A 72089-nucleotide genomic window follows, 5' to 3' on the forward strand; every position below is an offset into this window, starting at 1 on the left:
TTTTTCAGTACAGGTTCAGCTCTGATTAATTTTTTCTAGGCCAAACAGCAGTGTTGAAATTAATAACAATGCTGCTTTACTTATAAACAAACTTTGAAACATGCCTCTGATTATAGGCAGTTCCAATGTGAGCATGTATTGGTAAATTTGTGTAGTGGGCTGATCCCAGCTCAAAGCCAGGAACCCACCAGAGCCACTCCATCATTCCTTTCTGAAAATGAACAAGGGAGAAAAAGTATATGAAGGTTCGTGGCTTGAGACACACTAAATATTGTCCCAGGGAAAACAGACTCGAATTTGGAATATTACTTGAATTTATTAATAACAAAATCACAGCAGCATAAGGAAAAGTAAAATATTAAAAACACCTTCCCATTACCCCTCCCTCCTTCTCCACTCTACCTCCTCCCCTGCAGCTCAGCAGAGAGGAGGAGGAGACAGTTTGAGAATTTTACCAATACGTGCTCACATAGGAACTGCCTGTAATCAGAGGCATGTTTCAAAGTTTGTGTATAAGTAAAGCAGCATTGTTATTAATTTCACCACTGTTGTTTGGCCTAGAAAAAAATTAATCAGAGCTGAACCTGTATTGAAAAATCTTACTTAAAATTTAGAAATCAACGCAATATCTTTCTCAAAGAACAGAAAAATGAAAATGGGCGGGGGAATCCCACCTCTGGTGCCTGCAGCACCTCCTGCACTGACCTTGGTGTCTGCAGAGCTGCTCCTCTCACATCTTCTCACCCCTCTCTTCTCTGACACAATTACAACTGCACAATAACTTTTTTTTCTTTTCCCTTTCTTCTCAAATCTGTTATCACAGAGGCGTTATCACCATTTCTAATTGGCCCACTTCCATATTGGGGCCACCTGGCATTGTCCCTGCTGGTCGTGGAGGAAGCTTCCAGCAGCTTCTCACAGAAGCCACCCCTGTAGTGTCTCCTCTTCCCTCCAACCCACTACCAAAACCTGGCCACAGGAACCCAATACAACTTATACTACAAAAAATGAAATGCTGGTAAAGTGATTGCAAGCAGGAGGAGAGGATTTCTCAGAAGATTATGACAGGCAGCATGCAGTCCTGATTAAAACTGTTTTCTTGCTTGTTATTTGCAAATGCCATAATTTCCCTTTATTTTAGAATCTCGTATATTAAAAAAAAAAAAAAAAAACAAAACAAAAAAAAAAAACTTCAGGCTTTTAACACAGAGACATTGAAGCATATGGTAATCCCAGTCCCAAACACTAAAATGTGCCTGTCTGTGCCAAGTCTTAATTACCAGCTCATTAACACTCAGGTGTCAATTGCTGATGGCAAAGGCAGTACTCAGTTGGCCTGGTTTCTGTCATGCACAATGTAATTAAATTGACCTCGGCAAAAGGAGCCCTGTAGTTGCCTGATACCACTTGGACACCCATTGCCTCACTAATCACAATCGTGTAATTTAGTGAATCACAGAGTGTAATGAGGGAAAGGCTCTGGAGAGTACCAAATTGTACTTGCATATGTAATAATGACTTTAAGGACAATTAGGGAAATAGTGGCTGCTCTGTTTTCTTCCAAGCTAATAATGAACTGCAGTAACTACTTGAGTTTCTATTGTTGATTTAGAACTTTAGCTGCTATTTTCTGTTTTAAAATAATGGTCAGAAGTAAATAAATGTTAAAAAAAACTTCTGCTGATTTTGGTGGAGGTAGAGGTAATTTTCTTCATAGTAGCTGGTATGGGGCTGTGGTTTTGGATTTCTGCTGTGAACAGTGTTGATAATTCAGTGATGTTTTTGTTATTGCTGAGCAATGCTTACAGTGATGGACATGTCACTACCCCTGGTAAGGGCTCCAGCTGTGGCACCAGCATCTGCATGTGACTTCACCTTGAGTATTGTGTTCAGTTTTAGCCACCACAACGTAAGAAAATGTAAAAAGCTTTGTCCTGCTTCTGGCCAGGACAGGGTTAATGATTTGCAGTGTCCAGGAGGGGCCATGGCTAGGAACCTGAGTTTATTTATTCTGTACTGCTATTTATTCTGTTTATTTATTCTGCACAGGGGGGTGGGGAGGAGGAGGGAAAAGGTCCCTTTCAGTCATGCCAGTGGTGAAAAAAGCAGCAAGGGAAGCCCTGGGTTCTGCGTGGTGAAAAATCACATGTGAGTGTCCACCCTCTGGTATCATTATTGGTTTTCTTATGTTTGGTTTTATTTCATTGCTGTTTCCAGCAATTGTTCTCATTTCAATCCATGATCTTTGCCTTTTGTGTCTCCACTTTTTCTCCCCATTCCTCCACAGGAGAAGGGAAGGGGGAGTGGGGAGCTGGCGAGCAGAGTGCGGTTTGGGGCGCCTCAGTGGGAACACTGCATTGGGGAATAGCATTGCTAAACCATGATCAGCTGTGATAAAATGTCCAAAAAATGAAAATGGTGAAGAGTCTTGAGGAGAAGCTCTAGGAGGAGCAGCTAAATTTACTGAAGAGACTGTAGAAGAGGGGGTCTCACAGCTGGCTACATCTTCCTGACAAGGGAAAGAGGAGGGGCAGGCACAGGTCTCTTCCCTCTGGTGACCAGTGGCAGGACTGCTGCAAGCCACCTCTGAGGCAGGGCAACCAGGTTCTTCATTGTTAAAGAATCCCTGGGATGGATTAAAACAAAATTATGTTAAATAACGGAGCAAAAAATTTCATTAGAACTGCTTTGAAACTGTAGCTGGGAAAATAAAGTAATTGATTGGAAAAGGTGTGTATAGCCATCCTGGGATGTATGGCCACCCTAAGAGAGGAAATTCTAAAGAGAGAAGTAGGGAAAGACAGGTAGAAGAGCTAGAGTGATATCCCCACACCAGCAATGAGTGTATGATTGTTGTCTGGGGTTGCAACATACAGTCCAGGTCCATTTGGGGTGGGGATTGATGTACACATCAAAAATTGGGTTTTTCACAACCCTGTTTTTTTCCAGTAAACACCCCAATACCTACCCCAGAAACAGGGCATGCATCTTCTTGGGAGACACTGGAAGTCTGGTGGCACCAAGGGGATGGGGGGTTGTGTCCATGTCTGTGTGTCCAGGTGCGCCTGGAAAAAGCTCCTGAGCTGTCACTGTCATATTTTCTGGAAAAATCCCTTTGCCAGGATTTCTTCTCCTGGGAAGCTGAGAAGCCTCAAAGAAAAAGAAAAACATTATTGTCTCATCTGCTTCTCCTGTGTTTTGCTGCTTTGGAGTGTGATTGGAGAGTGTTTATCTGTCGCAGACATTTTTTCACAGAAATCCTTTTCTTTGGGATTTGTGCATCTTCTGGGAGGCAAAGGCCCCAGAAGAAGGATGTAAACAATTGTTATCAGCTGCTGTGAAATGCAATAGGATGCATCTGTGATTGGTTCATGTTCCATGTGTACAGTTGGGGACCAATCACAGGAGCAAGCTGGGGACAGAGTCCCTGCACACAGAACTTTGTTATGGATTCATTCTATTCTATTCCTAGCTTAGCAAGCCTCTGCAACTTCTCTCTTTTTTATTCTTTTTAGTATAGTCATAATGTATTATATATCATATATCAATAAATCCAGCCTTCTGATCATCAACTAAGATTCTCGTCCTTCTCCCACCATGGAGACCTCCTCAGGTCACTGTAATATTTATCCAATATGCTGGATAATTATCTATACTTAATGACCAATCACCGTCCAGTTGTGTCAGGACTCTGGAGAGAGTCACGAGTTTTCATTATTCTCTTTTAGCCTTCTGTCTGTATCCTTTCTCAATTCTTTAATATAGTTTAGTATAGCATTCTTTTAATATAATATAATACAATACCATAAAATAATAAATTAGCCTTCTAAGAACATGGAGTCAGTTATTGTACGAATGCAAATACTCAGTTTAGCCAATAATTAAATAATAAAGCTTTCTCTGGGCAGCACAGAGCTTCTGAACTCTTGAGAGAGCTTTCTGCCTTAGGAAGATGAGGCTTTTTAAGACTGAGTTCATTGTATTGAAGGTTTTGTGCCTAAATGAAGCCATCAGCATTTGAAGTCTATGTAATCTTGACCTGCTTCTCAGCCAGGATCCAGACAGCACTACCACTCATTCCAGGGCTTCTTCAATTTTAACTTTGCCTGATACAATTTTCTCTTTCCCTGTATTATTTAGCAGCTTACTGCCATATCCTAATGGGGTCATCTAATGTTGATGTCTAAACTTAAATGGGATCAATCTAGGCTACGACATGCAACAATTCAAACTTGCAAAGTTCCAAAAGGGCAGGCACACCTAAACTTCAGTATTTTGTCTTCATTAGTTCTGAAGGCTAAGAGTCCCCAGATGGATCTCTGTTCTTACACAAGTAGTGGAACAGCAGAATTTATATTTTGGTGAAGAAAAGCTCAAATTTTCTGGCTTTCTCCATCCCTGCTTACCCTCTGTCACTGGGCCATATTTCCTACACATCTTTTTTATGAAGTGCAGCTGAACTTCAGTACCACATAGACTGGGTTCCCACTTCTCATTGTTGGTTATTTTCCCTTGTGGTCCTTTTTGTTTGGTTGTCTAAATCCTGCTACTGCCTTTAATTATTAAACTGTTACAACTGGGTATCCTATGTGCTATTTTTTAAAAAATATTGATAAAAAAAATCTGATTTTTCTTTATCCACACCCAGTATGGGTGAGAAAGAGTATTTTATCTTTGTACTGATTCATTGCATGCATTTCATTAATCATCAAATCACATAAAATGAAGCAGAATTTTTTATTATACATATGAGTAACCTTTTTGTATGTACTACAGAATGCCAAATGTATTTTTATGAGGAAATTGAAAGGTGTCAATTTGTAACACATGCTGAAATGTAAAAATTCAAGACTCTGCTGCAAGTGCTTTGCATATAATAAAATCTGCACCTTAGATCTTTCTTTTACATTGACATCAGTGGGTTATCTAAGCCCTGGGCTTGTGCATGATTGATTCAGTTGTCACAGTGCATGGTTAAAAAGCCACCACCAAAGAGTGCAAGCCATCTGATGAAGAGTTACTGAACAAAGGAAAGAGTTACAACGAACAAAGGAAAAGTGAAAACTTTAGTTCTCCAAGAGTGAAGTAAATAGATCGGCTGACAACTTTATGCAAAACACGTAGAAGGAACAAAATAATTTCTAGAGATGTTACAAAATCTAAAGAATAGATGAAAGCATTTTGTGTGATGGTGTGTTTATTAAAGATTGTGAATTCTGTAAAAGTGATCCATCTAACAAAGAGAAAGCAATGCTGTGCAGAGATTAGGAACAAAAGGGAAGGATGCTTCTTGAGGAGTGGCAGGCCATCAAGGAAAGCTACTTCCCAGTGAAGTGCTAACAGATGTAACACATGAGACTCCATCAGTTGAAAGTCACACAATCTACAAACAAGTGGAATTCAGCATTGTTTCATGCATAAGTTCCTACCTGCAAAATAGTGCTCAGCATGGATTGCATAAATATGCAGCTAAGGGAGACAGAAAAATTCACGGTACCCTCCCAGCAGACATCTGTAAATGTGTCTCCTGTTTGTTGAACAAAGAAAGCTTAATGTTGAAATAAAGATGATGGAAATGCTGCATTCATAATTGTGGGAGAAAGGAAGTCAGGCTCTTTCTTAATGTAGCAACTTGCTTTTGAGAAACATTGGTTATTCCCAGCACCCTTTGACCTGTGATTGCTCAGAACTTTTAAAAATCGTTGTTTGGAGACAATGCCCCGGTTCCAGCCAGGACAGGGTTAACTTCTGCAGCATCCAGGAGTGGGATATGGCCAGGACCCAGAGGATATTCTATGCCATCTGATATCATTTTTAGGGGGAGCAGAGGAAGAGCTCCCTTACAGTCTGGGGCAGAGGGCTGTGGTTGGGTGTTGTCAGGCTCAGTGGTGGGTGTTTGCGTGGGATTCTCACCCCCTCCCCTCACACTTTTGCTATTAATATTGTTGCTGTTTATTTCCTTTTTTCCTTGCTGCTTCCAGTAAGTTGTCCTTATCTCAAAACATGATCTTTTCCTTTTGTGCCTCCAGCTCTGCTGTCCATCCTGCTGCAGGGGGAGAGTGAGAGGGAGCAGGAGTGAGCAGCACAAGGTTCGGAGCGGTTTCAGTGGGAAAACTTAATTGGAGGATTCCACCCATAAACTGCCATGAAGCACTTTTTGATAAACTTTGCTTTCAACAGCTGATTTCTTTTTGTCTGTGAGTTGTGAAGGATCCACTCTTCAGCCTGGGTACAGACCAAAGGATAGTTTTGTCAGATTAAACCCTTTTCCTGACCTAGAGATGGGGCAACTGAGATGTGTTTTAAAAACTTATATTCCATTTTCAGTCTCATGAGAAGAGTGAGGCAATACAGATGTTATAATTCACACCATCACAATCAGACGCCAACTATTTCCTAATTACAATATACTCTAAATGTTTCTTGGCCTATCACCTTTAGCCTTACCATGCTGTAAATGCTTTACAGCCAATCATCAAAAATTAACCCGTGTGGTCTTAACTTCCATGGTTCTATTTGTCCAAAGTATCTAGTCTTATTTGCAAGGCCATCCTTTGAAACTTGTTCCTAGCTCCATTTCTCTCTCAACAATGTTTGTCCCATTCCATGACATTCCTAAGTCAGTCATTTCTCATCTCAAGGTTTGCATACAGGTGCACACTATGTGAGCCTTCTGTCAGGCTTTGAGAATTTTCCACAAATCCATTTCCCACACAGCTCCACAGCAGGAATGGGCTGCTCCCCAGCTCATTCAAAGAAAGGCACCCAAAGGCAGGCTCCATGCTGAAGTCCCAGCAAAGAGAGCTCTCTGTGCAAAGAAGATGACGGTGTTATCCCCCAAACAGGAGAGTTGGCTGCAATCTTCCGAAACTCCAAACTATCATTTAGTGTTGTAGCTATTGCATGGCATAAGCACACGTAAACAAACCTAATAAAAATGCCTAATAAAATGCCATTTAAAAGTGTCCTCCATTCAGTTTTTGAGAAGCAATACACTATAGTGATGCAGACAGAAGTACTGAGATATGAACACAGAATTTGCCCCATATTCCTCAAACAACATTATTGGTTACTCATCCACCACCTGTACTGTCCATACCACTCAATTTCTACTTTGTTTTGCCTTCCCTTAAGGAAGTAAGCCCTAATTTTGTCTGTGTATGTTTATCCCCTCCAACCCAGACTCCCACACTTTCTGATCATGACAGCTGCTGGTGATTTAACATACAAATGGCAGCCAGAGATGAGCAGGCCACAGGGTGTCATTTTTTATGCTATTTTATCTTTGATTCTGCCCATTCTCAGGGCAATAAAGAGAAAGATGGTACTGATATAATTCAGGGTGATAAGCAGATCCTTCTGACTTGAACAGGCTTCTTGTGATCTTCCATATTATTTAAGGGTTCAAAGCCTGCTACGGTTTTGATCTTTTAAGAAAGACATTTTCTCCCAATTTAGCTCCTGTGTGTTGAAAAAGTGCAGGGGGAATACAACAGGGTGTTAAAATACAAGATCAGTCCAGAGAGATATTCTCACCAGCACCAAGACAGAACAGTGTCTGCTGCTCTCCTCTTTCTTCTTTGAAAGCCCTAAGGGAGCACAAATCCTGGGAATGGGATGGGAGCAAAAAGAGATCTCTACTTGTAATAATACAATCTGGAATGATATAATCTATTATAGTCTGGATGGCTGATGACAAATTGACAAACTTCTATTATGATTAGCCTATCTCAAGAATGCAGAGTGATTCATTCAGATAGCTTTTTATATTGGCTCATTTCTTCTTCCCTAAATTGTGAGCTCTGTGCTACTCCTTTGAGAGGGACAATCCTTCACTTTTTAATTCAGCTTGCATTCATTGATTACTTATTATATATAAATATATATTATAATATATCTAATATAATATGATATAATATATTATAATATAATCTGTAATACTATAACATTTACATATAATATAATATAATATAATATAATATAATATAATATAATATAATATAATATAATATAATATAATATAATATAATATAATATAATATAATGTAATGTAATGTAATATAATATAATATAATATAATATAATATAATATACATTAGAATATATTATCTCATAAATATGCATATATATTTATAACTATAAAATATATATGAATATATGTATATTAGACATAATATAAAAGTATAACTTATAGGTTATATATTTTATATATATATATAGTTATAAAATATAAATATACCATTGTAGTTCTACATAGATATTTGGTATTTTGATTAGTGTATCAATTTGCCCTCTTTACAATGGACCTGTCAGGGCAAGACGTTGACCTGTAGTGGCCTAAGAATCTACTTTTATGCTCCTTGGTTTATTTGGATAAAACAAGAATCGAAGTAGGATTTTACCTGCACGCCAACAAGTGCACAAAATTCTTTAAATGAAATTCTTTTCATATGTCTCCCATTATCTTATTTTTTCAAAGTACTTGGTCAGGCCAATTTAAATGTCTCAGAAGGGGGGAAAAAATTGGGTAAAGAGGAAGACAGAACTCAGATACATGTCTGCAAGATTTTCCTTTATAAGAGCAAGCCAGGACCGAGTGAGTAACGTGAAGACCTCAAGTAATATTAGTGACAACATATGCACAGGAAACATTCGTGTCTGATTTATTTCAAACAGCTAGTATTTTGCAATCTAAATACTCCAGTATTTAATAATAATATCAAATAAATAAAATTATCAAAACAAAGCTGCATCTCAAAATGAAATATTCTTTTTCCACCACGTTTGGGATCTCCCTTTCACAATGGAGGCATGTCATGACTGCTTCATTACAGTCTCTAGCAACAGGTTAGGTCAGCCTGTATTGGTGGAAACAGCCCCAACCCTGGGCACTGAGGGGTGGGCAAATCCTCATTTTTTACCAGCAGCTCTGTGAGCCACAGTCTTACTTTGTGCCTTGCCTGTGCCTTTGCATTTTATGATGCTGGAGTGCAGGCACTTGCTCCAGGGAAACAACTCAACTGGTATGGTAATTTTGTTGTCATCAACAGTGTGACTCAGGACAGACCTTGCAGAAAATGTATTCAATTGTCCAGAATTTCTGAACTTTTCAACTTTTGCTGAGTAAATACCAGGTAAGTCCCTCCCAGCAATGCATGCTCTTAGTGTAGGACTCTTAGACTGTCCTTTGTCATAGACATCCTTCATGAAAAATCCTTTCTTTAGGATTTATTCCTCCTGAGAAGCTGGGAGGCCTCAGGAACAAAATGCAAACATTGATTATCTGCTGCTGTGGAATGCAACAGGTGCATCTGTGACTGGCCCATGTTGGATGTTTGTAATTAACGGCCAATCACAGCCCAGCTGGCTCGGACAGAGAGCCGAGCCACAAACCTTTGTTATCATTCTTTGCTATTCTATTCTTAGCCAGCCTGCTGATGAAATCCTTTCTTCTGTTCTTTTGGTATAGTTTTAATGCAATATATATAATAAAATATATATATTGCATTAAAACTATAAAATAAAATAATAAATCAAGCCTTCTGAAACAAGAAGTCAGCTCCTCATCTCTTCCCTCATCCTGAGACCCCTGTGAACATCACCACAGCCCTTGCCACTGCTATGTCCAAATATTTTCTGGTAACACACTCATCTGCATGACCAGCATTTCAGGAGTGGTTTGTTCTTGGTCTCTCCCTTTGGAAGAAGAGAAACCTCTCTGTTGTACACCTCCTGCCACTCTCTGTGGCAAACACCTACTGAGCAAAACTTCTTGCACAGCATCACACACTCACTGGAGAGCACGAAAATGAGTCTGTATTTAATCAGTGGTAAGCCATGGGAGGTGGCAAATGTGCAAGAGGTGTTTAAATGCTCTTGCAGACTGCAACAGTAGAAAAGGAGAGAATCCTCCAGCTTGCTGTGTAGAAATTCTTCCAGGCTGGGTGTGGATGCAGAAATTCCGTGAGGTAGAAAGAACTGAATACAGATTTCTCACATCCTGGTAAAATATTCCAGAACCATTCACACCATACCATGTCATATTCATACCATCTGCCCAGGAAATCTTAGGTATCTAGTCTTTAACACCTTAACAAACATCTTAACAAAAACAGGATCCTGTTTTTAGGTGTTTGCAGAAAAAAAGTATTGAGCAGAAAACTACCAGACAAAGAAATGCTGTCAGAGGCCCTTTTTATGCCATGTGATCACAGTATTTGCTCATAATCTTGGCTGCTGAGGACAAATGCTTCTTTAATATGATGGGCTCTAAACCCAATTTCCTTTTCCCAACCCTCCCTAATCATCAAATCCAAAAGGATTTGGGCTCTGAGTGGAAAGATGAAGAGCTCTTCATTTTTCTCTTTGAAGCTGTCCCATTTTGAAAAGAATAATTATATATTCTTTTGACAGAGAGACCAAGGGCACCAAATTGCAGATTGCTCTCTAGACTGCTAGTTAGCTCATTAACCTGGATGTGGGGAGAGCTCAGCATGGCAGCACCCATGTGATTTTACATTATTTTCTTGCATAATGATTGTTGTGGTGTTTTTTGTTTTTTTTAAAATCCTATTATTTTGATTTAGGAATTAGGTTTTGTTCCCACCTCTGCAGTATGAAGTTTGTCAGTTGTGCTTCGGGAAAATAAGGAGAGTGATGCAGGCATCTGTCCTAACACTGGGGTATATTTTTGTTATTAATAAAGGATATGAAACCACGTAGAACAGCAGCAAATAAATCTATCTTAAAAAAATCTATCAATAAAATAATATTTAAAATAAATATTTTTTTCAATTTCCATATATTTTCCAGTGCTGAAAGTTATATTTGGGATGAGAACATAAGACGTTTTGAGTTTGTTTATTTTTTCCCCCTGAAGCTTTAAATCTGTGAATATTAGCAACGTGTTGAGTAAAGCAGTAGATTTAAATCTGTGAATGAAGAATTAAACACCTAAAAAGTTTGCATGCAAACAGTGGATTCCAGTTTACTCCAGACAGAAAGGAAACAGGAAAGCAATTTCCCTAGTCGAGTGAATCAAAGTGCAGACTTCAAATATTTTCTGTTACTGCATTTTATGTCCTTCTTGAACAGTGGTAGGTCTGGAAATTATTTATATAAGAAAAGAAAAACAGCTAGTTACTTGATTTTGCCTCAATTTTTTCCCAGTTAAGGGGTACTTCTTAGATCAGACTCACTAAATAGAACAAAATTGTATTTCTTTAATAATAAAATTAAATTTATTTCCATGTGTTGTAACATGGGAAGTGACAACAGGAATCAAAGTAGCAAAATTAAACCTAGGGGCCTTAATCACAGTTTCTATATGATAAGGGCTGCTTGAACTCCATCTACAATTATAAAAGAAAATTTTAGTTAGACTGGTAAATCTATTACTTAACTGTTCCTAATGAGAGGGAGCCCTCAAAAATAGCTGACATAAATTGTCAAAAGCACAGTGAAGTATCATCCTTGAAAAAGTTGCATTTGAAGAAGAATACATATTAATACATCTGGAAATAAATCTGTAAATTATTAAATGTTCACAATAGGATGAGGAATGTTCCAGAATGTTCCTGTCCCCAAGGAAGTGCTGGATGCCAGGATCGCCCCCCTTCCCATCCCCTGGAAACAGGTGAAAGAAAAATATGATCCCCTCCCATATATACCTCAGCCATTTCATTTCAGCTTAGCTGTGGTCTGATGTAAATGCGTACCTGGAGTGCCAAGAAAGAGATTAATTTTTTGTTTTGTTTCGGGGGTTTTGTTGGCTTGTTTGTCTAATTTTCAACAGATCATTTCAGGCAGCTCAGTGAGGTTTAATGATGTTATTACAAGGTATATTGCATTTTCCCCCTAGATTATATTAATTACCTATCTTTAACTTCCAGCACAGTCTCTCTTTTCTTTCTTTGTTGACAGCCAGAATAGAAATCAAACAAAGCCTCTCTCAAAGACTGAATGGCTGTGAGCTCCAAGGGCATCATTTAGCCTCATCTTCAGGGGGTTGAGAATGAGAATGTTTGCTTGCATTCTTCCTTTCTTTTTTTTTTTTTTAATATAGCACAAGCCACAACAAATATATTGCTCTCGTGGTGAAATCCTTCTCCTTTTGTGATATTTATGTTCCTGAACAAAACACTATTTAAGTATCAATTAATGATGTCTGTGAGACTAGGAAGAGCAGAGAATATTCTCTCTCTTCCTCTCTTTTTTTTTCCCCACACAGGAAAAGTGCCACACCACTGCTTTTCCATCAGCATCCCAAAACATTTCACCCTTAAATTATTCTGATACCTGGTTAGAAAAGCTGTAGTGATGGACATGGAATTACAAGGCAATTTTGACATCAGGCTTCATCTAAGTCATTTTTCCAGATTATTCTCAACAAATGAGAATTCTCCACTGAGGTGAATGTGCAAACCATTCAGAGGGCTGCTTTTACACTCCAAGTATGTTAGCCCAGCAAAGAGGATAGAAAACAACTTTCAGCCAAGCCTGAAAGGAGATAATGTTCTTAGGATCTCTTACTTTCAGAGCAAAACCTTCTGAAACATCCAAGAGGTTAAGGTTGATTTTTTTTTGCTTGTTTTGCTGATATTTTCAACCAACAACTAGGGCAGTGTAAGAATACTCTGTTCCAATGAATTTTTAGTTGTCTGAACTTCTGAATAATAAAAACATGAATCTGTCTTTTCAAGACTGCATTTCTGTCTTTATCTTAATAGAAAACCTAAACATTTATATCACTTAACATTTTGTGTTATTTTGCTTTGAGATAAAATTATCAGAAATATCTGTTTCATACTAACACATAACCACGTCTGAAGTTTCAAATATCCAAACTGGATTGTGCAGCTTTTTTAAAAGGAAAGCCAGTGAAGTTTCCCTTTTTCTGATGTCAAATAATTTTATTGCAGGCTGCTCTTGCTTAAAAAATGCATAAAGAAAGAAACGAAAACTTCCTTTTGCTCTCCTTCATATCACTGCAACTTGGGCCACTGCCTTTAATGGAATTAGGCTCTGATGCATATAAAATACAGCCTAGTTTTGCAGTCTGAATGTTTGTATCCAATATTTCTATAAATTAAGGTTGGTTTGGTTACATTCCCTTTATCATGTATGGTAAGACTCTGTCATACAATACATTGCTCTCCAGGGTCAGTGAAATTTAAAGATGAGTTATCCAAAATATGCTTCTAAGTTGAGCATCAGAACTTTAATCTTTGAAGTGCAAGTGTTTGAAAGCATTCACTTTTCTTAAATTTTTTTTTCCATACTGTGTGATATAGATCAGTATTTCAGTATAAATTCACCTATTTGTCTGCGTCTCTCTTCCACAGGAACGGTAAACGTTATCTCAATCCTGCTTGCAATTTTCGATATCTTCTGCTTGCCTAAAGTGGTTACCATCCAGAGGACACTTTAATCAGTGCTGACACAGTGAACAAGAAAGCTTTAGCACAGCATCTTTCATCTTGACTCAGCAAGATTTCCAGCAGTTGCATTTATACAGTTTTTTGACAAGATGCTTCCTAAGTGAAGTGTTTGCCTTCTGGAGAGCTACACCCACAGAGATTTCATTTTTCTTGATGTCTGTCAATATCATGAACTTTATTAACAAATTCAAATTCAAAAACAATTTCAGTTCAAGAAATCTGTCCGAGTTAGTTCTTGCTTATTTCTTACATATGAGGATATCTACAAAAACACAGATGCTCAACAATGGATTGTAATGCCTGTGTATATTTGTTTATATATATATATATGTATCCATTTCTTTGAGACAAAATAAAATGAAGGAGCTCTTTATGAAGAATTTGCTCTATGATTGTAGGGATCAGTGCAAAGGATTTGACTCACAGTTTCAGAATTTATCATAGCACAATATTATAATAAAGTCCTGCTGGCTGTCTTTTACGTTACTGCAAACAGAACAGAATAAACAACTTTCTACCCTTTATAGACATCTGATGCCAATTTTTTGCAATCAAATTGCAATACTTAAATGTATATCAAAAATGCTTATTTTGGCCCCTACACTTTTGTATAGGTTTTAATTCACAAGTCCAAATGCCATAAAACTTGAGACTAGAAGAACATGGAACAGTGGCAGGTTACGATCGCCTTTCTCCAGGTAAGACACACAAATATTTAACAGCCTTGCAAAATTGCAATTGCAATTTATCAGCCTAGGAAGACTATCTATTTATCCACCCTTTACCCTGAGGAATGATATTACTTTAAAAAAAGAATGAAACCTTCTATGAGCAGGTAACATTTTGGAAGTAAAAATAAAAATGAGTTGTGTGCTTGATTGTGGGTTTTACACATGAAGAAGGGGCTGAATTTAATTATTGAATGCAAAACTCCATTCTACACTAAGGAACAAGTCTTGTTTTGTAGTACCCTAACATGTGTTTCTTCCCTTTTGTTTACATTTATTGATAGGATCTGTAAGAAAAAAAATCCCCTGGCAACTTCCCAGAATTTGAACTATAGTTACACACACACACACACATACACACACATGTAGCTCCCCCACAACTATATAGAGGCTATAATGCAGGAATCTTTACAAATTGTATTCATCTGTGTATCTAACTTTACCTAATTTTGCAACAACATTAACGAAAAAGAAATAACTACTTAAAATTACTACACCTTGTTCCAGAAATTTAAGAATATGTTCATGGAAATACCTTCTCTCAATAGGCATGTTAGCAAAAACTTGCTTTAAAAAATTGGAATTCTATTTCAAGTAGTGAAATGTTTTAGTATTTCTAAGTTTTGCAAGAAACTGAAGTTTGATTTTGAAGAATTTTGATAGGCAAGCTGCTTGGAAATCTATTGCTACATATCTAAATCAGGAGTTTAAAAAAGAAAAAAAAAAGATTCACAGACCTGATTCCATATTGTTATCTTTTATAAGACCCTGTCTTCTCTGCTTGAACTCTAATTTACTCCAAAGACAATTATTCTCACAGGCAGCTTGTTCTATTATGCTCATAAATGGTAAATTGAGACATTAAATATTGCTTCAAACAACTAATTGAAGGATAGAACATTCTTATCCCTACAGCTGTGCACAGATTAACCCCTCCAATGCTCAGCATGCCCCACCAGGAGCATTACAGATCACCAGGACTGAGAGCTTTCTCTGTGCTTTTTCTCTGAGGCAACTTTAAGTACACTTAGATCATCCCTTACAGGTGTGGTTTTTTTTTTTTTATTTTTTGCACTGTCCTTGAAAACCTACAATGAAGAAGATTCCCAAACTTTCCTCATCTCGGTTTTATGGGCACCAATCTTTCCCCTTAATACCCAACCTAAAAATTTCCTTTTATTATTATTTTTATTTTTAATTCACTGTTGGGTCCAATATACAATGAGAGTCTTTCAATATTTGCATCAGAGGAGGAGGCACACACACACTGAGAGAGCTCTGAAGGCATTCACAGACCTGCCCCTGCTCCCAGCAGTGCCATGGAATATTTGGGAGATGCTGAACAAGGCAATTTCAAAGGCAGGTGGCCAGCTGCCCACTAAAACAAAGAAACAGCGCATCTCAAAAGCTCAGCAGCACTTCAGTTCTTCCTTTTCCTTGACGCTTCTGCATCCTACCATGACTCCCTCTAGGACCTCTCTAGGATGAACTGAGTTCGTCCCAGTGAACTCACAAGGATTTCTGTGTATATATGGGCCAATGCCAATGGTATTTAACATTAAATACAAATAAAAAAGATCAATGAATCTGTACATATATCATACTTGATGGAAAGAGTTTGGTTTTGGAAATGAATGACAGGACATGATATGGTTAATAATTTTTTCAGAAAAAAACGGCGTGCAAAATGTGAAGGGAGTTTCATAAAATAGAAACATTTTGGCTGTCCATGAAACAGAAAGTAAAATAATTTCCTTTCCCTCACAAAGACCAAAAAACAACCATAAATTACTATATATGTCTGTATTAAAAACCTAATTAGAAACAGGTTTCAGAATGGCAAGGACTTTCTTGCTTTAAAAGCAGAAACAAGAATCTAGAAATCTCCTTTAAATGAAATATTTGTCACAAATTCCATTGCTTTTCTTCATAAAATAAATGAAGGCTGTAGGCAACTAAAAGGTCTGCTACCTAGAGCAGGAGGAACATTTCACTGTTGTATTTGCTCAAATCAATAGCTGTTGAAGTGGTTTGAGGGATTTTTGAATTAGGTTTTTTATAACATACATTTTTAAAAGGATCTCATGAAACAATCTGTCATACGATCGTTCTAGGTGTGCACATTAAAGTGTTTTATGAGCATATTATTTTGTTTGGAATATGAAATTAATAATGGTAGGGTCCACTAGCTGTACAAAGAACTCATAGAATTTGATCAGGAATGTTGGATTCCCTGTGTATATTTGGATCCACAGCAAGATGGCTTTCATACAGGTGATTTATATACTCCTATCTAATAGAAACTACCATTACAGAGAACAAAATAACCCTAGAACCCACAAACAAAAATAAGAAACCTAAATTCTATTGCGACATAGCAGCGACCTCTCACACATTCATCCCACGGCAGAATTCCAAAATAATGGCATGATCCAGATCCCACTGCAACCAATGAAACATTTGCTCTTGTTTTACTTAATATTGAACCATCAGATGGAATTGGTTTGAATTTGGCTAGGCATTGGCTGACAACAAGGTGTGCTCTCATTCGCTTTCATTATTTGATGTATTAAGGTACAGTAAGGGAAAAAAAATCACAGCACAAAAAAAAAAAAAGAAAAAATTTTACTAGATTTTTACATTTAGTAAATGGTACTTAAACTCCATGGACATGAAAGTAGTTTTAAACTTTACCTTCGAAATTTTACTTTTTTCAATATTTCATAGAAAAGAAACGCTCTAAGATACCGTTTCAGACCACAGAATTATTACAGAACATAAAGATTATATGCAAGGGCTTAATCCTTTTCCCGACAAAGATGGTGGCCAACACCATTTGAACTCCCATGGGACAGGGGTCAGCTGAGAATGTGCCATGTTCCTAATTGGAAATCTCCTTTGTGACAAAAGAGTCTTCTGGCATACACTTTGCCTTTGTAATTTGAATTCTATCAACAACTATTCCTAGCCACAAGAGAAATATTTTTAGGCAATATATTTGTATAGTTTCACAAAACTATGTTAAAGAGAGATGTGTGGGTGGGTTTTTTTTGTGTGTGTATGTATTTATGTATGTATGTATACATATTTATGAGCTTGGGATGATTTTCTTAAAATACTTAACTTCACTTACATTATATCTTACATTGCAAAATGTACAGACACCCAGTGTTCTTTTTTAACAACATATACAGGTGAATTTATAGAGCCTTATAAAAGATTTTGTGATTCCAAATTAAAAACCATAGAAACATAACCAAAGTAATGGAGAGTGGTTTATACCTCTGATAGTACATAGCGCTCATTGGGGTAATATTGACAGCTGCATCTTTGGCATTGAAAATTCCTCACGACTTTTTAGACAAAATGTTGTTGCTTACAGCTTTTTTGTTTTTTCAAACAAGAAAAACAGGATCGACCAAAATACGAATTTTGGGGAAGTACTATTAAAGGTTTATTTTATTTTTGTTTTTAGCAAGGATAGCTTAGGAACCCTGAATTATCTTCTCGCTTTAGTGGATGATGTAGACTGTATGAATCCATTTAAAAATCAACTAAGTTGTACCACGCTTTTCGGAAAATTATATATAATATAATATATATATATTTTATATTTATTTAGAAGCTTTGAAATAGTACAGTAAACACTTTGCAACACGGTGTATAAACTACAGAAATGTCTTTGATAATTTTGTGGGTCTTCAGATTAACAACATTTTTACAACCCACAGGTGAAAAGAACATGATCACAATCTCTCTTGTAAAGTTGGAATAGTTTGGGGAACACTTGATCACACAAAAATAATATAAAACAGTCAAGTTTAAAACAGTGATATTGCATTTATAATGCACATCTCTTTTATCTGTACGATTGGCTTTTTGTGGTGAATATAAACATCTAAAGGGCTCAGTGACATTTTGGAGAGAGAAAGATATATAGTGCTGTAAACAGGCACACACTGATCAGAGAGGCAAGATCAGTTGCCTCTGAAGTTTCTACAGTTCTACACATTTCAACTCATTTCTCAGGCCTGCTGAGAGCAATTAGGTCCTATGGTTGGCCAGGATGTCTCCAACAGCACACAAATCCTTCAGTTACACAGAACTGGATGGCCAAGATAATGAAGTTGAAAGCTGATGCTTTTTGTTGGTCGACTTTCTTTTGTGCAAATCATGCTGCTTCAGGTAAGTCCTGTAGAAGTGACTAGCATATCCTTTTCCGTGCTGCAGGAAAGAAAGAAAGACACTTCTGAGAGGAACAAAAATAAAAAAAAAATTCAGTCTCCAACAGTTCTTAGGTTTAGGGTTTCTTAGGGTGTAGAGAAACAATCAAAACTTGTCACAAACTGAGGCTGGAAATTCCCATTATAGCAAACAGTATAATGTTGATTCACTTTTCAGAGAAAGCCTCTTTTTGAGGCTTGATAGCCTGAATACCAAATTTCATAGGTTGTTTTATTATTCTGTCTAACTTGTCATGGCAAATATTCCAATGTGCCTGTACAGAATCAGTATAAGGCAAATATTCAGACTTACAGGTGAAGTATTACTCAAATGTCACAGGCTAATTTTTCCCTAGTTCAGCTTGTTTTTTGAAGCAAGATCTAGAATGCCCCCTAAAATTCAGAAGCTAGTTTTCCTTCTCTTTCAAAGTGAACCATTATCCTCATCACTAAATGACCCTTCAGTCTGGTTTGACAGATGAAAAAAAATGGTGCATTAGTGCTACAATTCAAATTTCAGCATTTACTGTCAGGCTGAAAATTAACTCATGTTACACAAATGAAGAAGGTCAATGCATTAGCAAAGCCATATCCTAATCCAGCAGCTGCAGTAGCTGTATTACCTCAAGACACTGGCTAATTTAACTGTAATTGGGAGCAAAAGTAACAAGTGATTTGTACCAGCATTCAGGGAGACCCCAGGTTAAATTCTGATCTCAGTCACACATTAAACCAAAGAACTAACTCACTTACTCAAGTATTATAATTAGCATCAGCGCCACTCTTATCTGGTAAAACTTAGAGTGATAAAATCAGGTGTTACCTTAGCTCCAAACACACTAAATCCCTACCTGAAATTCAGTCTGATGCTCTGTGTGAAGTTTTACAGCTGAAACAAAAAGGAATCTTAACTTTCAAATGGATCTTTAAATCATGTACAGGTTGATGCTTGCGTGGTGACACATAAACACATCCAGTCTCCGTTCCATTTAACATAAATATATACATATATAAATATAAAAATATATATTAGCCATGCTTATTTCCTAGACATATATTCACCAGTAAAGGTATGAAATCTGGGTACTGTATCACAAGGAAGTTAGATTGGAAGTTAGATTACTTACAGGAAAATGTTACTGTGAGTGTTGGATGTTTGTCTGATCTAGCCTGCCTATGCTACAGGGTGCACACAGGAAAACGTGAAAAACATTTCTGCATTTGTTCAACCTACAGAAATTTGCCAGATGTGTTGTTAAAAATAAAACATCTAATAGACGAGGTTGTCAATGTTTCAGTTCTGTAGCAAATTAGTAGCAGAATTAGAAAGAATTTTTAAAAGCTTCTGCCAGGTGTTTTTTAAACAATGCTTTTAAGAATAATAAGATCAGAACCTTCACGATGCAGTAAATGATCAGATTAATCCAGTATCCAAATATATTTTAATGTATATTTTTTTAATATTACAAGAAACAACCATTCCAATAATGGTAAAAACAAATAACAGGACTTATATTGGATCTTTAAAATTTTTTTCCCAAAGTTCAGTCATCATTTCAGTTCTCTTGAAAATATTTAGGCATAGTTGTCTAGATTGGTGTCTGCCACTGAGGAACTCATGCTGCACTACAGACACAGGAGGAGTTTGCTGGGAGAAAGATAAACAGAGATGCAGCTGGGGCAAATACTGCTTTTATGCAGCACCACTGCCCCTCTCCTGTCTGACACTGTACTGATGTGGCACCATCTTCCAGATAATGCAGAGACTGAGTTACTGGCTGTGTCTGGCCTTTTGCCATGGAAATTGAGGCATTTGGAAATTTTTAATCTCCATTTAACATGCTTATACTACAAAACAATCAAGCCCTTTTATAGCAATAACTAAATATTATGCATTTAAGTTGCAGAACTACTGCAACTCTCCCCACCTACAAAAATTGTTGCTTTAAATCTTAAAATATCCTCTGCCAACACATAAAAAGCATTGGATTTTAAGGGCAACTTTTGGCTTTTTTTTTTGGTTCTGCACAGAAATTTATGTGCAAGCAAATCTCTGCATGTCTGTACCAGTTTCCGTCTTTTTACAGATGGGGAATATAAATCAGAGAGGTTAAATGGAAAGGAGGGTGGACTCAACTTAAAAAAGAGAGCAATGAAAGTTCTGACATCTGTTTCCAGTTCTCTGTGTGCGCATGCATGTGTGTTCATAAATAAGCTTTTAAATAACAAACACTAAGCCTCTCTGTATCACAATTTCTCCATCTGTAAAATGGGAATAACATTGCTTACCTATCTCCTAGAGGTGCAGGAAGGTTTAAATCACTATTCTTTATAATCCACTTTGAGATCCAGAGATGGCAAGTGCTATAGAAATGGAAGTATCACAGTCAGTGTAAGAGCTGGAACAAGAACACCATAATTTCTGGTGCCTAATATCTCCTCTGAGATCACAGCTCTCTCTTTCATCCCTGTTTTATCACCTGATCCAAACTCTCAAACTAGTACACAGGGAACCCTCAAGTCTGTGTGAGTATGGGTAGTCAGAAAAAAAGGCTTTAGTCACAAGCAGTTCCATAATTCTGACCATATAATTCATACTAATTGTACACATATTCTAACATTATTTGAGGTGAGCAAGATGATTGAAGATTCACAAGCATTACAATTAAAATTCTTAGGGTAGAGGATTTGTGCTGTATCGATTCTTCCTGGAACAACAAAGATTCTGAGCATTACAGCAAGAATCCTTAATGCATACAATTTATAGGGAATAAGATATAATAAGATAAAATAAAATAAGAAATAAAAAATAAAATAAAATAAAATAAAATAAAAAAATAAAATAAAATAAAATAAAATAAAATAAAATAAAATAAAATAAAATAAAATAAAATAAAATAAAAAACCGGCAAAAATATATTAAATTTCATTTGTTGCTCAAGACACCCTAATAAGCCTCCCATCCATAGTGAGCTAATTTTGTGTAGACTGATAAGGGAAGACATGTCAAGACATCAGTGGTAGTTGAACAAAAAAAAGAAATTAAAAATATTAACACAATAAACAGGAAAGAGAAAGCAAAGTATGCAATAATTATTCCTAGCTCATGGATCAGAAATGAACAGAAAATACTGTAAAGCCCCTGTCTCTTTAATAAATCTTCCTTTCACCTTGTTGCAAATCATCCAAACTCGATGTTGGATTACTACTTTATAACTGTGAGTACAGGCAGGAGTATTTGCTCTTATGGAAAAGCCTAGAAGGGATTGCCTGTGCTTGGAACACCTTCAAACTCTCCTAATCAAATTTTGCTGCTGCTTAGCAGTGCTAGCTAATCTAAAGGGGACAGAGAAAGGGCTCAGTGCTTCCCTCCGCAGCTGGCAACCCAAGCAGCAAAATAAAATCCATACTATAAACCCATCCTATACCTTTTATAACCATTGTCACTTTCCCTCTGGACTGTGTTTAAGAACTCCATAAGCTCCCACAGCATTACTCCTGCTCTTAGAGAGCAACTGCTGAGTCCCCCTAGAAGTGCCAACAGCCTAAAGATCCAAAGGAACTGCTAGACAATAAAATTTCCAAAGAATATAAAATACCAGGCATGCTGTTTCTGTTACAGCTATACCCCTGATCCCCCTTCACTTAGCAGAAAGATGACACAAACCCCTTTCTTTTAAATCAAAAACACCCCTGCAACAGCAGAACAGGGGTAAAGCCACTATGTAAACTCTTTTCTTGTTTCAGAGCTGCATTTATTAAGTTCAGACAATATCCAAGCAATATCTGCCTTCACATAGGCTTTGGTGCAAGCATTCAACTCACTGTCTTCTCTTGGTCCCCTGTACAAGCTGTGTGCCTCACCATGCCACACAGATCAAGCCTTCCCCATAGAATATGGCAAATTATAAAGGAGCACAGGGTGCTGTAAATTCCTGCATTTCACTCAGAAACAGCCCAGCTATTCTGGCTTCTCTTGCAGGGAGCAATAATTTAAAAAAGGGGTTAATCACCTCATATGCATGACGCCAAGGTTGGTTTTAAATCTGCGTTGTTAATTTTAAGTGTCCTTTATATTTTGATGGTTCCCCTTCCAGTCTACATGTTAACTGTAGCATATGAAACATGGCTCTTCACTAAGTCCCATCAGCTTCACCAGAACCAGAAAATGATAATTCTGGTGGACCAACCAACCAACCAGACTGCAAGTTCATCACTCCTGCTCTAAATCCACCCAAGCAAACAGAGACCGAAACCTAAGCAGCGGTAGAATGCGTTCTGTCAGAAATAACCTGGCTGCTCCTGTAGGCTTGGAGCTCAGACATCAGCTCCAAATATCAAATATCAGGCATGTTTTTGTTTTTTTTTTTTTTTTTTTTTGGAAAGAGGTGAACAAGTGAATGGGAATGCAGAGCAAGCTGCCATAGCTCCCTCACCCTTCGTAGTGGTGCATCCAGGTAAAGGGTGAGACACACGGCTGGGGCTGGGGCTGGGGGATGGAGGATGGGGGTTACTCTGCTGCCACCCATGCTCTGTGGATAAAAAAGCATTCCAGTCACTGCAAGGGTCAGTTCAGTATATTTTGCAATCCATAAAGTCTTTTTTTTTTTTTTCTTTTAAAAGTGATCTATTACTTAAAGAAGTTTGCTAAAGCATTGCTAATAATATTTTATGAATATTCCGTTAATGGCATTATAAAAAGAGAGTGTCTCACCCAGGTCAATAAACTTTGGCACACAAATATAAAAATAACATTTTACTCAGATACCTTTTGCTCATGAATAAGTTTAGGGGGGACTCTTTTTCCTTTTTTTTCAAGGCTTTAGCGCAAAGATTTTGTTCATCAAATCTATATATTCTGTAGCCAAATATTGGATAAAACTCCTTGCATTCCAGATGCCCATGTTTAATTTTACACAATTAATGTGGGTTTAATTTTTTACACAATTAATGTGAGTTTAATTTTACACAATTAATGTGATACTTTTGAACTCTGAATTAACAAATAGTTCGGGGGTGGGAGGAGTAAAAAAAAAAAAAAAAAGAAGGAAGACGGAACATACTTACTTTTGCATTTGAAAATATAGACAAATAATTCAGTAAGATCAAATCTCCCCCAATGTCAGTGAGTCTGCTGGCTTTGGTGATCACTTTAGGATGTGTCTGAAGGGCCCTGAAGGCCACTAAAGGTGTTAGGTGACAATGAGACCACGTTGTGTTCTGCCTGCTGAATTTTGGCATGTGACAACACAGGCAAGGCAGGAGAAGCTCTGTCATTTTCCCCAGGGTAGAATATTCCCCCCCTCATAGCAATATGGCATTCAGCATGGCTGAAATGCTCCTTCTGGCATCTGCAAAATCCTAGATATAAATATTGTTCCTAAAATAAACCCACAGCATTGGGACTGATGGGTACAATTACCCAGATTTCATGTGAAACAAGAAAACCAATTGTGAGCACCGGGTCTTCAGGCTGTGAATAAATTAAAGTAAGCCAAAATGCAAAAGTTTTTATTGCTGCACTGAAAGTTTTCTGGAAACAGGCTTGATTTTAGCTAAATAAATAATCTCCACAGGCCATTAAAATAATTTCTTCATTTGAGAGTATATATTTACTTCTGGAACAAATATGATTATCCAAAACAAAACCCCTGTCTTTTGTTTAAAGGAAACTATATAACCACATATACTCTGCTTCTCTTTCTCCTTTCATGGAGTGCATAACATTTCCATGTCTATATTCATTTAAATCAGTTCAAGAAAGAAGGATTCTCAACCATGCCAAAATTTGACAGTGCTGGATACTGCACTGACCATAATGCATTAAACCTGACAAGCAGTGTTACCTACTGCAGGGAAAGGGGGAGAGAGGTTTGTCCTTTGCTCTAAAGTACAAAACTGCCACTTTGCAAATTTGAACATCATGCTCCAGACCAACAACAGATTTTCAGTATTTTTACCAAAACATTTTTCACCAAATTGCTGATTTACACATATTGCCACTTATTTTAGCTTCAAGATTGGAAAATAGATAGTTAAAAAGTATTAAGGTATTTTCAGTGTTTGGAACATGCAACTATTTTGTTATGGAAAGTGAGATCCCCGATAAGAATGCTGACACATCATGACAGCCACTGAAATAATGTTTCTCTGGTGCTAATGGTTGATCTGAGATTTATTTGCTACCTGGACTTTGCTAATCCTCTGGAAAAGGAAAAAGAAAAAAGAAAAAAGGGAGAAAAAAAAAAAAAAAAAGCTTTTCGGTTCTTAAGAACAACTACCCAATTCCCAGTTCATGTAAGCAGTGACCTTAATCAACATGTGCTCTACATCAAGCACATGACTAAGAGGGATTGACTTTTGAATCAAGCCCTGGATTTTGTCATCAATGTTCTGCTGCACACAGGATACTTTCATGTGCATTTGATTTTCTGTTCTAAATGCAGAGAATTTTTCTTTTCCACCCCCAGCAACAGCCAGAGGCACAGTAGATGTCAGATTTGATTTATCTCTGTCTCTGATTATTTACTACCCAAACAATGCTTTTTAGTTACTACAACTCAGCAGAGAAAAGCACTAAGCTGTATTCTATAATGTACCATAAAAACACAAAAGACCATTTCTTTTCCACAAGATACAGTGGGAATAAAGCTTCTTTGTCTTTCTGTACTATTATAAGCACATTATCTACCTGAAAACACTAAAGATAATGCATGACATCACCACTGAAGTCAGAGAACCACGGAATATTTAAATTTGCAAGAGTTCTTATAATTATGTTCTGTGTTAAGGCCTATTAAACAACTCCCAAATTACTCCTGATGTATGTCAAACTTAAAGCACAGAGCATATTCCCTAAGAATATTTCCAAATTCTCTGTCAACCATTTATTCTACTTGCATACATGTCGTAGTACCAATTCACATTCTTTGTAACTCATTATGAGCTAACAATTTTGGTATCATGCTTAGCAAAACTCCTATTTGATTCCTTTCTTAATTTTTTTAATAAAAATTGCTTATATGTATGCGTGCAGCAGTAATTTCTCCTCCTCAATATTCTTTTCTTTTTCTCCATTTGTTTTTCTTCCTTGTTTTAAAAATTCACCATTTTTACTGCATTCTTACAAAATCTGCAGTACACGTTTCTTTCAGCTGACAAGCCTGGAAATGAACATTTCAGTTTGAGGGTTAACCAATGCAGAACACATTAAAGGCCAGCTACTATGTGACTTAAAATTTTCAGAGCCCTGGGGAAAAGAGGAGGGATAGGAGCCATTCCTCCTAAATTGCTCATAAGTGCCTCAGCTCCCTATGGATTCCAGGGAGAAGCAGACATGTAGATCACCATTTGGTGGCCTTCAGAGGTGTCTAAATTATTCATGCAGGGTTTGGCCTGAAATAATTAAATTTACTTGTTCTTACATGAGGTAACATGCATTACATACAGCATTACATCAGCATCACACAATGAATTCCTATCCAATTTATCTTTGCCATGATGTTTTTTTTTCCAACATTCCTCTTTCCTAGCAGGGATTAGCTGGCATTAGGACCTGACAAGTATGTTCCCACTCTTTTTTCTGAGTGTTTTATTCTCTGTTTCTAAAGCACACTGCTTGTCATGAGCAGCACACACTCTGATTTCAGGGAGTCTTTCCCACTTTACCAAGATAACACACTTAAGTGCAAAAAGCCTTCTCACAAGCCTTTCAAAGCTTCTGTTTTTCAAAATCACATATTGGCTTGTTTCTATCCATAAATGAAGCTTGCCCATCACCATTCTTTAGAGTTAAGACGACCAGAATGAAATGATTTATGCCTACATCATTAAAATTCCTCAGCCATATCAAGCAATCCACGTGGGCCACAGCACATGAACATATTCCATCTATATCCAGGATTGGTCCCTGGCACTATGTCCCAGAATTTTTAGGGAAAAAGAAGCTGCTTGACACAGGTTGAAGACAGGCCACAGAGCATCACCTTCCAGTGGTGGAAAGGATCCTGTTTAATTCATCAGAGTGGCCATAAAGAAGCGTGGAAGTACAAAGCACACAGTCCTTTATCTCAAGTGGAGCAGAAAAAAAGTTATTACTGCATCTCATTTGTAAGGTAGGACTTTTTTTAGATCTCAGAGTTCCTATCAATACCCACAGCTGTGTGCAGCTCTATTCAATTGTCATCTAAATTCCAATTGAGCATAGATGGATGTTAAATTAAAGCCCAAACAGTCAACTAAAAAAGTCACAAAGTGACAGAATTTTACTCTGACAAAAGATGAGTTCACACTATCAGCATCTACAAAATCCCTTATGAATAAAAAAAAGGTTGTGTTCAAGCAGTTTCATAATGGATCTTTTTCCAGGGCTGAATGCAGTTGTGATGCTGAAGGTGAAAAAGATAAAGTGAGAAGACTCAGCTCACTTGCAAAACCAGGAATCTGTCATCCCTGGACTTCTTTGGGGGATCTACTCTGCATCCTTTATTTTTCCTTTCTAAGCCGCATTACTTCTGATGACCTCTAAAAATGTCATGTAAAATAACACCTTTTACACATATGAAATAGGTTCATGCGTATGCAAAAAATGTAGATTTACTTCTGCAAGTACTCATACAAGCATGTGATTTTCAGGCAGAATCTAGGAACCAAGTTCTGAAAATTTGCTTCTCCATGTCCACCGTATTTTCTTCAACCCATAAAGACCATTATCCTAACAAACAAAGAAATCAAATTGCCTCAGAAGAGTTTGGATTTTCAGTGAATCCACACCATATTTAGTTTTTCAAACAGGTATTGAACTTAAAAATAATATTCTTATTGCATCTCCTACTTCCTCTCTAAAAAGGTACCCAACACCTAATTTTTCACTTTTCTGACCTCGCCACGCTGCGCTCCTAAAACAAATATATTCACAGCTACTTCCCAGCAGCAGTCATCAGACTGCTAGCATGGAAATGTGGATTCTCAGTGGTTCATGCACAAATAAAGCTGTTTACAGGCTTGCCAGACAAACAGCAACACCGATCCCCACAGCGTGCTTGTCCAAACGTGAGAAACAGATGCGCTTCCCCATCTCGCTGCTTGTTTGTTGCACTCTTTAAATGCTTTTCCCTATGTCTTCCCACTTAGGGCAAGGCAAGAAAAAGTAAGAAAAAGGAAAGGAAACCCCCTCTAAAAATTAAAGCAGTGGAAATGACCGTGGAAAATCACAGTTATTGTGCACAAGAAAAGATCCAAAGCAAGAATAATTGCCTGTGCTCTGCAGGGCAAGGAGTTCCTTGGGCAGAGGCACGCAGAGAGGAGAAGATTTGCTGTGCACAGACCCAGGACCAGGCACACACTCAATTCTCCAGCTCCTGACTGTCACAGCAAGGAGGTTTTGTGCACTGGAGAGCAGCATTTATTCATAATGAATAGAATTTTGCGTATCAAAAATAAATAACTTCAGTGCCTTTGAAAATTTTAACTGCAAACATCTCCATGCTTCCCAGAGGGACTCGTGTCCCTAAGTGGCTAAATTGCTTTTGGCATAGGATTTAAATTGATGGGACAAAAGGCATTTTGGAATTTTAAACCAGCATAGCACACTAATCTTAAAAATTACTCTAAAGTTTCAAGCAAGTTTTCTGCTAGGTTTTTCAGACTTCTTCATACTCCACTGGTAGGAACACAGAAAATGGTATCTCATCATTTAAAAAGAAAAACCTCCACAGATGGTATATGCACAGCACGCATAAGCACTGCCAAAATTGACCTAAATGAATAAATATAGCAGCAGTCTGAGATAGCTCAGATACACGAGACTTGCATTCCAGTCAGAAGTGGCAAATACAGAGTTTTACAGCCATTAGAGGAAAAGAAGCAGTTGAAATTCTGTATTTTAAAGACTAATTAAAAGTATAATTTTCTTTCAAATAAAACTCACTAATTTTTTCTAACTTTTTCCAATTACTTTCCTGCACTGTAGCTGGAAAGAGCTCTAGAGTTATTTAAGATAAAAGACATTATGTAAACTCAAGGATGGGCACAATTTTTAATCAGTATTTTGTACAGTGGCAGACAATTTTTTTCCAAGACCATAGTTACACAAACAGCTTGAAGCAAATAGTGTTTAATAGCTATCACCTGTGCTTTAAAATTAAAAGAACACATATTTCACTTCCTTATATTATTTCCATAAAAATTGATTAAAATAATGTAATTTATAGGCTTTACTGGGCCACAGCCAAGTTTTATTTGCTGTATTTATATATTCCTTTCTAATCTGGCTTTCTGAACTACCCATTTCCTTTCTATTGCTGCAGTAATGCTCTGTAAGTGTTCTTCTCCTTGAGCAGGAGCTGCAAGAGGAATATATTCAGAAGAAGAACGTGAACCAGTCGTGAGTGCAAGATAAAAATACCTTTCAGAAGTTATGCAATAAACACTGAGCAGTTGAATCATCAGAAGTGGTTTACTCAAGATCATAAAGAACCTACTATTATGAGTAAAAGCACATCAGTGTCTTGCTCTCCCTAAGTTATATTTTAATTAGCACACACATTGAAGTCTTATTTCAGGTGTAGGAGGTTTATTGTAAGATTTATTTACCTAACAGGGGTGATGAATCTGAAGCGGCAAACTTGAGGTATGAGGAAATAAATCTGATCATTTCAAATACAGCAAATATGGGAGTGCTCTAGTAGACTTTTTAGAAAAGAAAAACAAAAAATTCCATTAGGTTTCTCAGCATTAGTAGATGGTGGCCCTTCAACTCATCCTCTGTTTCTGCTGAGCAATTTTGCACAAATCTGTGCAGAAATCAGAGCTGTGGCCTGTCCCAGGGATAAATCCCTGAATATGAGTCAGGAGCTTCACTGTGGCAGGATATCCACAGAGTTTTAACTCTTTTTGACCAAAAAACTGTATTATTCACAAAGGAACAACTTTTTACTGTGCACACGTAACTTGTTTATTCATGCCAATAAAAAAATTTGTTTCAAAAATTTTGTTTTGTACAACTTTTTTTAATCCAGCATGATGATGTTTTCTTCTTAGACCAAGAAATCCAGTTTACTGGAGCTAATTTCTTGGGTTTTACTTCTGTGCCCTTTTACTTCAAGTGGGTGCAAAAATCACAAATTGAATTTATAAACCTATTAATGAAGGGATCAGACAGCTCACAAATTTATACCTGATTTGAATTAGAAATCACATAGGCTAATTTTAAAAGCAAAAATGCAGGCAGGTCTCTTTTTTTAAAAAATTAATCAAGTGTCCCATTCAAAAAAGCTCTTATTGATGTTTATGCAAATGGAAAACAATTATGTCCATCATCACAGCTGTGATAAAACTACCCAAATAATTTCCAGAAATGAGATGTAACTAAACAAATAAAAAATGAAAGAAACGTCTTCCATCATATTGACGGTACCAAAGTGTAATTTCTCTCTCCCTCTTTTTATTTTTTTTTTTTTGGAAAGTTGTCTCAAGACAGTGAAGACTTCTTGTTTAAAACACCTTTTCAAATATTTGTTAGACATCAGCAGAAAATGTTGTGTTACAAATCCTGGCATACAGAATTGGGCCTTTATGATCCCAACTAGATCAAAATACACAATAAATATTTACATGCACTTTTTTTATTCCTTTGAAAAATAATCAAAGGATTGTGAGGCACTTCTTGTCCTGGTATAAACACATGAACATTTTTCTCCTCTAGGTCATTTATTCTCATCTAATTCAGGGGTGTGGATAATAACTAGAAGTTAGACTGTGCTTTGTGTCAGCACTGTGGTAGTTTATTTCAAATAAATGGATGGTCCAATTCATAAACATTGAAGAACTGTTCAAGAAGAAAGGGATTCTTTCCCCCTTTCCAATCCACCTTGCTTAGACACCAGCTCTTAGGATAAAAGCCCAGCTTTTTTATCCTCTCTGTCCTACCTAACATGATAAAATCCTGATTTATCCATGAAATATGTTGATGGTGGTGGCAATACTTTCTATAAAAATGATACCTTTTCATCAGTGAGGATGAAAATGCCTGAGTGTATGTAGAAAACGTTGCAGAGCTAACAAGGGGGCTACTCTAGAACACAATCATTATTCCAGAATGTCTACCTGTATAAACACTGTTATTTCATGCAGGAAATTGTGCCCTTATGTAGTTTATTTTAACCTGCTTTCAAAGGAGATTAAGCTTTGCCAAAGTAATTTTTTTAGAGCAAAATAAGCATTTCTACATAAAAAGTTCAGGTGTCATGACTGGTTTTGTATATTGAAAGAATCCAAACCTTTTAACAGGAGGAAAAATTATTCTGTCGCTAATGTCAGTATGAAACTTCAGGAAAGCTCTAAAGCATTATAAAATCATTGCCCAACTAGAGTGAACCAGAAATTATATTTTAAAAAAATGAAAGCTATTTCTTGTTAATTATAGACCAAAATACTCCTGAGGTGGATTTAATGGTGCTGTTTCCACTGCCATCATCTCAGGACCTTGTTCAAAGCATTATAAACAGAGCAGAATCAGACTGATAAGGTATTCATTGTGGAGATAGTCTCTGTTATATCTCCTACAGAATCTGGTCCAACAGAGTTTGAATCTTGGATTAGGGGTTTTGGTAACTATAGGAATATTATTTATAAAAATAATGGCTAATATAACCACCACTGAAAGAAAAAAATTGCTATAAATGGTTAGAATTGAAAACATAGGAATTCTTTAAAAGCTACATTTTATTTTCCTCACCAGTGTTATTTCACTTATTTTATTTTTTCCAGTGAAGTTCAGAATTTCTTTCATGTTTTATGAACATTCAAGTCATTATGAAAATTTCTTAACTGTCTGCAGTAAGGAACACTGAAGAAATGCACTGTTCAAACCACGTGGATGAACAACAAGTAGTAAGTGCTAGTTGCACAGTAAGAAAAATATGTAAGTTAGGAGAATCCTGGAGTCACTCCATGAGGAAGCTATTTTCAAAAATCTGATCTAATCATAACTTCGTAATTTTTACTCATAGCAATTACCTAAAACTTACAGAAATAAATATATTCTTCAAAATATATTATTTAAGCACATAGAAATCTACTTACATTACATTTAATTCAGAATAATACATAGAATATGAATGTTTATGTGGAAATTGGTGTATGAGTAAGTCCAATGGCTTAAGTGAAAATTCCATGATGGAACAAAAAGAAAATATGAGATTTGTATACTTATCTACCTAACAATTTGTAATAACAGCTGCTGTTTTCACTTGACCAAGAAAGTCAAGTGAAATGCCCTAAACCTCCAACCACAAAAAACCAAATATCCGAATGCCCTAAACCTCCAACCACAAAGAACCAAATATCCAAATCCCCACTATATGGAGCCTCCAGCTTCAACCACGCTGCCCAAGTTCAACAGGTTAGAACTGAAAACATGGGAATTCTTTAATATCCAAATCCCCACTATATGGAGCCTCCAGCTTCAACCACGCTGCACGAGTTCAACAGGTTACTGCAATTTATGTCCAATTGGTACCATTTTATCAAATGTGTGTGATTTATGTGTATTTTATCAAATGTGTAGGGTGTGTTATCAAATGTGAACGATCAGCTCACGACCCTGGTGCCCTGCAGCTGTTTCTCTGCCTTGCTGCTCTTGGCTGTCGAGCCCAGCAAATAAAAGCACGCAGTTTACTTTCCCCACTCCTCCTTCACTCCCCATCCCTATCACAGCTAGCCTACATTAATTAGCAGTAAGCCTTTGGTATGACTTTGCACAGAGTTATTTCCAGCATTGTTGCTGCTGTGCCATGTGTTTCTATGGAATGAATAGACTGTCTGGAGGAACACAGTGACACGAGCTGTGTAGGGGTTTTGTAGCACTTTTTTTTTCAGTGTGTTTTCAATTCAATTCCCCTTTTTACAACCTGGTGTTTTATTTCCTTCTTGCTGGCTTTGTGCATTGTGGGAAACTTCTCAGGGAACCATTCCACGGTCTTTTTTTTTTTTATTCCTAAGGATGAATTCAAATTTTTCATGCTAACATGCACCACCTTCTTGATCTTTTTGAAGGTGCTGCACTGAATGCACACATTGGAAGAATCCCAGAGCAGACACACTCCGGTGGCACCATGAAAATGACATCTGCAGACACTGCCCCCTTTTTCTGGGTGCTGTTTCTAGATAATTAATTTTTTTTAACTCCATGGATTTCTGTATTAATGCCTGGGGGGACTCTGCTTTTGCTGAAATGTTCCATTTATCCTCATGATTTTTTCCTCTTAGGCACAGAGTCTGATAAGGCTTTCACCTATGACAACGCTTGATTATTTTAGGAGCTTCCTCTAATACACAGAAGCTGTGCTAAAGGGTTTTTTCTGACAGTTCAAATACACTCTATTGATCAATTCTCACTCCATCAAAATTCTAATAGATTGACAATCTTCCTGCATCACTTTCCTGGTCAGATGCCAGCTACCTTGTTCCCAAAACCCCTAAATTACAAATGTATGTCCTATGTTGAGGCTTCTCATTGGTCTCTAATTCGCAGTGTTTTCTAACACATTTTAAGTGACAAACACAACTCCTGACATTTTTTTGGTTACTAGCTCTTGTTAGAAGCTGAAAATTAACAAAACACATAATCAACTGACTCTTTTCTAACTGTTTTAGTCATTTTTTTCAACAACATCCTCTTCCATTTTTCACACATTTATTTAAAATGGTTACCTGGGATGGGTGCTATGCCTGCCTTTCTCTGTCCCTCCCTGGGTAAATACAAATACAAGGAGTTTAGAATCTCTGCCACATCCTTGTCCTCACTAACTGCAGCTCAAGAGACTCACCAATTCTACCCGACCCTACTACACCTGGTATTTTGAAGTTATCTATATTGTTTGCATCCCTTTGGCTATTTTGCTCTAAGGTGTCCCTTTTATTTTCACTAATTACTATCCTCAACGTCACTAGCTAGAATTTCTGCTTTTTTCTGATCACTTGTCGAGAATATATTTTTTTTTTTAAGACACCTTTTAAATTCAAATAGTTTTTGCATTCTGCAATACACCTTTTATTCTTTGCTGCTCATTTTCCATGTGGCCATTTTCAAACATGCTTCAACTTTTTGTACAGTGTTTTTGCTTAATATGAAGGTTCTGTTTCACACATTTTAATTATTTCTTTTAAAAAGTCATTCTGCAGACAAACTGATTTTGACATGGTCTTCTATGCTAAGAAGTTGAATTTAATTTTTAAGTGCAATTACCCAGTGAATCAACTAAGGTTCCTTCCAAAATCAACTTCCTTTTATATACTTTTCTTACCTCATTCATTTAATACATTATTAATAAATCATTTACTCATTTCTACAACTAGTGCTCACTTTGTTTTTGTTGTTCCTGTTCTTTGCTATAAAATTATAATCAAAAACACAGAAAAAGAAAAAAAAGCACAAAACAAAACTAAAAAAAGCCCTCACCAAAATAAAGGAAAATAAACCAGAGAAGCATTACTCTTGTTTTATAGAAATTTTAGTTTTGAGTTTCAAGAAAAAAAGGCAAAACTAAATCTGGATTCTCAAGCATGGATTATGTAATAACACTCATTTATATTGGTTACTTCTGATATTTTACTTCCAATTGTTTATGCCCTTGTGACAGGAAAGTGCAAGATGTAGATCAATGCCTCTATGTAAAGACATTGTTCAACAAAACTACTTATGTTAGTGTAACAAAATTTAAAATCCCCAAACTATCAATTAAATAAGTATGTCATTGCTATTTGAAATTAAACTCCCAGGCCTAGAACAAATCAGAGCAGAACTACCAATGTGGTGTCACCAGATAACAATCATCACTGCAACACCCATCCTGCACCAGCACCATCTAAAGATGTTACCAAACTTGTTACATTAAAATTAGATTTTTAACTGAGGTCACAGTGATGAAATCAATGCTGCTAGATTGTGCCTTAGTGCTGAAGAATATTTTGTAGAAATGAATCATGAAAGATCAGTTCAGCAAAGACTGAAATTTGTTAGGCTGTACTGAAATTTCACACCGGTCTTTAGAATATGACTGGATAATTGGCACGTGACATCTTAGCCCAAAATAAGTAATTCAGCCACAAAATGAGCTGATTGTCTCAGGACAGGTTTTTAGGAATGGCCTTCACAGATCAGAACTGATAGCCAAATTTAAAGTTGTCAGTAAAGTGAATGTAAGGAGAAGAGTGGTAAAAAGAATTCTCCTAAATGAATGAAAATACCAGGACAGCCAATTTAGAAGGGAGAACTGTGCTAAGAATGATCTGTGCCAAAGATCTTCACGTGTCAGGACTGCCAGCACACCACCCCTCAGAACAACTAAATGCTTCAGGAAAATAAATAAATTAATACCATTCAGAGATATTCTTTTCTCTTTTACCCCCAATCTGCTATCCTAAAAGATCTCCGTTGCTTTAAAACAGGGTCAATATTGCAGTGTTAATGTCTTTGGCTTATTTGGGTGAGATAAACATCATAAATTCTCAAAGTCAAGGAAATTACAGTCTCTAATAAAACACAGAATGCATCAAATAGAATGAAAAAGACATATTAGATCAAAGTGCTATTCAAGGGTTCTACAGCTGGCTCAGACTCCAAAAGGAATTACGAAGGTCTCTGAGATCTATCACACTCTTTAATGCCACATAACCATAGTCAAAAGGTGACTAAAGAAAGAGGCAAGATTTTGGAATGAGACAGAAGGCACAGAGGAGCACTGACAAGAGTCAATACTATGTAGGCTGAAAGATGATCAGACTGAGGGCTATTCCTTCCAAACTATGTAAACATCTACTTCAAAATAATATACATACTGTTTATTCACAAGATACTTCTCACTTATAGAAAGAAGATCCCAGAAGCTCTCTCAATTTAACTCTAGTCTTAGAAAACATTAGCCTGGCAACACCAATGTTTACACCATCTACTGAGGAAAATTTTGGAAATAATCCAGCAGCAGAAAACAAAATTAAGTGACTCCCCTGTGGCATTCACATTCTCTGAAAAAATCCCTTTGCCCAGGATTTTTCTTCTGGGAAGCTGAAAGGACTCAGAGAAAAGGAAAACAATTCTTATCTCATTTGCTTCTCCTGTGTTGTGCTCATGTGGAATGTGTTTGGAGATTGTTTACCCACAGGTGATTGTTTCACTGGATTCTGGTGTGAGTTGTTTTGACTCTAGCAAAAGTCACGAGTTTTCATTATTATCTTTTTAGCATTGAGTAAGTATCCTTTCTGTATTCTTTAGTATAGTTAGTATACTATTCTTTAATATAATTTAGTATAATAAAGTAATAAAATAGCCTTCTGAGAACATGGAGCCAGATTCATCATTCCTGCCTTCATCAGGGCAACCCTGCAAACACAGTAACTCCCCCACTAATATTAGCTGACACTTTTGTTGCTGACAATGATGTCACACTAAAAACAAGCAAGATTTTGTCTTTTTTTAAAAAAAGCCCTGAACAATGCCTTCTTCACTGGTGCCTGAATCCAATAGAAGCCATCTCCCCCCCACCATTCCTAAGATTGTGCCTGTATTATTCCTAGCATGAAAAGCAGAAAGAGCTGATTTTTGCTCCTGCAAAGGGAACGCTTCCAGAGAGCTTTTTGAGCAGTACTTACTCAAATATGGTGGTTTGTAAGGCGCTCGTGTATTAGACAGCAGTCCATCGAACTCCTTTCTCTCCAGACTGTTGTGAAGGGCCTTCTCTTTGCCAAAGGTGGAGAAGGACCTTTCTGCCCCGGGCTGGGCTTCTGGTGTTTCAAACACTTCAGTGTCTGGAACGGAGTCCATGCCAGGTACGTGCAGATTGCTGCGGTAATCCGCAGCTTGGCGTCCATCGGATGGAACAAAGGAAGGCATCCAGCACCGATCCGAGTGGCCCAGTGCTTTACATTCCTCTGTGCAGTTGGAGAAGAGATCCATGCCTGCAAGCATGAAAGGAAAAGAGACTACAGATATAAGCTTCGGCATCGTGAGCAGCTGCTGACAGATAAGAGAGATTATGCCAAGGAAAGAGGAGCGGAAAGAGAAATGCCGTAAGAGCTTCTTCTGCTAGTTTCATCTCCTCAACAACAACACGAAAAAAATCTAGCTGTCCTGTCTTCAGAAGTCAAAGACACCCTATAACATGAATAACTAAATGCCAGAATGTCTTACACACAAAAATGCCACAAGAAGAACAGCATCAGAGGTTCTGTCTCATAAAATCCCACCATTTAGAACCCATTCATACAAGGTTTGATTCTGCTTGTAGGTTGATGTCTGCAGTTCACTGGTTGAAAAATACCTGCTTAAGAACACACAAGAATTGTTTCTACATAAATGGGTCTCTGACCAAAGAAATTGAAAGTCTGGACTTAGAAATCACAGATTTCAGTTATGAAATGAAAGCTTAATGAGTCCTATAAAAGAACTGTCTGTGCGTACATCAGTATACAGATGGAGCCCATTGATATTAAAAGCAGATGTTACAAAGTAGGAACTGAGCTTTCAAGTGATCAGGAGAGCTTATTCAATCATTACATCACTTTTTCAGAGACAGTTTTCATTGCTGCTGCAGTAGACCTTGCTATTATCAAGTCAACCAAGAAATGGGACAGAACCCTGTAATAAAATACTGTAATTAGCAGTGCAAAGGCAACTGCAGTCCAGTGTGATGTGGCTGTGGATACTATTGAAAAAATTGTTAATGCTTCCCCTACATAAGCAAACAAATATCCATGCCAACACCAAACTGTTTGCTTACAAATCCTTTAATGCTATTAAGATCTCAAATGACAAGCTATGCTGCTTTTGACTGCTACTTTCAGAGCAGCCTTCCAAAGGAATATTTCCTGGCTGAGAGTCACAAAGTCATTGGATTATACTTGAGAGGAATGGCGTATGAAATCACAGGAGCAGAGTTAAAATAAACACCAGCATCTGCAAGTTGGTTTGTCCTGCTTTTGGGTGGGACAGAGTTCATTTTCTCCCTCGTGGTTTGGTAGAGTGCCGCGTTTTGGATTTAATATGAAAATAATGTTTGTAACATTAATTTTTTGGTAGTTGCTCAGTAGTGCTTACACTAAACCAGTGACATTTCGGTGTCCCATGCTCTGCCAGTGAGGAAATGCACAAGAAGCTGAGAGGGAGCATGGCCAGGACAGCTATTCAAAGGGCTATTCCATACCGGAGAGCACCATGCCCACTATATAAACTGGGAGGTGGCCAACCATTGCTCAGGGCTGGGCTGAGCATCAATCAGTGCCTGGTGAGCAAGTGTAGTGTCCATCATTTCTCTGCCTTCAATTCCTCTCTCTTTCTCCATTTTGTTATTATTATATTTCAGTTATTAAGCTATTCCTATCTCAGCCCACAACTTCACTTTTTTTCTGATTCTCCTTCCCATCCCAGGAGAATGAGCAAGCAACTGTGTGGTGCTTAGATTCTGTTTGGGTTAAATCAATACAATCTTCAACATCACACTAAAAAAAAGCTCCTTTTCTTGTATTTATAAAGAGAACTGAGCATCTCAGCTGCGTATCAAAACTGAACTACATCTGTTATAAACACTGCACTTACAAGCACTTCATTAGAATTACAAAAAAAATAACATTACTTGTAACAGAAACAGAAAAAAAATTTGAACAGCTGTAATATAGAAAAGAACACAGCCTGAAGCTGTGCCAGGGGAGGTTTGGGTTGGACATCAGGAGGAATTCCCACTCAGAAATGGAACAGGGAGGTGTTTAAGGAAAGACTCGAGGATGTGCCTTGAACTTTAGGGATGTGGCACTCAGTGCCATGGTCTGGTTGACAAGGTGGTGTTAGAGCACAGGTTGGATTTCAATGATTTCAAAGATTTTCCAACCTAGATGATTCTTGAAATAAGATTCATGTAATGTAGCTCATTTACCAGGGAACATTGTAAAGAACTGGATTAGCTTGATCTCCAGTGTGAGGATTAGTATTAAGAATTCTACCACAATTTTGAACTCTAATTTGAATTATATTAATAATATTTATGTAATATCTCCTACTACAAAAAAACCAACCTCCTCAGAAAGGAACAATGATTATGAGCTATCAACAAGTGCTTGAGTAAGAAAGGCAATCATTTAGACAGAAAAAAAAATCAAGAGGAAATGAGAAATAAAAGGTTTTTGTCTCCGATTAATCTCACTTTATAATGACTTTCTAATTTTAAATTAAGCAATATACAATGCCAGGTCCAGTTTAGATTAGAAGCTTGCCTTGATAATTGGCATGCAGAAGCCTGAAAATAAATTTCTGATCAGTGAACTGTTGAAGAATGCAAATGTGAACTGCAGAACTGCTTAAGGAATCAGATGAAGATCATCAGGCAAAGAGAAAAATAGTGCAAATGTAAATTCTGTACTGGTAGTAGCTGTCAAAGACTGAAAAGAAATGCAGGCTTCCCAGAAAGAAATTAGTATCTAACAATGTTTATAAAACCGTGCATGTATCTTATGTATTGAAATATCTGAAGAAAAATATGTTTTGCCTTTCCAAAGATTTAAGGGACAATAAACAAAAAAAGTTATTTCAATTTGCAGACTTCTTGGCAAAGCTACATGTAAAAAACAAATAGCCCTACATTTAATAAGAAAATAATTACAGTTCCATTTTGCTGATAATGTATCAGTGACCATATTAATTGAACATTTCCTGAAAGACAGGAGGAGAAAGAAAAACTTAAAGGTAAATATTAAATGATATTCTTTAGTCTATGGGAAGGGAAAGATTAGAAAAATATTGTTTTAAATATAAATATTCAGGTATATACCCTTTTCTTCCCTTCATGGATCTTTATTCCACCTGGAAAATTACCCTCCATTTTACTATTTTGTTCTCACATCAGCTGCTAAACTGCAAAATGTCTCTATACAAATATTTTTTTGTTCCCTTTTGAATACTGCTTGTCTACTGCAGTGCACTGAATAGTATTATATAACAGCTTATTATAAAAGAGATGTTATAGCCACTATAAATCAGTATTCTTAATAAACAAAGTAATGAATGCAGGGGATATAAAATGTGAGCTTGTACTGAAAACTTTTTCTCTCTTTGAGAGGAGAACTCGTAAAAAAAAAAAAAACCCAAATTATATACATTGGAATTTAAATATACCCTGCTGGAGCACATAGCTAGATGTAAATGCTTGTTTAGAATGGGAACAAAATGTTCAGAGAGGCAAGGGTTAGGAATTGTTCCAGCCTGAAGCAGTCACAACAGCCCCTAAGAGTTTAACAGGTGCAGAACCAAGCCCTCGGGTTCAGCATTTTGACAGAAAAGAAATTCAAATTAGCAGCTTATTTTCAAAATCCCTGGGCAGCCATGCAATTTACACTGCCTGTGGTATGAATGCTGGCTATTCTTCCCCACCTTTTTCCTGTGGGTCATGGTATAGAATTTTCTGGCTCTAATTGAAAAACATTTAACACACAGTTGGGGAAAAGCAAGGGCTATTTGTGGCTTTCCAAGAAGGAAGGACATAGCATGGTGAAGAAGGGAGACACTCAGCAGAGAACTCCTTCATAGCCCAGGAATCATGTTCTTGATGTATAACAAAATGTGCAGTAGTTTAACACCTCCATCTCCTCTCCCTCATAAATCTGGTTTTATGTATATATATATATATATGATCCTTCTGTACTAAACTATCCATCATAATTACACATCCACATTAAAGAAAAACCCTTTGTATTTTGATTTTTCCCTTACTTACGCTGTTCAACCCTGCACACACAGACAAACTGAGATTTTAAAGGTGACTCTGAATGAGGAATTTCAAATGTCCTTTGTGGATACAAACAGACAGGACAGTGCACAGAAATTCTGAAAGGGATCAGCATTGCACTATTCCAAATGCAGCATGCACAGAACAACTCATGGCAAAGGCCACCAGCTCACTCCTATTTTATTACCAGAGGGGCCAGTGGAAAATATGAACTCTCCCACAACCCTGAATTTGCAGATTTTAAAGGAAAACAAACCCCTGTCCCTCCCTCAAAAGCTGCCAAAAACTAGGAAAGGTGTTATTTAGGTTTGATGTCTGAAGTACCTGAACTCAGGTGCTTTGAACCACACACTTGGCAGCACTGCACTCTGGAAGCGCGTTCCCAATTTGCTTCCTTTTCGTATTTCAAAAGGAGAAAAATCAAAATTTCTCTGTGAGTTTTAATTGGTTTGAAAGACTGTTTTGTCAAGGCAAAAAATTAGGCCTAAATTAATTTTTAAATAATGTGTCCTTTCTCAAATTAACTAAGGGAGAAGAACCATACACCAAGACCAACAAGTGAACACTTTCATGTGCATTACTCAGTAAAAGATGTAACAAAAATAAAAAATACAAATTAAATGCTGACAAAGTATTTGTTGCAATGCAATTATTGAGAGGGCTTTCTTCCCAATGTGTGCAAGTTTTTTTTTTTTCAGAACCTTTCCTTTTACTTGGGAAGAAATGACATTTCTGTTTCTCCTGTGCTAGTTAAATGTGAGATAGGTGTGATGTAGGGAACCAGAACTTCTCAGAGCTCCCATTCCCAGAACAACTATCCATTTGGTCAGATTATCAACGAGTAAGTATCTCATTTCCCATCATTCATGTTTTGTATTGGTAAATAAGGATAAGGATGTTAACCTACTCGGTAGTCATCTACTTTAGAATCGGACTTTAAGAAACAAAGTTATTATTACTGATTCTTGCTAAGTAATTGGTGTGCTGCCTTGGATAAAACTGACTTTATCTGCATCAGAACATGAATAAAGACTCAAATATCTTGAATATTCAGCTCTTCTAAATCTCAGCTTCAAAGGCCTGTCTGGACCACTGAGATGTCAACATTATGAAGCATGCAGGCCAAGGAAGAAGAGGAGGAAAAAAACTCCCCAAAAAAATAAAAAAAAAAAAAAAAAAAAAAAAAAAAAAACAGAAGTAGCACTTAGCTTCAGTCAAAGCACTTTTTTAAGCCATTTTCATGTACACTCTCACTTTATCTGAGATAGACTTTTTGCCCAAGTGATCTTCGCAACAGGATTTAGCTGTCAGTCTGCATAGGCTCAGAGGAAATACTGGTTTTCTCTGTCCCTTTATCACTGAAATTCTTCTTCTGACCTCTCTTACTCTTCTCCTTATGGACACTGAAATATTGCAGCTCTTCTGCCATAATGAACCCTCTTGGCATTCAGCTGATCTGCACTGAAAAGGTGTGAGCCAGTGTTTCACCCTGTGCCTCTGCATTAAACCCTTACCAGTTCCCTTCATAAAATCCAACAGGAAAAGCCTAATTTCAGGTTTCAGCCAGTCCCAAATGTAAACTGTCCAAAAACAGATCAAAACAATGCATTTTATAGGATATACAAGGCAGGATATTTTAATGCATTTTACAGGATATACAAGGCAGTGCATCTACTTGGCTCCTCATCTTGGGCCTTCCTCCCTGAAGTGCCTCTGAGACACTGTGCCAATTCCATGAAAAAAAAAGGGTAAAACACTCTGAAGGACTCTGCTTGGGAAAGCCAAGTAGCTAGTGAGCAACCACACGAAATAAATTGATGGCACGAGTCCAAATCTTACAGGACAGGTGTCTAATCATACAATTTAAATGTACACACATGCAGAGCATTAATTGGCACCCAAGCTGGCAGTTTCACAAGGGAGGCCAAGAAATTAATCAACCATGGGAAATAAACTAACCTCGTGCTTGAGAATCACTCCTACAGAGCACGGCTGAAATGCAGTGTGTTAGTAAGAGGTAGAAGTGTTGTGTGAGTTGTGTTTGCTCTAAAACAAGTAGCAGCTTTTCTCTCAAACATTTTCAAGGAAGAGCACAGGTCATTAGAACCTAGAGGTTGAGAAACCTCTCCTCTGTTTGCCAAAATCCTCCAGCATTCTTCACCTTTGTGAAGTCATTTTTTTCAAAAAGCTCAGATTATTAATCCAGTCAATGAAATAAGTACTCAATCCACAAAAAATCTGCATCTTGAGCATCTCTCTCCTGCCAAAAGCAGATGCCAGTCCTTTAGTATTTTGTCAGCGTAAAGGCAGGTAATAATGTGGATAATTATGAGGCATTTATATGTTACTTTAATGGGAAAAATATGATTCCCTTACATGCATTTCAGCACATTTAAACCATGATTAAATCACTTTTAAGAAAACATATTTTGTGAAAAGGCGAACTATGATCCAATATCAAAACCCAAGAAAACATTTTATGATACATAGAGCAGCACAATTCAGATTTTTCACTAAATTCTACAAGATAAAGCTATGGCAGCGTGATGGGTTTTCATCCTACATGTTTTCCTTCCCAGTTAATAACTGACCATGGCACCACAGTTTGGATAGCAATGGACTGCTACAGAATAGCTACCTGTGTGCCACAGGACTGCTCACCAGTGACAGAGGTCCTGTGCTGAACAGCAAAATGATGTTTTGCTGCTGACAAACTGCTGGGGAATGAGTTTTGTCTGCCAGTGTGAATTACCTACTCAATATTTTTCAGGTGCTTTTGAAAACAAATATGATGCTGCATAGTATCAGGTAACATCTTGGGGAAAAAATAAGACAGCCCAAACTGCTGCCACACTATCAATCAATGTGTTTTCCTTCAGTAATTTAGAAATAATTGATTATAGAGCATCAGAATGACCAATGCAATTAAAAAGGCATTCCCTCTATACTTCCTGTAGCTATTTGAGATCAAACAAGATTTATGCTCCTTTTTTCCCCATAAAATTCATCCCCAAAAGCCCGCAGCAAGAGTGAAGATTTATGTCAAAATATCTTGTCATCACTGAGGTAAAAGGGCACACTCTTTGCATTTAGGCAGCATGATTCAGCCTAAAACTTACAGGAAAAGTAGATAATATGTGTGAAGAAGATTAAAGCAGTTTCTACAGAGATCTGTCTTGAAATATTTATCTGAGACTAGCATTAAAAAATGGTGCATGCAAATTATTCTCAAATCTCAGTAGCAATATATGAAATTGGTGTATTCTGAGTTTTCAGTTCAAACTACTAATTGTGAGTAGACCAAGACTAATTGTCAGCTTTCTTTACTGACTATGTGATCACCACTGAAGACACAGAAGTTCACAGATCACATCAGATTCTTAAATGATTTGAAATTATTTAAAAGTACAGAACAGTTTTTTCTCCACTATTTGATAAAATTCAAGTAAAGAAGAATTTACCCCACTAAGGATCAATGCCAAACATGACAAGTATTCATAGTCTACTTTTAAAATGGAGGGAAAGCATAAAGAACAGAGGCACAGCAATACCAGCACAGAATGCATCTAAAAGAAAATAGCTTTCAGTTGATGTGCAACTATGTGATTATATTCCCACCATCAGTCAAAGCCAGCCCCTTCTGCAGATGTTTATTCTTTTCTCTCCTGTTTGGTTATTATGGTTCATTATGTTGAGGGACTAAGCTGATTGAAATGTTCATGGAGATGACTGCTGCAGTAAAATGCGTAAAAGAGGAGGAAAAAAATAAAAAAAAAAAGGAATGCAGGGAGGGCAGAAGGAGAGAGAGCTTTTTATAACTCAGTAGCCCTGATTGCTGCATCAGAAACAGTGCAAAAGAAAGGCTGGGGGGAGGCTAAATACATGGCTTTTTCGAACAATAATAAATCATACGCCATATATAGGCCAAAAATGAAAGAGGCTCTGTGTTCAGATGTAAACTTCTGGCAAGACCTGGTTTGTTGTCAGGTTCCCAGACACAAAATAGACACTCTGTTCACTTAGCATGAAGCCCTGCAAGGAGCAGGGAGCTCCAGAGAGACTCTTGGCTCTTCTCAAGTCTCATTAGGTCTGCATATTAATGACTTGCAGCAATAGAAAGAGGCCCTGTGGCAGCCTCCTCTTCCCCTGGTGCCTGGGTTTCCCATCCTTAAGGGCACAGCGACTGCAGCAGCAAGAAAATAGGGGACATTAACAGAGCAGGAGGGTGAGGCAGCACTGCTGTGACAGCACTGGGTCCCCCTGCCCTGCTGCAGGGGGTGGGGGGAATAAAAAAAAAGCAGAATTGACAGTGTTTTGTATGACACGGTTGTAGCAAATCTTTATACGTGACAGAGCACAAAGGAAACAAGGGGAAAGGCACAAAGATGTACCAGACCTGGGGAGGCTGTGGTAGGAAAGAAAGCCCAGTATTTGTAGCTAAAATGCAGTGAGAGGGTGAGTGTGAATTCTAATGCACAGGCTCTGAACAAATGTTCCTTTCAGAGGCAAACTGACAGTATGGGAACTGAGACAGCAAGCCCTACATATGGGCATAACACTGCAATGTGTGTATTTCCTAAGTGATTCATAGGCTTGTAAAGCCTTTCTTTCCTCTGTCAGGAAAATTGTATTTAATATCTTATTAACATGGAGACCACTTGCACTATATGGTGCCTCAATTTGAATTAACAGACAATCCTCCAAAATTCGAAGGTATTACACATTCAGAACACCCATCGTGTCTCCACTGATGCCCTGGAAAAGAAACCTCACAGTCTGGCTGTCATTCAATCACTGGGTTCATTCTTTCCCTTGGGAACTCCTCCTTCAGTTCTCACCGCTGTGCCAGCTGAAGTGCCTACTAAACAGAACTGCTGAATGCTTTGAGATCCTCTAAATCTGCCATAGGAGAAAGTGTACTATCAAATGTACCAGTAACTTTGCTTTAATGTGCAGGAAGTCTGCTACAGTGAATGATGCAGTATAACACACCAATTCCCATCCCTAACCACATGAATAAAATAAATTCTGCCCTGTGACCAAAAGAGGTTCAAAACTGCCTCCCTGTCCAGGCAACTGTAGCAGCAAGCTGATGCAAACCCAGCCTCCCAAAAGATGAATATGTTCCCCTTGTATTATATAAATATAACACAAGATTTATGCCTCTCTTGTGTTATATTCCTATAAGTAACTGCTCCTTCTAGTCTCTCTACTCAAAGATCCAATATTCCCATTCTCTTATCAGACTTACCAGAGGATTGACCTCGATTAGTGGCATCATGATCACTGTCTCCTTGCTCACTGTCTCCATGACCACTGTCCTTAGAGCTCACTATGTCTGCTTCCTGGAATGCAGAGCTAGACACAGAAACACCTTTGCATTAGGATGAACGCGAGAAGAGGAGCTCGTAAAACATTCTTCCGCCATCACATGGCCAAACACGGCGCTGCATTCCCCACCCCCCCCCCCCCGCCATCCCTTCCGCAGGAATTCCACCGAGGTGCCCTGCCCATCCCGAGTAAAACCAGCAATTTTCAGACCTTGCAAGGGCCAGCAAGGGTTATTGCCCCTCCTGAGGTCTGTAAAAGTAATTGGGTAGCATTTCCTTAAGCCGGTGAGCTGAACTTTAGCTCAGTGAGACAGTGTTTGCTGGGAGACCCTACAGAAGCAGGTTATTAAGTATTTGAAGCACGTTTTAGACTCGTACAAACCGAGATTTTGTTCTCTTCTCAGTCAGTTTGGAGACCAGTTTAGAAAAGCCTTAATTCGAACTTTATTCGAAGATGTGCATCTACATCCATTCGACTTCCCAGTGCTTTACTACCCAGTTACACCTGTAGTAAATACATTTCTGCACAGCACTCAGACTTGCTAAAGCATGCATGAGGAAAGCAAGGCTGCAGAGCTCCTACCTGTTTACTCGTCGGGGTCTGTCAACTAGATAACTGAGCTCAGCACGCTGATGCTTGGTCTAGGAGAAAACAAATTATTGGGAGACATTGTAACTCTTGACATTTCTGTAACCAGCAGCAGGAAATATACAAGGGAGCAGCTCACTATAAATGGCAATGCTTAGCTGCAAGCCGGCCTGCAAAATCTGTTTCTAGAATGTAAGGGGGGAAAGCATCAGCTCTTAGTCACACAGATGGGAAGGCACAAGGGGATTTTTTTTCTGGAGTTTTTTGAGACAAGACTCTGACGTTTTCTCACAGTGCACACTGTTGAGCATCACAAGGACTCCCACAAAAAATTAGCATAACTATTTCTAGAGTTGTGGACTGCTTAGATGGCATTGGTATTGCACCACAAGGAAAAAAAAAACATACTTTGAGATACCCTCAAGTCATTAAAAAGGCAGCAAAAGTCAAGAGTTTTGTAGACATTTTGAAGCAAGGGCAGTACTACAAACCAATATTAGAAATTTCACTGCAGAACTTAAATGCCTTAGAATACACCATTCAAACCACCTTTGTGAGGCTGGACAGCACTCAGGTTTCAGGGTGGGAGAGAAGGTGAGGTTTTCACTCGTGCACAGGCAGAGAGGTGCTGACAATATATGAGCAAACCCAGCACAAAATGAATAATGGGGGAGTGATATGGCATGGTAAATGCTTTAGTAAAAATACTCTTCACACCAGGCAACACAAGACTGCAGGGGACGTTAAGTCTCAGCACACAATTTTACGGAAACTCTTTCTTGCTGCTCTTTGCAAACTTTGGGGTTATAAAGAGCTGTGCAGACAGAGCCAAGAAAAGTCAAAAACCCTAATTCACAAATTAATTAAAGCTCCTGCTAACTACAGTGATTGTCACAGTCCCAAAGGGGGTTTCCCCCAAAGCTTTACTCGCGCATGAAAAGGTTTCAGGACTGAAAACCACACGGCTTTAAAGCCTCCCTTCAGAGCATCCTGCGCTTACACCCCACGTCACTCCAGCCTTGTCAAGCGGAGAGATGCTGCAAAGAGCTGTAACCCCCCCTCCCCTTCATCTCCCAACCCACCGGCAATCCACTCACAGCTCCCGCAGCCTCGGGGGCATCTCTGCGTCCCGACGCTGCCCAGATTCCTTCAGAGGCACCGGAGGGGGGGCGAGGGGGACTCGGGGGGGACACGCTTGGCTGCAACAGCTGCTCAGCCCGAGCGGGAGGCAGCCAGCGGTGTGCGTGTGTTGTGTGCGTGTTTCTACCCCACAATCGCCTCTGAGACCCCCGCCCGTCGCTAAAACCCTCCAAAGATGAGAGGGCAAAGCGGGGAGAGGCAGCGGACGGATTAAAGGAGAAACGAGCAGGATTAGGAATGCAAAACGCCTTTCGCGACGGGAGAGGAGGAGGAGGGGGAGCGTGGGGAAGGATGCTCGGGGATGAAGTCTGCGCGGGCTGGGGGGGTGCCGGTGCTTACCTCGCTGGACAAAATGCTCCCGTTGGAGATGATGTCGGGCTGCTGGTCGGCGTAGCCGGTGACGATGGCCCCGCAGGGGTTGTGCTCGGCGTCGGTGCTGCGAGAGGGGCTGCAGGGCTTGAGGAACATCAGGTCGGTCTTGGCGGACTCGGGGGTGAGGCAGACTTGGTAGCAGTAGTTCTGGTTGTGGTGGTGCGAGCCGAAGCTGCCCGACTCCTCCACCGGCACCTGCGCGGGGTTGCTGGGCACGTTGGAGCTCTGCACCAGCATGATGTCCGACTTGCTGAGCTTCTTCTTGCGGGCCCGCGCCTGCCGGCTGCAGCAGGGGCAGCAGCAGCAGCAGCCCAGGCAGCAGTCGCTGGCCAGGCAGGTGTAGATATTGAGCTTCTTCTCCTTCTGGCAGCGCACCGCCAGCACGATCATGGCCAGCAGGAAGATGAAGGAGACGGAGCCCAGGGCGATGATGAGGATGAGCGTGAGGTCCAGCGAGTTATCCCCGCCGGAGCGGCTGGGGCGATGCTCGCCGGAGCCCCCCGAGCCTCCCCCCGCGCCGGTGCCCGCGGCCGCGCCGCCGCCGCCCCCGGAGCGCTCTCCCGCGCCGTCCACCAGCACCACCTGCACGGCGGCCGTGGAGGAGAGCGGCGGCTGCCCGTGGTCGCGCACCTCGATCACCAGCTCGTAGGGGCGCTGCGGGTCGCGCTTGGCCGGCACCCTGCGCGCCGTGCGCAGCTCCCCGGAGCGCCAGTCCATGCGGAAGAGCCCGGCCTCGTTGCCCCGCGCGATGCTGTAGGTGAGGCGGGCGTTCTCGCCGTCGTCGGCGTCCACGGCCGCCACCCGGCTGACCAGGTATCCCGGCTCGGCGCCGCGGGGCAGCGCCTCCCGCGCCGGGGTCCCGTTGCGGCCGGGCACGGGGCTGACGATGGCGGGCGCGTTGTCGTTCTGGTCCACCACGATGATGTGCACGGTGGCGTTGCCGGCCAGCGCCTGCGGCTCCTCGCCCGCGTCGCGGGCCTCCACCTGGAAGCTGAACTCTTTGAGCTGCTCGTAGTCGAAGGAGCGCAGGGCGTAGAGGAAGCCGTTCTCGGAGTTGATGGAGACGTAGGTGAAGACGGACATGCCCTGGATCTGGCTCTCCAGGATGGAGTAGGCGAGGCGGGCGTTGGCGCCCTGGTCGCGGTCGGTGGCGCTCACGGCGTAGATGTAGGCGCCGGGCACGTTGTTCTCGCTCACGTACACCTGGTACACGGGCTGGCTGAAGCGCGGCGCGTTGTCGTTCACGTCGCTCACCCGCACCTGGATGGACTTGCTGGTGCTGAGCGGCGGCTCGCCGCGGTCCCGGGCCACCACGGTCAGCGTGTAGGCGTCGCCGCCCGGCTGCTCGCGGTCCAGCGGCCCCTCGGTGACGATGGTGTAGTAGTTCTTGAAGGAGCTCTTGAGGCGGAAGGGCGCGTCGCCCTGCAGCAGCTCGCACTGCACCTGCCCGTTCTCCTCCGAGTCGCGGTCCGACACGCTGAACAGGGCCACCACGGTGCCCGGCGCCGCCGCCTCGCTCACCGCCTCCTTCACGGTGGAGAAGCTGATCTCGGGCGCGTTGTCGTTGGCGTCCAGCACCCGCACCAGCACCTTGCAGTGCGCGGGCACGGCGTTGGGCCCCAGGTCCTTGGCTTGCACGTACACCTGGTACACGCTGCTCTCCTCGTAGTCCAGCTCGCCGCTCACCTCCAGGCGCCCCGTGCGCGGCGCGATGCCGAAGAGCTCCCGGGCGCGGGCCGAGATGTGGCTGCTGAAGGAGTAGATGATCTCGCCGTTCTGCCCCTCGTCGGGGTCCGTGGCGTTCAGCTGCAGCACCAGCGTGCCCGGCGGCGAGTTCTCCGGCAGCGACACGGTGTACACAGGCTGCTCGAAGGCGGGCACGTTGTCGTTGGAGTCCAGCACCCTGACGGTGAGCAGGGCGGTGCCGGTGCGCTGCTGGGGCTGCCCGCCGTCCACCGCCGTCAGCACGTAGCGGTGCACCGCCTGCTGCTCCCGGTCCAGCGGCTGGTCCAGCACCAGCTCGGCGAAGCGGTTCCCGTCGCCCTGGGTCTGCACGTCGAGGGAGAAGTAGCTGTTGGGGGTGATCTCGTAGGTGCGCAGCGAGTTGGTGCCCACGTCGGGGTCGAAGGCGCTCTCCAGCGGGAAGCGGGTGCCCGGCGTGGCGCTCTCCGAGATCTCCACGGTCAGGTCGGGCTCCGGGAAGGAGGGCGGGTTGTCGTTGATGTCCAGCACCTCGATCTCCACGCGGAACAGCTCCAGGGGGTTCTCCAGGAAGACCTCCAGGTGCAGCAGGCAGGAGGGGCTCTGCTTGCAGATCTGCTCGCGGTCGATCTTCTCGTTCACGTAGAGCACCCCGGTCTCTAGGTTAAGCTCCAGGTAAGGGCTGCGGGAGTTGGGCGCCGTCTGGAAGCGCCGAGCCGAAAGTTTTGTAATGTCCAAGCCCAGGTCCTCGGCGATATTCCCCACGAACGTGCCATGCTCCTGCTCTTCCTGCACCGTGTAATGGAGCTGGCAAAAAGCCCCCTCCAGCATCCAGAGCGAGGCAAAGAGGAATAGCACAACCATCTCCAGACGGGGAAAGAGATTCCCCCCTCCCCGACACCACCGCTGCCTCCTCTTCCAAAAGCCACCTCCTCCTCCGAAAATACACAGTACAGTGTGTGTGCGTGTCTGTGTGTCTGGGTGCGCGCGTCTGTGTGTCTGTGTGTGTGCGCGCGCGCGTGCCCGCGCCTGCAAGCGTGTGCAGAGAGAGAGAGAGAGAGAGAGAGGGGGATCGGGGGAAGGGGAGGGGGAGAGGTTGGTTTGGGGGGGCTGGGGGGTGCTATATACTATTTCTTCTGATTCATGTTAGGATTTTTTTTCTCCCCCATCTCCCTCCTTTTTGTTACGGGGATTATTGTTTCACACGCTGAGCCAACGAAGAAGACAGGCGTCCCCGCTTCATCTGTGATCTTCGAGATGCGCCGGCCAACTAAAATAGCTATTAGCCGGCTGTAGCTAGAGACACACACTGTAGCCCTCTTTTATTTATTCCGAGAGTCTTGGCACTGCACCGCGGCAGCAGCAGTGGCGGCAGAGACAGCAGCAGTAGCAAATTCCAAGGAGGAAATTTTTGTATTTCAAGATTGTCCTCTGTTTGTCTTCCTGGTGGGAGTTGGAGGGTAGATGCTGCTGGAACAGCCGGTGGGCATGCCCTCTTTGGATGCAAGGAAAAGGCAGAAAACGGCGAAATTAAAAAAAAAAAAAAAAAAAAATTACCCGCAAAAAGATTTCATATACATATAAAAAAAGAAAAAAAAAGAAAAAAAAAAAAAAAAAGGCAGAGAGCAGCTTAGCTACACAAAACTTTCATTCCCCGATGTCCCTGGTATTTCCTTTTTTTTTTTTTTTTTAATTTAAAGATTTTAGATTTCTCTCTTCTCTGTCAAAGGTCTTTTCTTCTCTTATTGCTACGAGTACGACCATCATCACTCTGCTTTTACGGCGGTGCCGATGGCGGTGGGGATTATTATTTTTTTTCCTCTCTCTTGCTGCTTTCTCGCCTAGCCTCTGTGTCTGTGTGTGCGGTGCCGCCGCCGCTGCGCTCCCGTCCCGGCTCCGCTCCCGGCGCGGCTGCCGCGATCTCTGCCAGCAGTTTCTGAGCGGGCAGCGCTCCGCTCCGATGTTTTTGCGCAGCGCCCGGCTCCCGCCAACCAATCGGCGCCCAGCACCGCCCCCGGGGGCGGTGTCCCATTGGCCGCGTCCCGGTGCGTCACGGCGGGGCGGGGCCGACCCGCGCGCGGGCTGGGCGGGCAGAGCGCGCGCTGGCCGCCTCAGCGCCTCAGAGCTCCCTGCCAGCTTCCCTCCTTCCCTGCCCGCTTCCCTCCCTCCTTCCTTCCCTCCTTTCCTCCATCCCTCCTTCCTTCCCGCAATCCCCGCTTCCTTCCCTCTTCCCTGCCTCCTCCCCTGCCTCTCTCCCCTCCCCGGGTGATGGTTCCCCCGCCGCGGCCGCTGGATCGCCGCTCGTCCCTGGCACACACACACACACGCACCCGGGTAAACGTCAGCAAGCCCCGCTCCTTGGAGAGGGATTTTCCACCCAGCCGCCACCAACTTTCCTTTCCAGTGAAACTTTTTTGGAAAAAAAAAAAAAAAAACAAAACCGTAAACAAAGGGAAACTTGCGGGGGTTGTTGTTGTTGTTCCATTCCCCTTCCCCGCCCCTCGGTGTGTTCCACAGTGGAGAGAGCGCAACTTTCCGTCATTTATTTACCCGTGCGGGGTTTGCAGCTCCGGCCAATTTAAAGCACGGCGAGCCTGCGCTGGTGTTTCCCTATTTCCATTTTGGAATTTCCGCTGGTGCAACAGGAGACCGTGAGGAAAAGGAGGAATACTGCCTGTCATCACTGGGTGCTCAGGGTGGTGGGGCGGATATCCCTGGAGTGGGGTATTCCCTCAGGGATAACCAGAGGAATCCAAGGGAAACGCTCCGGTACCGGCTGAGAGATCCACGTCCCTAAGGCTACCGAATGAATAACTTAAAAGAATACAATACTTATAATTCTTATGGAGGGTTTCCCCACAAATGTTATTTTATTTGAACAGCAGCACAGAGCAGGGACGTGCACCTCCTGCTCTAACCCCATCACTAATCCATCACACAGCAGCGGCTCCGTCCGCGCATCCCAATGAACAGGCGCGTTTTTCCTTCGGGAACGCAGGAATCCACATTAGGATGGAGAGGCTCCGGCACAGCTCTCCCCGAGAAGCTGAGGATGCCCCATCCTAGGAAGTATTCAAGGCCAGACTGGACGGGGCTCGCAGCAACCCGGTTTGGTGCAAGACGTCCCTGCCCGTGGCAGGAGGGGCTGGAACCAGCCGGCCTTGAAGCTCCCGTGCAATTCCCAGCAATTCAGCGATGTCCAGAGCCGGGCTCCAGCGCCCGGAGCCGCGGGCGCGCCCCCGCCCCGCCCCTCCCCCGGCGGCGCGGCCTCTGTGGCGGGCGGCGGGCGCCCCCCAGCGCCGCCAGCGCCGCACTGCGCCCGCCTGCGCCGCCGCCGCCCCGCGGGGCACTCAGCGCGCCCCGCTCCGCTCCTCTCCGCTCCGGGACCCGGCCCCGGCCCTGCCGCCGCTCTCCGCCCGGCCCCGCGCTCCCCTGGCCGCCTGTGAGGCCGCGCCGCGCTCCCCTGGCCGCCTGTGAGGCCGCGGCAAGCGTCGCAGCCTCGGCGCGGCCGGCAGGGAGATGCCCACTGCCTCCCAAACTCCATCCTGTTCTCCCCTTCTGCATGGCTCCCTACCTACCCCCGGGCTCTGTGGCGGGGTGATTCCGGTGGGTGCTTTGCAGACAAATTGAAAAATTTTTTTCAGAATGGCCCGGCTGCTGGCGCTGCCCGTGGGATGCGGACGGGGAGCTCGCTGTGCAGAAGCGCCGCCGCTCACCTGCCCGCTCGCATCCCCGGGCGCGGCCAGCGGGGATCGCGCCTCTCCTGCCTGCCTGCCTGGGGGAACGACCCCGTGGATGCCCATGGGGAATGCCCTGAACGCGGGGCAGTGCTAGCCCTTCTCTCCCCGCCGCCGGAGCGGCCACCTCTGCTGCCTTCGAGGAACGCGGGCGAAACCCGGGAGACCGAGCCCGTGTCCATGTCCGTGCCCGTGACCGTGTCCATGCCCGTGTCCGTTTCCGTGTCCGTGCCAGAGGAAGCCCGGAGGTAGGGCTGGGATGGGGGAACACATCCCCGGGCTCGGGGCGCTCCCGAGACGCGGCACCCACGCGAGGCTCCCGCGGAGATGCGGGGGACAGCAGCAGCAGCAGCCACCGGGGAACCCACACATATTTATATCCCCACACGTGTATCGGCGGGGGAGAGCCGCCTCCCGCCCTCCCGCATCCCCGGGATCCGATGTGCCCCCGCGGTTCCAAGCGCAGCCGGGTCTCCATTTTGGGAATGAAGCGGCGGGGATGCGCGGCCGCCCTCCCGCTAATGCCGAGTGACAAATCGCACTTAGGCGATACATGAACGAGAAAATGATTTATGGATTTTCGCGACGGGCCGAGCCGATGAAGGCGACGTGAATTATCCATCCTAATGTGCAATGTATCATTTTCTAATAACGCCGGGTTGGCCCTAACGCTGCGCGCTGCTCCCTTCGATAGCAGGTATCGATTCGGCACCGGACACGCACCTCCTGCAGCACCAGCTGAGAGCTGTGTATTTACCTCTTCCCAAAGCCCAGGGCTATGGACAGACCCCTGACACCGTGGCCTTTAGTTTTTCCATCTGGCATCGTTTAATTCGGCAATCACTTTGCCGAATGAAGACTAATCTTTCGTATCACCGTGTTTCACTCAGTGCTGTGGTTTGGAGATGGAGAGGGAGGATGCCAGGTTTGTAAATGCTCCGTGCTGATGGGGATGGCACCTGGGTGAGTCAAACCTTTTCCCCCTGCCAAATCCTCCTTGGCACCAAGAGTACAACGGGGCACTTTCTAACAAGGAGAACAGATGCTAAATCATCCTTCTGCTCACACAGAGCTTCCCTGGCACCTCCATTTACCGAACCTCAAGGATCATTTTAAAGACAAAATTTTTGCTTTTAACTCACACACAGCAGGAAGGTGAATCATGCACACCCAAAACTGAATTCATGTGCATAGGAAGGAGAAGATTTGCTCAACCCCAGCCTGTGCTGTGCCCCAAGGCCAGGGCATCCCCCCTGCCCCAGCCAAGTTCTTTTGCCCTTCATCACAGAACTGCAGTGAAGTAATGGTGACATAAACTATGAACAATCCCAATTATTTATCTAAATGGTTCCAAGTCTAAAATATCACTTTCACATTGAGAAGGATGAGAAAGTTCTGGCCTTCCATGAGACAAAAAAAGCAGAGATGGGGAAGATGGAGATAAAGCATTAATGCATTCATTTGAAGTAGGACGTTAAATTACTGGGGAAAGGGTGAGGAAATGCTTCATTTCTCATTAGCCAAGTACAGTTTTTCCATTGCTCAGACACAAAAGGAGTCACATGCATAAGAAAACATCCAAATGCTGTGTTCTGGAATAAACAATTGCTATCCTAACCTGCACAATCATATTTTAGGTTGTAGAAAGTTAATCCACACAGTTTAGTTGAGTCACCAAAATGGATGTTCGGCTTCTGTTTTAGGTTCAGTCTTAGTTTCAGGCTGGGGAACACTGTGGCCTCTTTACTATCTGGATGTTAAAAACACATCAAGAATTGCCCTGCCCTGTCCCTCAAAGGTCCTAGATTGTTATTACTTGTTTTAATATGAATTATCTTGGTTAAAAAAAAAAAAAAAAAAAAAAAAAAAACCAAAAAAAACAAAAAAAAAACAAAAAAAAAAAAAACAAGCAAAAAACCACCCAGGTTTTCCCTCAAGGAAATGACAGCTCAGGGTGCAGGAAGGATTACTGGAATCAATGATAGAATTTGGATTGTAAATAAGAAACAAAAGGTGCTATGGTTAGAAAAAGCCTCCTTCCTAAGAGGAAGATGTATATGTAATACTGATGGGGCCATAGGATGAAATCCTGCTTCAAAGCAAGGTCGATACAGAACAATTTCTCAAATTAACTAAGAGGCCTGGTTAAAGTATCAGAGGGGAAGGTTCACTGCCACCACTCCCTCAATGGATTTCTCTCTTAATTGCCAACGAGGAGACAAAACAGGAAGGCTAGACAATCTGGCTAATCAATAAAAAAAGCCTGTCTTCATGTTTGCCTCAGGAGCACTCTGGATGTCAGATCGATGTGGAAGCCACCAAAGTTCTTGCAGGGGTCACCAGTGATTAAGACATTTTCTGATGGTTTTTAAACAGCCCCAGAGACAAGCACCTGCCACAAGGTTGGAGACAGAAGCAGAACTAGAGATACAACGTTAATCATCCCCTTGACACTTCTGGGAGTGCTCCTGAAAACAGTTTTTTGTATTTATGACCTCAGCCAGCTGTTTTAATAAGCGATGATCCAATATGACTTCATTTCATGCTCTGTGCTCCACCAGCCATCAGATCTGATGGAGCCTCTCCAGGAGGTGCCAGGAGTCTAGAACAGAATGGATGCATCCTAGAGGAGTTTCTCAAGGCCAGCTTCTGCCTCCTTTTCTTTGCCTGCCCCCAAACATTCAATGCACATTTCAGGGAGGCTAAACTCAAGCAACGAGAAGCTGTTCAGTGTGAAGCAGTGGATTGGTACAGCCTGCTGCTATTATCCTGCCTTCTCCAGCTTTCAGAGTCTATCATAATGTTTATCACAAAGAGAAAAAAAAACCAAAAAAACCAACCTGTTTCAATGAGTTGTGGTTTTAGCTGATTCAAGTCTGCATTGAAATAAATGGAATAAAACTATTTTTTTCCACAGTTGAGCTCTGAATGTTTTCTATCAGTCAGGGTTTTTACAGTGTCCTGATCAGAGCAGCCAAGGTCCTGGTCACTTTAAGTTGTTTCTGTATGCATGGCTTTACACTAACAATTGGCCTGATCCCTATAATCTTGTCTCATGTCCCATAACTATTAATGTAATAGCCACAAATTTGGCAATTTTTAACTCCACTTTTATTGTCATCCTATAGATACATTATAAACAAATTAAAATGACTTTATACAAGGTGATCAGTCAAAAATACTGAGTTTTATCTGTTTACTTGCAGAAAAGAGGTGACATATATATCTACCATCACAGAAGATATTTCTTAACAAAAGATTTTCCAATAAGGCAAATTTCTTACCATCTAGCAAGAATTTTCAGAAAGATAGTTTAATCCATATATAGAAACCTGGTACTGAATCAGATGAAAAGCAAAATATGATCACATTGATCAGGACAGGCATCATATTTTTTTGCTCTATAATTTTCTGGTTTTATGGTATTGCTCAATCAGCTGCACCCATTTCCTTGAACTTCATCAAAATACAGTTGACCTGTATCTGAATTCAACCAATGTTGCTAAGCTTGAATGGTTACCAGAGCAAATGAGGACAAAAACTACAGTGGAAAACTCCAGTTGCTTGAGACTGTTAAGCTTCTTATAATACACTCAAAGCCATAGGTAGATGTAGTTGCTCATGATAAAGAAAATTGCACTGTTGATTTTCTTTTCAGCAGCAAGTTCAAACCTTGAACTAAAGCACAATTTGTTTTGAGGTTCAGCTTAAAAGCAGTAGTTCAAATACAAAACTTCTATTCTTAGACGTAACACTCTAGTGCTTGACAGAATAAATACCAAAAAGCCCTAAACTTTAGATTGTTTGCCCAGAAGAATTTGCATTCTTGGCCCTCAGTGTTCCATGTATATATAATTTCCAGCATAATTCTATCATCTGAGTCATCGTGCCAACTATGCAGCAGATAACAATAGCACCAACTAGGAAGGAAAAGGAACAAGATGACAAAAGTGATGTTATAATTATGTAGGCACTTAGGAAGAGTGTGCACATCTGTATTTTTGTACCTGTCCTAGGTGGAGCTACTTGCACTACGAATATTCAAGACTGTGTTTTTTGAGGCTTCCCTTGGTAAGATCATATGCTCAGGTGCTTGCTTGCTTTTTCTCCTAAAATTGCGTCTGTCTAGGGAAAACTTTTCCATAGTCTTATCCATCTCTATTTCAGAGGAAGTTCCACTTGGGAAGCAGTTGAGTCTCTTATGAGGCAATAATCACAATTTTTTTTTTTTTTTTGGTCTATGCTAAAAATATTGCAATGCTCAATTCAAAATCTTAACCACCTCCACATTTTGGAATAGTGACTTTAGCAGATGGAGGTCTCAGGAGTACTTGTTGCCATTCTCAGGAAGAGACACCAAAGGGATAAGTCCTCAAAACTTCTTCCACAGAAGCTGTTCCTTGAAACACTTCCACACTCTCAGAAATTTATAGGTTGGTCTTTGAAAAATCTGTGCTAGACACCTCCTCTCTCATAACTTCTTGGTGGCTGGACTGTGTGACAGAAACTGGGCAGGTTCATGTGTTCCACACAACTGCTGTGGAGGATGAACAGAGTTTTTCTCAGAGTCATTATTTCCAGGGTTCTGCAGAGCTGGATGTAGATCTGAAGCGTGTGCACACTTACCCATACTCCAGCTTCTCTCAGTGGTGCTAAAGAAGCAGGAGAAAGTGGAAAAGGAAAAGCATCACCATAGAACAACAGAGAATAGCAGAAAAAGATGATCACAGTTACTAAAGGGTGGGGAAATGGTTATAAAAGTATAACTGCAGCAAAACCAATGGTAAGAGAGAAAAATTAAACAAAAACAAAGCAAAGCAAAACAAAGCAAAAAAACCCAAAAAACAAAAAACAGCCAGCCAACCAAACAAAACCCCCCACAAAGCTAAATACCCTCCCAGACTTTTCAGCAGCTTCCTGAGTTCCTGCAGCCTAACAACAACAAAAGTTAGTTTCCTTTCTCTTTTCATTAGCATGCTTTGCATATGCATATGGAAAAGCTCCTAACTGTGAGCTGTTACTTAATTAGGTGAAGCAGGAGTCACCTGTGCTATAGATTTCAGTTGTCCACACTCTATTCATTATGCAAGTTGGGGCCTGGCATTGCTACAATTACAGTTTTTCAGTTAAAAATCAAACCAGAAGATTGTGTCCCTCACCAGAAGTGTGTGCAGCAGTGGGATCTCCAGAGGCTGAGCCAGCCTGGCTGCTGCTGCCTCACCGAGCTGCAAGGTTGCTCTGCTCAGCAGGATCTCACAGCTACAGGGCACAGGGACAATACACCTCGCTCAGCAAAACCTTGGAAACATGATTAGCAAAGTGTGCAAGTTGCATAAGCAGGCTTGGGAAATGTTGGATTTCAAAGTTCCTGATGTTGTTGTTTCTAGTGAGCCTGTAAATCACGGTGATCTGTCACTAAAAGATCCTTCTTTGCTACCTGTCAGTCCTGCAGTTTGAGCATTGGAATGAGGCACTCAAAAGGCACCCAGCTTGGGTTCTGGGATGAGATCTTTCCCAAAAAATCTTCTCTTGTTGGGTCAGTGCACACCGTGAGCAGTGGTGCTGAATCAGAGCTGGTTCATACCTGCAGCTCTCTGGCTTCTGGTACAGCATCCAGTGCAGAAGGGAAAGGAAAAGGGAAAGGGAAAGGAAGGGGAAGGGAAAGGGAAAAGGGAAAAGGGAAAAGGGAAAGGGAAAAGGAAGATCCTGCAGCTGAGGATGCTGAATGCCCTGTGCTTAACATGTGTGTTGCCATGTGTAACACGTGTCCCAGTTCATTGGTTTTAAGACAGGCTGTAACAGAGTTGCCAAATGTATTTCGTTGTGAGTGTTTGAATACTTGGGACGAACTTGGGCACGTTGAGAAGAGCTCCGGAGGTGATTATGATTTTAGAGGAAGTGGAAGGTTGGCACAAAATGCTCTGAAGAAGTCTGCAGCCACATGTGACTGTCTCCTCACATGCCCACAACAAGCTGCTGAATCACACCTCCTTCCTTTAATATTGGTGTTTTCTCATTTTGCAGACTTTGCTACACAAATCTTTTTGAAGTAACACAAGCATATACAATCCTATGCATATGCTTACATGTAATTACATGAACCTTTGTAGCCCCACAAAAAAAAAAAAAGCAAGGCCCAATTCTTCCCAAGAATATTTCTGGGATTCACATTCTCTGAACCTCAGAGAAAGGAAAAAAAATTCTTATCATTTGCTGTACCTGTGTTTGTGCAAAAGTAGAATGCAATATGGAGATTGTTTACCCAAAGTGATGTGGTTTCGTTTCCTTGGCCTGTCAAGGCCAAATGTGTGTGTGGGTTGGGATTGTTGGGTGAGAGTCACGAGTTTCAGTGCAGTGTGAGCAGTGGTGTGCAGGGTTGAGTGCTTGGCAGATTCAGTTTTAGATGTATAGAATAATATAGCATAATAAAGTAATTCTTCAGCCTTCTGATATCCCTGGAGTCAGATGTATTATTGTAGTGGGATACAGTATGGGTAAATGAAGGTGGTACAGAATGTAACCTTATCCCCCAATGAGTTGCAGCTGAACCAATTACTAAAGATTAGGAGCAGGCCTGATGCTAACAGGCCACACCTGTAGCCAATAAGAGCAGTGGTATAAAAGAGTGGATTGGTGAGATCTGGAGTCAGATGGCTGCTGCAAGGAGTAGGGACAGTCAGTGCCTAGAGGAGATGCCTACAAGAAACATCAAGGAGGTATGGAACTCTGCTGATGTGGAATCCTTGCACTATAATGATAAGAGAACTCTTGGATATATAAGACAACATATTGTTCTCCCTCCCTTTTGTCAGAGTCACCTTTGATTTGCAATAAGCCTTGATGTCAAACTTGGAGAGAAATTATGGTTCTGCAAGTGTGGGGACAGGTGAATGTAGCTGCAACCAAGTTTAGTGGGAGCAATGGCTAGCACAAACCCATCCTCCTTCTAGTGAGAGTCTTTCCAAAGCACTTCTGAGTGCTGGGGAGAGGCTGATCAACTCAGAGACAGCAAAATGTTACCCCTCCTCACAGAGCTGGATCGTGGCTGTTCCTCCTGGCTGCCAAGGAGTGGTGCAGGGCATGGGGAGGAGGGAGAGCATCATTTCCCCAGGAGCTCATGGGAAGCTGTAGCAGCTGCTGCTTAGGAAGGGATGGTCTGGCAAATCCTGCAGCTGTGGGAGGCAGCAGCTGCATTGTAAACAAGCAAAAAGAGGAGCTGTGCTTATTACAAATCAAAGTGGAGGTGTGTCACAGACACATTTTGTGAAAAATCCTTTCCTTAGGATTTTTCCCTCCTGAGAAGCTGGGAGGCCTCAGGAACAAAATGCAAACATTGATTATCTGCTGCTGTGGAATGCAACAGGTGCATCTGTGACTGGCCCATGTTGGATGTTTGTAATTAATGGCCAATCACAGTCAGCTGGCTCGGACAGAGAGCCGAGCCACAAACCTTTGTTATCATTCTTTGCTATTCTATTCTTAGCCAGCCTTCTGATGAAATCCTTTCTTCTATTCTTTTAGTATAGTTTTAATGTAATATATATCATAAAATAATAAATCAAGCCTTGTGAAACATGGAGTCAGATCTTCGTCTCTTCCCTATCCTAAGACCCCTGTGAACGCGGTCACAGCTGTGGGAGGCAGCAGCTGGATTGCAAACAAGCAAAAAGAAGAGCTGTGCTTATTACAAATCCAAGTGGAGGTGCACTGTGCTGCTGCTGTGCAGTCAGGAGGGGAGCGTCTGTCTCCAGGAAGGATGAGAGCTGACTTCAAGAAGTGATCAGTTGGGAAAAAAAAAATATCACGTGGGTGCTGTGAAAACTCTGTGTGAGCTAAGCATGAAAGTAATGAGATTTGCAGGAAAGGGAGGGGAAAGGAAGTGAGGACAGGAAGGACTCAAGTTGTGGGAAGTGTTAAATAGAAGAATGAGCCATGTAAATGTGGTTTAGGGTAGAGTGGGAAGATGTCAGAAGTGTTGTAGGAAGGCTTGGATTTTCTTAGCTCTGAAGAGCATTTGAGAGTTTGCTGGCTTTCAGTGCTTCTCAGAGATTTCCCTGTAATTGGGCAAGACTTGGTGAAAGAGGATCAGTGCTTCCTGTAAAAGGCAGTGTCAAGAGCAGAATGGGAATATTTTAGAAGAACTTACTGCTTTTACTTGTTGGGCTCTACTGCTGCCTTTAATTGGAAAAGCTTCTGGAAGGATGTATTAGCAAGTTGTCTGCAGCTCTCCCTTGCTGCTGTAATGCTGGGCAGCAGGGATCTGGGGAGCACTTGTGTCCCCCAGTTTCCACCCCTGTGTAGTTTCCAAGAACCTGGAGCTGACCAGGAAATGAGGTTGTAACATTCAATTTGCTGGAAAGAAAGCATCTAGGCATTAGACCCTTTGCAGTGTTTTGCTCAGCACAGAAAGGAACAAAAGCACAATTAGGAAGGAAGAAATAGCTTTTATGGCATGACCATGGTGCTGATAAATAGCTTTGGAAATGCAGTTCTTATTGCAAGTCAAGATAGAAAATACAAATAATAATTGTATACATTGATTTAACAATGTAGCCATATGGTCTTACAGGATAGCATTGAAGAACATTAACTGAAAATCCTCGAGCAGAATTCAGAAAATTATAGCATCATCAGAAGTCCTTTATCTACAGGACTTTACTATGTAAAACTGCAAATTTTAGTGCCCCTTTTTAGAATTTTCAGCAGGTAATAAATAACCACCTTGTGTTGTGGTCTTGGCAGGAAGAAGGAGAATAACACTTGATTGGCACTCTGATCTCTGAGAAATCACAAAAAATAGGGCTAGGAAAAAAGATGTATATAACTGCTTTTTTTTTTTTTTTTTTTTTTTTTCCCTCCCCAAATGAGCTTTCTGGGTAATAAAGTGATACTGCAAATTTCTAGAGGTGATTGCAGTAATAAAATGGCTTCCAGAGTTTATGTGCTTTTAGGGAATGGCAGAAATTGTCATTTGATGTAGTACCAATGTTAGACAGGATTGTGCTCTTGCTTTGCTAGTGGTGGTGACTTGGAAGAACTGCCTCAGTCCTTATATGTGCATAATGGGCATAATATTTCTCCCCTGTGGGAAAAAAAAAAAAAAAGTGAATTAAGGCCATAAGAAAAAAGATTCCATACAGGAATTGGACTTCATTATTGCACATGAGCCTACTCTGAGAAGGTTTCTCTTTAAGTCTCCCTGCTGAAATAGGATAGAAGCAGAAATGTGTGCTTTGGGCATCCTAACAGCAGAAGTTTGGGAGATTTTTGTAGTAACTTGGTGTGGTTTGTCAGTATGAAAAATGCAGTGTTAGAGCCTCGAGTGCCACATCAAAAATGCTGTGGCCATGCCAAAATACAGCCTGGTATAAACACATTTGGCTTCTTCAAATGTCTTCAGAATAGAGAGAGAAATTAATTTTGTAGTGGCAGTTGCACTGCTTGTCCCCTGTATGCTGGATTGCAGCTGCCATCTGTCCTGAGGTGGAAGAAATCAGTAGATGTTCCATATTGCTTGATTTGTCTAATCTAAGACTGGGACTGTCTGATAATCTGGAACCTGATGCAGCTTGTCCAGTTTGTTTTTGCTGGGTGATGAGATAGCATGTCTATATCTATCCATGTATAGAAGATGCTGAGCATATTTTAGCAATCTAAAAAGCTTAAGATAAGTTTATTGAAATACTCATGAAATTAGAATAGACGTTTCCTTTGTACCATTTGGGTGCCAAGTGGTGGCATTAAGCAATAATAGCTCTCAGTCTATGACTGTTAAAAAAAAATTCCAATGTGGTTTAACCTTTTTGGCTATAAAAGCATTGAGACTCTGGCATACGTTCTAGTCCCACTTAAATCACTGGAGTTTTTGACACTTTTTTTTTTTTGTTTTTTTGGGGTATGATGAGCTCCTGCTTGTAGCCATGGCTTCATTTGTCCTACAAATCTGTGTGTGTTTGTCAGCCATTTGACAACTGTTCTTTGATCATGGCTTTTTGGGTTTTGTTTTTCATTTTTCTCATGCAGGGACAAAAAAAATGTGTTTTCTCTGTCACTCATGGCAAAACAACAGAAGCCTTGCCTGAAATTAGGAATGATCAGTATCCAACCAACATACATTTTAGTTAAAATATTCTGGAATCGTGTTTCTTATTTTTAATGTTTGCTGCTATATTCATTTTTTTGGCCTTGGTCTACAGTATAGGTGCATGAACACACATACAAATGTGCACAAGTGGGACTGAAACTCTCAGTTACAGAAGTCTGATCTTGCATTTTGTGAACCTGTGAAATAATAAGTCCATAGGTAACTGGGACATGGACAAAACTGACAATACAGAGAGCATTTTCTGGAAAGAAAAAGTGTGTCCCATTCTCACCCCAATTTTTGGCAAATAATTTTTATTCAGCATGAAACTGAGGGATAAAATGGTAGTTATTTTCACTGTGAATAATGATAAATCTCAGCACTGGAAACAACTTCTATGCCTTATTTTCATTTCACTTCTTCAAACTAAATTAATTTGATTACATTGTGGAGCAAAATGCTGAAAATGTCCTTTTTTTAAAATATATGGGAAGTAAAGTAAATAGAAAGCAAGCATGTGTTCCTTTTTATTGTATTTTTATGGAGGTTATAACCAGAGTTATTTTCCTCCAGATTTAATCTGAGTCCTTATAAGCAGTTACTCTTATGGAATCAGTATGGAGCAGATCCAAAGTTGTTCAAGTAAAATAGAAGATTTCCACTGATTTCAGTATTGTTTTGATGAGGCCCTTAATCTTTTAGAAAATATTAAGCTTGATAGGACTTTTGTGTAAATGGTGCTGATGGAATTCTCTTTTGTGCCTAAAGGAGAAGAAGGTGGAGATTTACTAAGGGGTTGTCTGTAAATATTGTTGTACTTCTTTGTCATTCTGTTCCCTTTCCAGCTGTTTTTGCATATAAAAAGCTAAAGTAAATCCCTTTTTAGAGGTTCACTGTTGTGTTAAGGTACTTAGTTTGATGTCTTTGTGTCAAAGAGCTTTTATGAAAGAAGATTGGTCCAGGCATATCCTGTAATAAACATCTGGAAACTGCAGGGATTGGCCTATGGTGGCTGTATAGCAAAAGTACAGTTCAATTAGCTGGCTTTACATCAGCATTAATTTCCCCTTTTTTTTTTTTGATTGTTTGTTTGGTTTTTTTTTTTAATTTTGCCTATTCACTTAGTTTTTAATCTGAATCTATATGTCCTATCTTGGTAAAATGATCTTTTCTGATTGGTAGACAGCAGAAAACTCCTCATCTGGGATTGATGATGGGAGGGCTGTATGAAAGCAGATTACATCTCTGCATGGCATTCACTGATTGTTTGAAGAGCAAAGTTTCTCATCTTGAAATTTCCTTTAGTACAAAATGTATAGGAAAATGAGTATGTCTCATAGATTAGTCAAAAGAAAAAACTGCCACAGAGGTAATAGGCATCATTTGTATGTGGGCTAGAAGTTTAATTAGGATTTAGCAAAACAAAAAACTAGAGCTTTAGCCCATCTGATACAAACCAGAAGTGAAAGCCCTTAAACAGTTCAGGGGGGAAGGGAATTTCAGGTTTTTTGCAAAATGAAAAGGGAAAGACAATGAATAGTTTCAGTACTAATAATGAAGATGGGAATAAACTTCAGAAAATACCATAAAAGAATAAAGCAACAAAAATTTGCAAAAGTCTGAGGGAAAATTAGGTAAGGAAAGTTCTAGCAAATAAGAACTAGAATATGAAAAAATAATTCCTTTGGCACATTTATAGTCTTGTGAATGAACAAGCAAAACCAAAATCCATATTTTGGATGTGATGATGCTGAACAGTAATGATCTGTAATGGCAAGAGTCCACATCAAAGTTCTCAGATGACAATAGGAGGCTTTGGAAAATAATTTTAAGTGTATGACTTAATCGGTAATTCTTGGAGAATTATTATCACGGACAGTCCAGGAACAGATTAATTGAGTGGACATGCAGAAGCAGAGTTATCATCTGCCCAATTTAGCTGCACTTACCTAAAGTGCAGCTTGGCTCTTGCAGACAAAAAGAGTCTAGGTCAGTCAGGGTGGAAGGGAGAGGAGTGAGTCAGCCCTTGGCCAGAGGCACAAACCTGGGTTCCCACACAGAATCACGGGGTTGGAAGAGACCTTTAAGATCATGGAGTCCAACCCATGCCCTAAAACCACCACAACTAAACCATGGCATCACATCCAGTCTCTTTTTAAACACATACAGGGGTGGTGACTCCACCACCTCCCTGGGCAGACCATTCCACAACTTTATCACCCTTTCTCTAAAAAACCTTTTTCTAATATCCAACCTATATTTTCCTTGGTGCAGCTGAAGACTGAGTCCTCTTGCTCTGTCACTTGCTGCCCAATGGAAACAGCATTTCCATGTGCCAGCAGTGCTTGCTGAAACCAAGAAATCTTTACCAGCAGCACAGCACCACCAGGAGTAGTGTGGAGAAGATGCTGAGGAAATAAATACCCAGGGGAAGCTGGTTCACCTCAGCACCTCATTGTCTCCCAGAACTCCCTGTGACTATTCCCCACAGGCCTCCCAGCAAAAGGAAGATTTTAATTGCTATGAGGAAGAAGGAGAAAAAGCAAGATGGAAATGAGAAATGCAAGTGCTTACAGATACAGTGAATACCTGCAAGTAAGTGCCTTTGTTCAAAAAGTCCCCAGCCCTGTTTCAGTCTGAAGGAGGAACAAATTTGCTTCTGACACATTTAAAACTAATTTTGTTCTCATTTGTGTGAGAAGATAAATTGCAATTCTTATGAAATGATTTCATTTTAATTGTGTGTGTTAAAATATGTTCAGCATACAGGATGGTTAGATTTAGTCTTTGGAAGTTTTATTTTATTGCTCTGTGTATTTCACCTGTACTCCCAATCTGTATAATGCATATTACGAAGCTGCAAACAAAGTCTCATTGTATTTCTCTGCTGTCTCACCTCTGCTTTTTCTGAAGAGGCTTGCCTTAAGAGGCCACACTGTCTAAGCCCATAGAGTTACTAGCCCAAACTGCTAATAAAAAGCCTACTAATATTAATGACAGAGTCCCTGTGTGGTTCACATTGAGAGCAGCAGCATTGCTCTCAGAACCAGAGTGGATGCAGTCTGTTGCAGCAGTATGAGCAGGGAGTGGGTCTTCCCAAACAGAGGTCATCTATAAATAACATTTCTCAGACCAGAACCATGCAGACTTAGGCATTTTGAAGTTAATCAGTGCTCACATGGAGCTTCTCCTCCCATCATCAATCTTCTAACAGAAAATAGTTCAGGAAAAACCCATGCACAGGCATCATCTAAGTTTGGCTAGTGTTTACCCTTGTCCAACCTATGAACTCATGATTTTATTTATCTCCAGAGTCCATAGTGGGAGAAGACTGCAAAAGTCATTAACAATGCCCTTTTTCCTGGCATAATTCAGATGGGATTATGGCAGTGCTCAGGTGAGTTCACTGCTCTGAGCATGTGGGGAGCTGTGATCCCTGGTCTCTCCTCTTCTGTTTTACTGATGTCCTTCTAAGGCATTTTCTTTTTCTTTCCAGTTTTCCAAAGGTGATGTTTATTATGTACAGAGGTGACTTCAGACTTAGGTGGGTTGTGTTCTCCTCTTCTTGTTGGCTTGACAGGTTATATGGAACCCACTTGTCCACACAAATGCTTAAATCAAGTGGGGAATAGGTCTTGAGTCCTCTACCACAGACTTTCAGGTGCTAGAACAGACATAATACATCCCTCAGGTTTGATGACTCTAAGTATTTTAATTACATGGATATATGCTGTATGATCAAATTCTTCAGAGAATTTAATACGTGAAATCAATTGATTCAGACAACTATTTTCATTAAGGAAAAAAACCTCTAAAATACCTGTTTGAAACTGGCTGAAATGAAGCTTAGTTCTGTTTTTTACACTTCCTGCAGTTATGTGAAATAGTGGAGTTCAGTTTAATTGAACATGCAGAATGTCTTTCCACGTTGCTAATTTCAAAATCCAAGGCTTAATGTAAAAGTTAGAATTTGAATGACTTAAACTGACAAATACAAATTTTTTATATACACTAAAATTTTCAATTGCTGTGTTGCTAATGCTTAGATACCTTATTTAATGATATTTAATACAGTGATACTGATTTTGTCCCTGCTGTGTTCATTATTAACCCCAGAAGGCAATGGAAATTTTATTAGACTCAGTATTGGATATTAATACTGTGCCTGACTATGTTGTGAAAAAAAAATAAGAAGGAGCCTGCAAATATTTCTAAGTTAATTGACTGACTTGGAAACCACTAATGTGCATGAATAACATTTACTCACAGATATTGTCTCAGTAAATTCAAGATCTGTCCAATGAGTGGTTGTCAAATAAGGCCATAAATCACACCTCTATAGAAAGTTTGGGAAATCTTAAAGACAAGGCACCCCTAAGGTATTATGGAAATTTGAGAAGTTTTCATGAACAGTATTTTAAAGTCATGTACCATTAAATAAAGGAACTGGTCAAAGTTTAAAAATAAAGAACTGGAAGTTAAGGTTATTTTGCCTATATTAAAAAAAATAAATCTGGAGCAGCCATCAGCTCATGGTAGCTATTTATATTTTACTTGACAACAACAGCCACAATGTCCATGTTCCTTCAAATCTGGTACACCATTCTCAGGGGCTGTATTATACATGCCCACACATGGGTTTTCTCTTATTTTTGTGTCTGGCCAGTGTTGGAGCAGAATCAATGTGTGGGCAATCCCCTGAGGCATGAAGGAGCCTGGCGCTCAGCTTTCACATGGGAAACAATGTGGGGACAAATGTTCTTGTGGCCAGATGAAAATGGTCCTCCAGGGTTTCAGCTGTGCCTTGTCTTCCTCAACAGTGAGTTGGGATAATGTCACTAGAGTGAGTAGGAGAAAGTTACAATCTGATGGCCAAACAAAATTCCTGTTTCAGAGAAGGTGATTCCCTGCATCACCTGCAGGTGGTTATCAGTCCCTGTCTGGGATGGTTAATTGGGGTGCATATAGCCAGGTACAAAGAATCTCTGCAAATTCAGTAGGAAGCCAATGGTTAAACCCAAGGAAGTCTTCCAGAAGGCCGACTGAGCACTGGAGGATGCAGCTGCAAGGCACACAGTGTGTTTGCAGCAGCCTATGTGCAGTTAGCAGTCCCCTGTGGATCCTGGTCCACTGAAAGAGGTACATCCCAGTGGCCCTAGGGAGTAGGAGGGAGTGAATGTTGTCCTTTAAGCAGGGTTAATGTCTCTTGTGGCCTGAGGTGGACCTCTCCTGAGGTCCAGGGGGGTCTCCAGCCCTATTCTGAGTGCTCAAAGCCTTTCAGCACTAATTTCAGCACCCTCTGTGTGGCCATCCAGGAGGATGAGTTGAGATGTGCAGGCAGAATCCTCAGTGCAGCAGCCTGGGGTGCCCAGTGGGGCTGCCCTGGTGAGGCTGGCTGGTGGCAGGTTCCACGCAGGCCAGTGCCCCATGGCATGATGTCACAGCAGGGCACCCACAGCAACAGCCCCTGCCCCATACACCGTCCCTGGGGAGGCCTGGGCTGACACCAGGACTGCTGCCACCGGCCTTCTGCCACTCAGTAGCTGTCCTGCTGCCAGGAGGTGAAAGGAGGCTGTGGAGTGTCGAGGGGGAGGAGAGGAGCAGAGTTTTTGTAGCAGGAAAAGCACCTTTAGCCCAGCGGGGCAAAGATGCACAAGTATCTACTCTATAATCCTGTGGAGCCAGAGGAGCTCCCAACCCTCAAGGAGCTCAACACTGTAGGTAAGGCCCCAGGGGTCCCTTGCAGGAGCAGAATCCTCCAGGATCACATGGAGACAAGGTGTGGAAAGCCTGAGGCTGGGGCCATAGATCTGGAGGGTACAGACTGCTGGAAGGAGAACCCTGCTTTGTTGTGCCTTGGAGCTCTAAGGTGCCTTTGGTGGTTGTGGTGTCCCACCCATAAGGAGAAGGGAGCACTCAAGATTCATAGATGCCTAAAGATCACTTGCTTTTCATGTATTTTTTCATATATTCATAGGTCTATAGATTACTACTTCATACTTGTATAGCTCCCAGTATTTTTCCTACCCTTAGAGTTATAAATTAACCATATAACAGATTCATGAAATACTGTTCAGTCTTATTTTCAAGAAGACAACCTAGAAGTACATTTTGCTTTCCAATCAGAATCAGAGAAGACACCACAAGAAGTGGAGCAAAGAAGCCCTGGACCAACTCTGATGGGGCAGTATCCAAGGAAAAATTACATAACCTAATTACATAGTTACACAATTCTTCTAATTGGACAAAGTTTGTTAGATGTGATGATTTGCCAAACTTCTAAAATGGTAGAAATCTGATGCCAGGTGTGTCCGTGACCACCGGGGCACCTGGAAGCCTCCAAATAAAGGCCTACTTTTTATTTTACTATTTTAACTGTGTTGCAAGGGTTTTTCTCTTATAATGTCAGGCAACTACAGGGGACAACAAAAATCAGAGGGTCCACACAAATGCAAAAGGTTTTATTTTAAAAATTACGCAGTTGGCATGGATTTTTCTATTTAGTCCCTGACTTACTGCTAAATAAGCACGTGGATATAAGTCCAGGGTCCTGGGGCCTCTGACCAGGCTTGGTAGAGGTACCTTTTCAGAGATGGCTTTCTTGCCCTCTGCACAAATTAGTTATCATGTGCAGTCTGTTCTTTGACATCTCTTTAAAAATAGGTCAGAGGACTTTGGGGGTCTTTGGTGGCCTTGATTCCCTTGTGCTGTACTGTGTTGTGCTTATCTCCAGGATCTACTACAAGATGTTTGTCCCAGGAAAGTGCTGCTCTATTTACACATGGCCCCCTTCCTCCAGGCCTGTGACGGTGTTCACAGGGGTCTCAGGTTGAGGGAAGAGATGAGGATCTGACTCCATGTTTCACAAGGCTTGATTTATTATTTTATGATATATATTACATTAAAACTATACTAAAAGAAGAAAGGATTTCCTCAGAAGGCTAGCTAAGAATAGAATAGGAAAGAATGATAACAAAGGTTTGTGGCTCAGCTCTGTCTGAGCCAGCTGAATGTGATTGGCCTTTAATTCCAAACATCCAACATGGGCCAATCCCAGATGCTCCTGTTGCATTCCACAGCAGCAGATAATCAATGTTTGCATTTTGTTCCAGAGGCCTCCCAGCTTCCCAGGAGGAAAAATCCTAAGGAAAGGATTTTTCATAAAAGATGTCTGTGACACAGCCCCCTTTTGTCCTTTCCCTCTAAGTGTTAATACCAACAACCCTCTGCAGCTATGCAGCTGTGGGTGTTTCAGACATACACATTACATCCATCTACAGTAGCCCAGGCCTCCAGGTGCTGGCAGTGTCTAAAAGTGGAAATCACCTTTGCAAATACAGCCTGCCTTAGCTCTCCAGGCCTGTCTTGGACACAGGGCAGGCTTTGGTGCTGGGGGCAGTCTGGAATACATCTGGGCAGCCCCAGTCAGTGAGAATGCTTGTTCAAGGTGAGGGGGAACTTGAGAGCACTCCACTGTCACCTGCATGGGTAGGGGCATGGGGGATGGTGGCCTGTGCTGACTTCAGAGCATGGTATGGATTCCACTTGCTTTCCAGAAATCAGCAAAATCTGGTCTGGAATGTCTCGGCACATCTACAGACAGCTCTTGAAGAAGAAGGTGAGTCTTGCTTCCTGCATGGGCCTCATCCTGCCCCTCTGGAGAAAGGTCCAAAGTGCCATCCCCGGAGCCATGCAGGTCACCTGGCAGCCTCCTTACATTTGGGCAGCCTTTCCAACACTTCCTTTTGCTTGTGTTTTTAGGCAGTGGATATTGGATTTGGGAGTTTTGCCGTTATCCCAGTGCACGCCAATGTGGCAGAGGGCAAGGTTTTGCCTGTTGAGAGACCTGTGTTCATTATGAACAAGACTCTGAAGATGTTTTACAACCTTGAGGCTGATGAGACCAAAATTCCTGGTAAGAAGATGGGATCCTTTCCTTACCCAGGCCTTGCATTTTGGCTTGGTGCCAACCCCTCTAATATAGAGAATATCAATTCTTCCAACCTGCCAAGTGCACAGAGTGGGCACCGATGTGACAGCCCAGCACCCTGCTCCTCCCTGAGGAGCCATTCTCCTCTGCTCAGCTCCCTGTGCTCCATCTGGCTGCTCACAGCAGGAGGCAGAGGTTTCCCTGCCCTTTCCTGTCTGTTGTGTCCATCCTGGAGATGTGGATGAAGCTGGAAGGGGGGACACTGTCTGGCAGTGTTGCCTGGGATCTGGCTGCTGATGACCTCTAGTTTCTGAACTGTGGTGAGAGAGGCACTGTCATTTTGTGCTTGTTCACTAGAGGACATCCCTGTGGTTCAGCCAGACTTTGAGGACATCGCTGCACACATCCACTTTCGCCACGAAATTGTGGAGCAGTGCGTACAGGAGACCCTGCTTTACTTTGCTGGGACCCTCCGAGAAAACAAAGAGGTGGAGTTCAACTTCAGGACCATCGGTATCCTTGCTGTGCGTAAAAAAGTGGTCACCATGACCTTCTTTGATAGCTGTGTGCTGGAGATGGATACAACAGGGAACATGCTGACAGCCCTTCTCGAGGTGAGCTTGTCCTTTCTGTGGGGTTCCTCCTCATGGCTTTGTGGCAGTGTGCTGTCAAAACATTCCAGCTGCCTTGTCTGGGCTGTTGTCACCTTCCTCACCACCCAGCCTAGGCACACTGCCAATGAGCTAGTCCAAATCTCAGGAGTGCCTCATCCGCTTTGAGGGAAGGGCTAATGACATCAAGGGAGAAAGTGTGTGAGGGCTTCCTGTTTCAGAAATCCAGCACATGTTCTGGGTTTCTGCTGATGTTCTGCTGTTCCCTTCCAGGACCCTGACATGATGAGTGCCGTTGCCTTTCCGGGCCAAAACAATTTTAGTCGGGTCAGTCAAGACGAGGTTGTCATATTGCCAAGGTGAGCCCCCAGCTTGTCAGCCACTGTTTTGGGGGTACCCTCCTGCCAAGGCTCCTTTCCAGCCAAACTTGGGCAA

The 72089-nt window shown here is 41.2% G+C and overlaps 1 protein-coding gene across 2 annotated transcripts; it reads right to left on the reverse strand.

Annotated features, from left to right (window-relative positions):
• Window positions 1-13662: 13662 nt before the first annotated feature.
• On the reverse strand, window positions 13663-51207 carry PCDH10 (protocadherin 10). Of its 2 annotated transcripts, XM_059470901.1 has the most exons (6): window positions 47559-51207; window positions 46074-46132; window positions 45412-45518; window positions 36040-36345; window positions 20680-20754; window positions 13663-18391 (listed from the first exon to the last, which is right to left on the reverse strand). In XM_059470901.1, the coding sequence occupies exons 1-5, from the start codon at window positions 50154-50156 to the stop codon at window positions 20720-20722; spliced, it is 3105 nt and encodes a 1034-aa protein (XP_059326884.1). In that variant the 5' UTR covers window positions 50157-51207; the 3' UTR covers window positions 13663-18391; window positions 20680-20719. The 2 variants fall into 2 exon arrangements, with proteins under 2 accessions (XP_059326884.1, XP_059326885.1); XM_059470902.1 differs by lacking the exon at window positions 20680-20754.
• Between the last annotated feature and the right edge of the window lie 20882 nt (window positions 51208-72089).

Source organism: Ammospiza nelsoni, chromosome 4 (genome assembly GCF_027579445.1).
Source record: "Ammospiza nelsoni isolate bAmmNel1 chromosome 4, bAmmNel1.pri, whole genome shotgun sequence".
NCBI classification, from domain to species: Eukaryota; Metazoa; Chordata; class Aves; order Passeriformes; family Passerellidae; genus Ammospiza; species Ammospiza nelsoni.

Coding starts and splice junctions, on each gene's coding strand:
- PCDH10 (XM_059470901.1), bottom strand. CDS start 50,156: ATGGTTGTGCTATTCCTCTTTGCCTCGCTCTGGATGCTGGAGGGGGCT. Junction 36,346..45,411: donor TAATCGAGGTCAATCCTCTG/GTAAGTCTGATA, acceptor TCATGCTTGCAG/GCATGGATCTCTTCTCCAAC. Junction 20,755..36,039: donor TTACAAACCACCATATTTGA/GTAAGTACTGCT, acceptor CCATTTCTATAG/CACTTGCCATCTCTGGATCT.